The sequence below is a fragment of the Salvelinus namaycush genome, chromosome 32 (assembly GCF_016432855.1).
Source record: "Salvelinus namaycush isolate Seneca chromosome 32, SaNama_1.0, whole genome shotgun sequence".
Taxonomy (NCBI): domain Eukaryota; kingdom Metazoa; phylum Chordata; class Actinopteri; order Salmoniformes; family Salmonidae; genus Salvelinus; species Salvelinus namaycush.
Genome location: NC_052338.1, coordinates 36,768,232 through 36,840,320, shown reverse-complemented (window position 1 = coordinate 36,840,320; position 72,089 = coordinate 36,768,232). Strand labels below are relative to the sequence as shown.

At 44.1% G+C, this 72,089-nt stretch overlaps 1 protein-coding gene across 2 annotated transcripts; it reads right to left on the bottom strand.

Moving 5' to 3' along the window:
* Positions 1 to 21,319: 21,319 nt before the first annotated feature.
* LOC120027171 (neurocalcin-delta A) lies at positions 21,320 to 47,281 on the bottom strand. 2 transcript variants are annotated; one of them, XM_038972043.1, is made up of 4 exons: positions 47,108 to 47,281; positions 41,449 to 41,453; positions 21,711 to 21,816; positions 21,320 to 21,526 (listed from the first exon to the last, which is right to left on the bottom strand). In XM_038972043.1, the coding sequence occupies exons 1-4, from the start codon at positions 47,262 to 47,264 to the stop codon at positions 21,432 to 21,434; spliced, it is 363 nt and encodes a 120-aa protein (XP_038827971.1). In that variant the 5' UTR covers positions 47,265 to 47,281; the 3' UTR covers positions 21,320 to 21,431. The 2 variants fall into 2 exon arrangements, with proteins under 2 accessions (XP_038827971.1, XP_038827970.1); XM_038972042.1 differs by lacking the exon at positions 41,449 to 41,453 and having other exon boundaries at positions 21,417 to 21,526; positions 46,887 to 47,281.
* Between the last annotated feature and the right edge of the window lie 24,808 nt (positions 47,282 to 72,089).

The window sequence follows — 72,089 nt, the reverse complement described above, 5'->3', positions numbered from 1 at the left end:
GATACCCTGCTTTCACTGGAACAGGCCCAGAACCACGCCGTTTGCGTGAAGAAAAGACACCGGAAAAGGGGCCGCAGATCGGGCAGCCTCCTGGAGAATCCGGAGGCGAGCGAGTAAACTCCCACTGCCTTCCGTTCTTCTTGCTAACGTGCAATCATTGGAAAATAAAATTGATGACTTACGATTAAGATTATCCTACCAATGGGACATTAAGAACTGTAACATCTTATGTTTCACCGAGACATGGCTGAACGAAGATATGGACAATAAATAGCTTGCAGGATTTTCCATGCACCGGCAGAACAGAGACACTACCTCTGGTAAGACGAGGGGTGGGGGTGTGTGTCTTTTTGTCAATAACAGCTGGTGTGTGATGTCTAATATTAAAAAAGTCTCGAGGTATTGCTCACCTGAGGTAGAGTACCTTATTATAAGCTGTAGACCACACTATCTACCAAGAGAGTTCTCATCTGTATTATTCGTTGCCGTCTATTTACCACCACAGAACGAAGCTGGCACTAAGACCGCACTCAACCAACTCTATAAAGTCATAAGCAAAGAAGAAAATGCTCATCTAGAAGCTTCGCTCCTAATGGCCGGGGACTTTAACGCAGGCAAATTTAAATCAGTTTTACCAAATTTTTATCAGCATGTCACATGTGCAACCAGGGAAAAAAAATCCTAGACCAACTTTACTCCACACACAGATATGCATACAAAGCTCTCCCCCGCCCTCCATTTGTCAAATCTGACCATAATTCTGTCCTCCTTCATTTTAGCTTGAAAGCAGGAAGTACCAGTGACTCGCTCAAAACGGAACTGGTCAGATGACACGGATGCTACACTACAGGACTATTTTGCTAGCACAGACTGGAATATGTTCCGGGATTCATCCAATGGCATTGAGGAGTACACCAAGTCAGTCATCGGCTTCATCAATAAGTGCATCGATGAAGTCGTCTCCACAGTGACCGTACGTACATATCCCCACCAGAAGCCATGGATTACAGGCAACATCCGCATCGAGCTAAAGGCTAGAGCTGCTGCTTTCAAGGAGCGGGAGACAAGAAATCCTGCTATGCCCTCATACGAACCGATAAACAATACAGGATTAAAATTGAATCCTACTACACCGGCTCTGATGCTCATTGGATCTCGATCGCAATCATATTTCCCTTTCTCACCTGGACAAAAGGAACACCTATGTGAGAATGCTGTTCATTGACTACAGCTCAGCGTTCAACACCAGAGTGCCCACGAAGCTCATCACTAATCTAAGGACCCTGGGACTAAAGACCTCCTTCTGCAACTGGATCCTGGACTTCCTGACGGGCCGCCCCCAGGTGGTAAGGGTAGGCAACAACACGTCTGCCACGCTGATCCTTAACACTGGGGCCTCTCAGGGGTGTGTACTTAGTCCCCTCCTGTATTCCCTGTTCACCCACGACTGCGTGGCCAAACACGACTCTAACACCATCATTAAGTTTGCTGACAATACAACAGTGGTAGGCCTGATTGGCGACAACGATGAGACGGCCTACAATCGTGGCCAAAAGTTTTGATAATGACACAAATATTAATTTCCACAAAGTTTGCTGCTTCAGTATCTTTAGATATTTTTGTCAGATGTTACTATGGAATACAGAAGTATAATTACAAGCATTTCATAAGTGTCAAAGGCTTTTATTGACAATTACATGAAGTTGATGCAAAGAGTCAATATTTGCAGTGTTGACCCTTCTTTTTCAAGACCTCTGCAATCCGCCCTAGCATGCTGTCAATTAACTTCTGGGCCACATCCTGACTGATGGCAGCCCAGTCTTGCATAATCAATGCTTGGAGTTTGTCAGAATTTGTGGGTTTTTGTTTGTCCACCCGCGTCTTGAGGATTGACCACAAGTTCTCACTGGGATTAAGGTCTGGGGAGTTTCCTGGCCATGTACCCAACATATCAATGTTTTGTTCTCCGAGCCACTTAGTTATCACTTTTGCCTTATGGCAAGGTGCTCCATCATGCTGGAAAAGGCATTGTTCGTCACCAAACTGTTCTTGGATGGTTGGGAGAAGTTGCTCTCGGAGGATGTGTTGGTACCATTCTTTATTCATGGCTGTGTTCTTAGGCAAAATTGTGAGTGAGTCCGCTCCCTTGGCTGAAAAGCAACCCCACACATGAATGGTCTCAGGATGCTTTACTGTTGGCATGACACAGGACTGATGGTAGCGCTCACCTTGTCTTCTCCGGACAAGCTTTTTTCCGGATGACCCAAACAATTGGAAAGGGGATTCATCAGAGAAAATGACTTTTCCCCAGTCCTCAGCAGTCCAATCCCTGTACCTTTTGCAGAATATCAGTCTGTGCCTGATGTTTTTCCTGGAGAGAAGTGGCTTCTTTGCTGCCCTTCTTGACACCAGGCCATCCTCCAAAAGTCTTCGCCTCACTGTGCGTGCAGATGCACTCACACCTGCCTGCTGCCATTCCCGAGCAAGCTCTGTACTGGTGGTGCCCCGATCCCGCAGCTGAATAAACTTTAGGAGACGGTCCTGGCGCTTGCTGGACTTTCTTGGGCGCCCTGAAGCCTTCTTCACAACAATTGAACCGCTCTCCTTGAAGTTCTTGATGATCAGATAAATGGTTGATTTAGGTGCAATCTTACTGGCAGCAATATCTTTGCCTGTGAAGCCCTTTTTGTGCAAAGCAATGATGACGGCATGTGCTTCCTTGCAGGTAACCATGGCTGACAGAGGAAGAACAATGATTCCAAGCACCACCCTCCTTTTGAAGCTTCCAGTCTGTTATTCGAACTCAATCAGCATGACAGAGTGATCTCCAGCCTTGTCCTCGTCAACACTCACACCTGTGTTAACGAGAGAATCACTGACATGATGTCAGCTGGTCCTTTTGTGGCAGGGCTGAAATGCAGTGGAAATGTTTTTGGGGGATTCAGTTCATTTGCATGGTAAAGAGGGACTTTGCAATTAATTGCAATTCATCTGATCACCCTTCATAACATTCTGGATTATATGCAAATTGCCATCATATAAACTGAGGCAGCAGACTTTGTGAAAATGAATATTTGTGTCATTCTCAAAACTTTTGGCCACAACTGTATAGGGAGGTCAGAGAACTGGCAGTGTGGTGCCAGGACAACAACTTCTCCTTCAATGTGAGCAAGACAAAGGAGATGATCGTGGACTACAGGAAAAGGCGGGCCGAACAGGCCCCCATTAACATAGTGTGGTGTAGTGGAGCGGGTCGAGAGTTTCAAGTTCCTTGGCGTCCACATCACCAACTAACTGTCATGGTCCAAACATTCCAAGACAGTTGTGAATAGGGCACAATAAAACCTATTCACCCTCAGGAGACTGAAAACATTTGGCATGGGTTCCCAGATCATCAAAAGGTTCTACAGCTGCACCATCGAGAGCACTCTGACCGGTTGCATCACCGCCTGGTATGGCAGCTGCCTGGCATCTGACCGTAAGCCACTACAGAGAGTAATGCGAACGGCCCAATACATCACTGGGGCCAAGCTTACTGCCATCCAGGACCTAAATACTAGGCGGTGTCAGAGGAAAGCCCATACAATTGTCAGAGACTCCAGTCACCCAAGTTATAGACTGTTTTCTCTGCTACTGCAGGGTAAGTGGTACCTGAGCGCCAAGTCTAGGACCAAAAGGCTCCTCAACAGCTTCTACCCCCAAGCCATTAGACTGCTGAACAATTCATAAAATCGCCACCGGACAATTTACACCCCCCCCCTCTTTTGTACAATGCTGCTACTGGCTGTTTGTTTGTTATCTATGCATAGTCACTTCACCCCCACCTACATGTACAAATTACCTCAACTAGCTTGTACCCCCGCACACTGACTCGGTACCGGTACCTCCTCTATTTAGCCTCCACATTGACTCGGTACCGGTACCCCCTGTATATAGCCTCCACATTGACTCTGTACCGGTACCCCCTGTATATAGCCTCCACATTGACTCTGTACCGGTACCCCCTGTATATAGCCTCCACATTGACTCTGTACCGGTGCACCCTGTATATAGCCTCCACATTGACTCTGTACCGTAACACCCTGTATATAGCCTCCACATTGACTCTGTACCGGTGCACCCTGTATATAGCCTCCACATTGACTCTGTACCGGTACCCCCTGTATATAGCCTCCACATTGACTCTGTACCGGTGCCCCCTGTATATAGCCTCCACATTGACTCTGTACCGTAACACCCTGTATATAGCCTCCACATTGACTCTGTACCGGTACCCCCTGTATATAGCCTCCACATTGACTCGGTACCGGTACCCCCTGTATATAGCCTCCACATTGACTCTGTACCGTAACACCCTGTATATAGCCTCCACACTGACTCTGTACCGGTACCCCCTGTATATTGCCTCCACACTGACTCTGTACCGGTACCCCCTGTATATAGCCTCCACATTGACTCTGTACCGTAACACCCTGTATATAGCCTCCACATTGACTCTGTACCGGTACCCCCTGTATATAGCCTCCACATTGACTCTGTACCGTAACACCCTGTATATAGCCTCCACATTGACTATGTACCGTAACACCCTGTATATAGCCTCCATATTGGCTCTGTACCGTAACACCCTGTATATAGCCTCCACATTGACTCTGTACCGGTACCCCCTGTATATAGCCTCCACATTGACTCTGTACCGTAACACCCTGTATATAGCCTCCACATTGACTCTGTACCGTAACACCCTGTATATAGCCTCCACATTGACTCTGTACCGGTACCCCCTGTATATAGCCTCCATATTGGCTCTGTACCGGTACCCCCTGTATATAGCCTCCACACTGACTCTGTACCGGTACCTCCTGTATATAGTCTCCACATTGACTCTGTACCGGTACCCCCTGTATATAGCCTCCATATTGACTCTGTACCGGTACCACCTGTATATAGCCTCCACACTGACTCAGTACCGGTACCCCCTGTATATAGCCTCCACATTGACTCTGTACTGGTACCCCCTGTATATAGCCTCCATATTGACTCTGTACCGGTACCCCCTGTATATAGCCTCCATATTGACTCTGTACCGGTACCCCCTGTATATAGCCTCCACATTGACTCTGTACCGGTACCCCCTGTATATAGCCTCCACATTGGCTCTGTACCGGTACCCCCTGTATATAGTCTCCACATTGACTCTGTACCGTAATACCCTGTATATAACCTCCACATTGACTCTGTACCGGTACCCCCTGTATATAGCCTCCACATTGACTCTGTACCGGTACCCCCTGTATATAGCCTCCACATTGGCTCTGTACCGGTACCCCCTGTATATAGTCTCCACATTGACTCTGTACCGGTACCCCCTGTATATAGCCTCCACATTGACTCTGTACCGGTACCCCCTGTATATAGCCTCCACATTGACTCTGTACCGGTACCCCCTGTATATAGCCTCCACATTGGCTCTGTACCGGTACCCCCTGTATATAGTCTCCACATTGACTCTGTACCGGTACCCCCTGTATATAGCCTCCACATTGGCTCTGTACCGGTACCCCCTGTATATAGCCTCCACATTGACTCTGTACCGGTACCCCCTGTATATAGCCTCCACATTGACTCTGTACCGTAACACCCTGTATATAGCCTCCACATTGACTCTGTACCGGTACCCCCTGTATATAGCCTCCACATTGGCTCTGTACCGGTACCCCCTGTATATAGTCTCCACATTGACTCTGTACCGGTACCCCCTGTATATAGCCTCCACATTGACTCTGTACCGGTACCCCCTGTATATAGTCTCCACATTGACTCTGTACCGGTACCCCCTGTATATAGCCTCCACATTGACTCTGTACCGGTACCCCCCTGTATATAGCCTCCACATTGACTCTGTACCGGTACCCCCTGTATATAGCCTCCACATTGACTCTGTACCGGTACCCCCTGTATATAGCCTCCACATTGACTCTGTACCGGTACCCCCTGTATATAGCCTCCACATTGACTCTGTACCGGTACCCCCTGTATATAGCCTCCACATTGACTCTGTACCGGTACCCCCTGTATATAGCCTCCACATTGACTCTGTACCGGTACCCCCTGTATATAGCCTCCACATTGACTCTGTACCGGTACCCCCTGTATATAGCCTCCACATTGACTCTGTACCGGTACCCCCTGTATATAGTCTCCACATTGACTCTGTACCGGTACCCCCTGTATATAGCCTCCACATTGACTCTGTACCGGTACCCCCCTGTATATAGCCTCCACATTGACTCTGTACCGGTACCCCCTGTATATAGCCTCCACATTGACTCTGTACCGGTACCCCCTGTATATAGCCTCCACATTGACTCTGTACCGGTACCCCCTGTATATAGCCTCCACATTGACTCTGTACCGGTACCCCCTGTATATAGCCTCCACATTGACTCTGTAACGGTACCCCCTGTATATAGCCTCCACATTGACTCTGTACCGTAACACCCTGTATATAGTCTCCACATTGACTCTGTACCGGTACCCCCTGTATATAGCCTCCACATTGGCTCTGTACCGGTACCCCCTGTATATAGCCTCCACATTGACTCTGTACCGGTACCCCCTGTATATAGCCTCCACATTGACTCTGTACCGGTACCCCCTGTATATAGCCTCCACATTGACTCTGTACCGGTACCCCCTGTATATAGCCTCCACATTGACTCTGTACCGGTACCCCCTGTATATAGTCTCCACATTGACTCTGTACCGGTACCCCCTGTATATAGCCTCCACATTGACTCTGTACCGGTACCCCCTGTATATAGCCTCCACATTGACTCTGTACCGGTACCCCCTGTATATAGCCTCCACATTGACTCGGTACCAGTACCACCTGTATATAGCCTCCACATTGACTCTGTACCGGTACCCCCTGTATATAGCCTCCACATTGACTCTGTACCGGTACCCCCTGTATATAGCCTCCACATTGACTCTGTACCGGTACCCCCTGTATATAGTCTCCACATTGACTCTGTACCGGTACCCCCTGTATATAGTCTCCACATTGACTCTGTACCGGTACCCCCTGTATATAGCCTCCACATTGACTCTGTACCGGTACCCCCCTGTATATAGCCTCCACACTGACTCAGTACCGGTACCCCCTGTATATAGCCTCCACATTGACTCTGTACCGGTACCACCTGTATATAGCCTCCACATTGGCTCTGTACCGTAACACCCTGTATTCAGCCTCCTTATTGTTATTGTGTTACTTTATATTATTACTTTTTATTTTAGTTTATTTGGTCAATATTTTCTTCTTCTTGAACTGTGCTGTTGGTTAAGGGCTTGTCAGTAAGCATTTCACGGTAAAGTCTACACTTGTTGTATTCGGATCATATGACAAATAAAGTTGGATTTGTTTTGAATTCTATTGAGCACAGCATTAGAATGGTATTCTATTGAGCACAGCATTAGAATGGTATTCTATTGAACACCACATTAGAATGGTATTCTATTGAGCACAGCATTAGAATGGTATTCTATTGAACACCACATTAGAATGGTATTCTATTGAACACCACATTAGAATGGTATTCTATTGAGCACAGCATTAGCATGGTATTCTATTGAGCACAGCATTAGAATGGTATTCTATTGAACACCACATTAGAATGGTATTCTATTGAACACCACATTAGCATGGTATTCTATTGAACACCACATTAGAATGGTATTCTATTGAACACCACATTAGCATGGTATTCTATTGAACACCACATTAGAATGGTATTCTATTGAACACCACATTAGAATGGTATTCTATTGAACACCACATTAGAATGGTATTCTATTGAACACCACATTAGAATGGTATTCTATTGAACACCACATTAGCATGGTATTCTATTGAAAACCACATTAGCATGGTATTCTATTGAACACCACATTAGAATGGTATTCTATTGAACACCACATTAGCATGGTATTCTATTGAACACCACATTAGCATGGTATTCTATTGAACACCACATTAGAATGGTATTCTATTGAACACCACATTAGCATGGTATTCTATTGAACACCACATTAGAATGGTATTCTATTGAACACCACATTAGAATGGTATTCTATTGAACACCACATTAGAATGGTATTCTATTGAACACCACATTAGCATGGTATTCTATTGAACACCACATTAGCATGGTATTCTATTGAACACCACATTAGCATGGTATTCTATTGAACACCACATTAGAATGGTATTCTATTGAACACCACATTAGAATGGTATTCTATTGAACACCACATTAGCATGGTATTCTATTGAACACCACATTAGCATGGTATTCTATTGAACACCACATTAGAATGGTATTCTATTGAACACCACATTATAATGGTATTCTATTGAGCACAGCATTAGAATGGTATTCTATTGAACACCACATTAGCATGGTATTCTATTGAACACCACATTAGAATGGTATTCTATTGAACACCACATTAGCATGGTATTCTATTGAACACCACATTAGAATGGTATTCTATTGAACACCACATTAGCATGGTATTCTATTGAACACCACATTAGCATGGTATTCTATTGAACACCACATTAGCATGGTATTCTATTGAACACCACATTAGCATGGTATTCTATTGAACACCACATTAGAATGGTATTCTATTGAACACCACATTAGCATGGTATTCTATTGAACACCACATTAGCATGATATTCTATTGAACACCACATTAGCATGGTATTCTATTGAACACCACATTAGCATGGTATTCTATTGAACACCACATTAGAATGGTATTCTATTGAACACCACATTAGCATGGTATTCTATTGAACACCACATTAGAATGGTATTCTATTGAGCACAGCATTAGAATGGTATTCTATTGAACACCACATTAGCATGGTATTCTATTGAACACCACATTAGCATGGTATTCTATTGAACACCACATTAGCATGGTATTCTATTGAACACCACATTAGAATGGTATTCTATTGAGCACAGCATTAGAATGGTATTCTATTGAACACCACATTAGCATGGTATTCTATTGAACACCACATTAGCATGGTATTCTATTGAACACCACATTAGCATGGTATTCTATTGAGCACAGCATTAGAATGGTATTCTATTGAGCACAGCATTAGAATGGTATTCTATTGAACACCACATTAGCATGGTATTGAAGGAATCTAATAGGCTGGTGTTGCCAGACTTTCTAGTCTTGTTCTTTACTCAAACTGGTGTGAGAAGGACAAATATCCAGGCATGAATGTCTGACATCTTAGTATTCCTCTGTGTTTGTGAATGTTGGGTTTTAAACATTTGCAGGACAATCAATCAGTCAATCAATCAATCAGCTAACTCTCCCCATTCTCCCTTTTAGGATCCTGGTGAACATGGACGACAACATCATAGAGCATTACTCTAATGAAGACACCTTCATCCTGAGTATAGAGAGCTACGCTGACGCCTACAAGGTCACACTCACCGAAATATGATGTCTGAAGGAGTGTAGGGCCGGGGGGACAGGACAATACAGGAGGACTGAGTGTAGGGCCACGGGGACAGACAGGACAGTACAGGAGGACTGGATTGTGGGCCGGGGGGACATGACAGGAGGACTGGATTGGGGCCAGGAGGACAGGACAGTACAGGAAGACTGGATTGGGGCCAGGAGGACAGGACAGTACAGGAGGACTGGATTGGGAATGGGGGGACAGGACAGTACAGGAAGACTGGATTGGGGCCGGAGGGACAGGACAGTACAGGAGAACTGAGTGTAGGGCCAGGGGACAGGACCGTACAGGAGGACTGGATTGAGGCAGGGGGAACAGGACCGTACAGGAGGACTGGATTGGGGCCGAGGAGGGACCGGGAGCAGGAGGACTGGATTGGGGCCGAGGAGGGACCGGGAGCAGAAGCACCGGTTCCAATCCAAGTGCCAACGCTGTTAAGCAAACTCCAGACGTTTACATTTGTTGGATGACATGAAAACAGAGCTCTTTGGCCAGGCTTCGAAATGAGAATGTATGAGCAGAAAATAACCTCATACCTACTGGAAAATATGGTGGTGGATCTTTGATGTTAAGGGGATATTTACCTTCCACTGGTCCTGGGGCCCTTTGTTAAGGTCAACAGCATCATCAACTTTACCCAGTACAAGGACATTTTAGCCAAACAACCTGGTTGCCTCTGTCAGGAGGCTGAAACTTGGCCGTAAGAGGATCTTCCAGCAAGACAATAACCTCAAGCACACATTAAAATACACAAAGAAATTGTTAATTGGCCACAAAATCAACAGCAATGGCCATTTTAGTCTCCAGACTTGAAACCCACTGAAAACCTGTGGTTTGATTTGAAGAGGGCAGTCCATAAGACCAGGACAAAGGATATCAACGACCTGGAAGGATTCTGTAAAGAGGAATGGTCTCAGATCCCTCCAAGTGTTCTCCAACATAAAACATTTTAGAAAAAGGCTCAGAGCCGTTATCCTCGCAAGGTGAGGTATTGAAAGCAAGCTCTAGCCATAGGCAACATACAGACAGAGTACACAACACTACAGACAGAGTACTCAACACTACAGACATCGTACTCAAGAGAGTACACAACACTACAGACATAGTACTCAAGAGAGTACACACCACTACAGACAGAGTACTCAACAGAGTACTCAACACTACAGACATAGTACTCAACAGAGTACTCAACACTATAGACAGAGTACTCAACACTACAAATAGAGTACTCAACACTACAAATAGAGTACTCAACACTACAGACAGATGGCATATGAACTGATCTCTTCACAGCCTACATGATCTAGTTATAGTGTGTTACTCCCTCACTGGAACAGGTTAACGTGATCTAGTTATAGTGTGTTACTCCCTCACTGGAACAGGTTAACGTGATCTAGTTATAGTGTGTTACTCCCTCACTGGAACAGGTTAACATGATCTAGTTATAGTGTGTTACTCCCTCAATGGAACAGGTTAACGTGATCTAGTTATAGTGTGTTACTCCCTCAATGGAACAGGTTAACGTGATCTAGTTATAGTGTGTTACTCCCTCACTGGAACAGGTTAACATGATCTAGTTATAGTGTGTTACTCCCTCAATGGAACAGGTTAACGTGATCTAGTTATAGTGTGTTACTCCCTCAATGGAACAGGTTAACGTGATCTAGTTATAGTGTGTTACTCCCTCACTGGAACAGGTTAACATGATCTAGTTATAGTGTGTTACTCCCTCAATGGAACAGGTTAACGTGATCTAGTTATAGTGTGTTACTCCCTCAATGGAACAGGTTAACGTGATCTAGTTATAGTGTGTTACTCCCTCACTGGAACAGGTTAACATGATCTAGTTATAGTGTGTTACTCCCTCAATGGAACAGGTTAACATGTAGAATCCTTGGATCCTGAGGGATGTTTTTATCTGTTACTTCAACCTGTCAGACTCTACTGAGCTTTTACTGTCAATATAAATATTTTGCGGTTGTATGTTGAGCATGTATAGTTTTACATGGTTTTGCCAAATTACCATGGCTAGTTGACAAAAGGGCTATTTACATTTACATATTAGTCATTTAGCAGATGCTCTTATCCAGAGAGACTTACAGTTAGTGCTTTCATCTTAAGATAGCTAGGTGGGACAACCGCATATCACAGTCATAGTAAGTCAGACTCATAGTAAGTCAGACTCATAGTAAGTCAGACTCTTTCTAGTCAGAGCTAGAAAGTAGGGGAAAAGTCAAGTGCGAGTGTTTGTTCACGAAAGGCATTTTTTTTTAATTCAGTGTATTGTAATGTTGTATATACATTTAAGAAAATCTAAGTATACTGAACAAAAATATAAATGCAACATGCAACAATTTCAAATATGTTAATGAGTTACAGTTCATATAAGTTTATCAGTAAATTGAAATGAATAAATTAGGCCCTAATCTATGGATTTCACGTGACTGGACAGGGGTGCAGCTGCCTTAATGTTGCTGGACCCCAGGAAGAGTAGACAGCAGCTAATGGGGATCCATAATAAATACAAATACAGCCAAGGGTGGGCCTGGGAGGGCACAGGCCCACCCACTGGGGAGCCAGGCCCAGCCAATCTGAATGAGTTTTTCCCCACAAAAGGGTTTTTATTACAGACAGAAAAACTCCTCAGTTTCATCAGCTGTGGCTGGTCTCAGATTATCCCGCAGGTGAAGAAGCCGGATATGGAGGGCCTGGGCTGGCGGTTGGTTTGATGTACTGCCAAATTCTCTAAAACGACTTATGGTAAAGAAATGAACATTTAATTATCTGGCAACAGCTCTGGTGGACAATCCTGCAGTCAGCATGCACTTTGCACACTCCTTCAAAACTTTAAACATCTGTGGCATTGTGTTGTGTGACAAAACGGCACATTTTAGAGTGGCCTTTTATTGTCCCCAGCACAAGGTGCACCTGTGTAATGATCATGCTGTTTATTCATCTTCTTGATATGCCACACCTGTCAGATGGATGGATTATCTTGGCAAAGGAGAAATGCTCACTAAAAGGGATGTAAACACATTTGTGCAAAACATTTGAGAGAAATCAGCTTTTTGTGCTTATGGAACATTTCTGGGATCTTTTATTTCAGCTCATGAAACATGGAACCGACACTTTACATGTTGCATTTATATTGTTGTTCAGTGTATTGCTCAGTATATTGTTCAGTGTATTTAATCATGAAAGGTGTATTCAGTGTATTGTACTGTTGTATATAAGTATTTAGTCCGAGAATAGAGGTGGGCAGCTACAGATGGTCATTATGGACCATGTGTCAAATGCAGCCTGAGATAAAGTCTGTTTGTGCTAACATTCCACTCTTAACTAGTCCCGTTTGGCATGTGAAATGGTCCTTGGTTTCAACTGTACTGTGGCTACATGACTTCCCTGTATGGTGATGAAAGGTTATGTTTCATACAGTCATCTGTGTTCATATTGTTTCTGTTCTGCTCTCTTATTTATTGTGTTTCTCAGTGATTAGTGACACCTCTCATTGGAAGCCTCCTTTGAGTACTTATTACTGCATTGGTCTTTATTCTTACTGTAAACTGTTCTGTTTTATAACAGCCACAATAAGCAAAATGTTTAAGTGCCTTATTATATGATCGGGTATCAGCCAAAACGTCAGTACTTCCAGGGGTGATGCTGGATACTTGTTGGTTGTTTGCAACGTACTTACAGTATGTTGACAATTGAATAAAAATGTGAAGAAATATCAGCTTGGTGATGTGTCTGCGTTGTTGATAGGTGAACTTAGAGAAGTGTGTTATGTTTGTATGTTATCCACAAAACAAGACACCTGTACACAAAATCTTATTTTATTTATAAGATAACCAAAACATAAATACTTTCTGTATTTAGACACTACTGCAACAAAGTAACAATAACAAATCTACAAAATTATACAATGACAAACAGTTTGCTCGACAGATAACAATTGTATAGGATAAATTGATACAATACAGTTTTTTTTGTATATACACACTATATATACAAAAGTATGTGGACACCCCTTCAAATTAGTGGATATGGCTATTTCGGCAACACCCGTTGCTAACAAGTGTATAACATCAACACCGGCATGCAATCTCCATAGACAAACATCGGCAGTAGAATGGCCCTACTGATGAGCTCAGTGACTTTCAATGTGGCACCGTCATAGGATGCCACCTTTCCAACAAGACAGTTAATCAAATGTCTGCCCTGCTACATCTGCCCTGGTCAACTGTAAGTGCTGTTATTGTGAAGTGGAAATCTCTAGGAGCAACAACGGCAAAGCCGCGAAGTGGTAGGCCACACAAGCTCACAGAACAAGACTGCCGAGTGCAGAAGCGTGTAGCGCGTTAAAAATTGTCTGTCCTCGGTCGTAACACTCACTACCGAGTTCCAAACTACTTCTGGAAGCAACGTTAGCACAAGGACTGTTCGTCGAGAGCTTAACGAAATGGGTTTCCATGACCGAGCAGACGCACACAAGCCTAAGATCACCATGTGCAATGCCAAGCGTCGGCTGGAATGGTGTAAAGCTAGCCGCCATTGGACTCTGAAGCAGTGGAGAAGCGTTCTCTGGAGATATGAATCACGCTTCACCATTTGTCAGTCCGACGGACAAATCTGGGTTTGGCGGATTCCAGGAAAATGCTACCTGCCCGAATGCATAGAGCAAACTGTAAAGTTTGGTGGAGGAGGAATAATGGTCTGGGGCTGTTTTTCATGCTTTGGGCTTGGCCCCTTAGTTCCAGTGAAAGGAAATCGTAATGCTACAGCATACAATGACATTCCAGACGATTCTGGGCATCCAACTTTGCGGCGACAGTTTGGGAAAAGCCCTTTCCTGTTTTAGCATAACAATGCCCCTGTGCACAAGTAGTGGTCCAAACAGAAATGGTTTGTCGAGACCAGTGTGGAAAAACTTGACTGAAATGGTCTTACAATGCAAAAATAATTCTCCCGTCTTGTACCTCAAACCATTTAATCAAACCTCCTGTTCTTATCTTATTTACATAGCTAACAGCAGCTCTAAAAACATTCAGTACTGTGTAATAACCAGTGCTGCAGGTGGTGGGTTTATTCTTCCATCGGCCCTGGGTATCTGGGAGAGCCTAAAGCCATGGTCAGGGACAGAACAGACAGCTCTCCTTCTCTCTCTTCGCGTATGTGGTCTGGAGTGGGTTACCAAAGTTATCAGGGGTATAGTTCCCTACTGTTCTCATGCATTTTAGCGGGTAAAGGGGATACGCTGTGTGCTTTAGTACATAATATTATGGTCATATGTTATTTGGAATATATATATATATACAGTTGAAGTCGGAGGTTTACATACACCTTAGCCAAATACATTGACTTTGTTGTCCTTGAGCCATTTTGCTTTGGAAGTATGCTTGGGGTCATTGTCCATTTGGAAGACCCATTTGCGACCGAGCTTTAACTTCCTGATTGATGTCTTGAGATGTTGCTTCAATATATCCACATAATTTTCCTCCTCATGATGCAATCTATTTTGTGAAGTGCACCAGTCCCTCCTGCAGCAAAGCACCCCCACAACATGATGCTGCCACCCCCGTGCTTCACAGCTGGGATGGTGTTCTTCGGCTTGCAAGCATTTTTCCTACAAACAGGACGACGGTCATTATGGCCAAACAGTTCCATTTTTGTTTCATCAGACCAGAGGACATTTCTCCAAAAAGTGCGATCTTTGTCCCCATGTGCAGTTGCAAACCGTAGTCTGGCTTTTTTATGGCGGTTTTGGAGCAGTGGCTTCTTTCTTGCTGAGCGGCCTTTCAGATTATGTCGATATAGGACTCGTTTTACTGTGGATATAGATCCTTTTGTACCTGTTTCCTCCAGCATCTTCACAAGGTCCTTTGCTGTTGTTCTGGGATTGATTTGCACTTTTCACAACAAAGTATGTTCATCTCTAGGAGACAGAACGCGTCTCCTTCCTGAGCGGTATGACGGCTGCGTGGTCCCATGGTGTTTATACTTGCGTACCATTGTTTGTACAGATGAACGTGGTACCTTCAGGCATTTGGATGATGAACCAGACTTGCGGAGGTCTACAATCTTATTTCTGATGTCTTGGCTGATTTCTTTTGATTTTCCTATGATGTCAAGCAAAGAGGACCTGAGTTTGAAGGAAGGCCTTGGAATACGTCCACAGGTACACCTCCAATTGACTCAAATTATGTCAATCAGCCTATCAGAAACTTCTAAAGCCATGAAATAATTTTCTGGCATTTTTCAAACTGTTTAAAGGCACAGTCAACTTAGTGTATGTAAACTTCTGACCCACTGGAATTGTGATACAGTGAATTATAAGTGAAATAATCTGTCTGTAAACAATTGTTGGAAAAATGACTTGTGTCATGCACAAAGTAGATGTCCTAACCGACTTGCCAAAACTATAGTTTGTTAACAAGAAATGTGTGGAGTGGTTGAAAAACGAGTTTTAATGACTCCAAACTAAGTGTATGTAAACTTCCAACTTCAACTGAGGCCAGGTCATATATATATAGCCATACCGTAATATTATGTAGTAATACATATCCAAATGTATATATATCCATACCATAATATTATGTAGTAATACATATCCAAATGTATATATATCCATACCATAATATTATGTAGTAATACATATACACATGTATATATATCCATACCATAATATTATGTAGTAATACATATACAAATGTATATATATCCATACCATAATATTATGTAGTACATTTACATTTAAGTCATTTAGCAGACGCTCTTATCCAGAGCGACTTACAAGTTGGTGCATTCACCTTATGATATCCAGTGGAACAGCCACTTTACAATAGTGCATCTAACTCTTTTAAGGGGGGGGGGGGGGGGGGTTAGAAGGATTACTTTATCCTATCCTAGGTATTCCTTAAAGAGGTGGTGTTTCAGTAATACATACATTCAGTAATACATATACACATGTATATATATCCATACCATAATATTATGTAGTAATACATATACAAATGTATATATATCCATACCATAATATTATGTAGTAATACATATACAAATGTATATATATCCATACCATAATATTATGTAGTAATACATATCCAAATGTATATATATCCATACCATAATATTATGTAGTAATACATATACACATGTATATATATCCATACCATAATATTATGTAGTAATACATATACAAATGTATATATAGCCATACCATAATATTATGTAGTAATACATATACACATATAAATACAGTACCAGTCAAAAGTTTGGACACACCACCTCATTCAAGGGTTTTTATTTATTTTTACTATTTTCTACATTGTAGAATAATAGTGAAGACATCAAAACTATGAAATAACACATATGGAATCATGTTGTAACCAAAAAAAACTGTTCAACATATCCAAATATTTTTTCTAATTTAGATTCTTCAAAGTAGCCACCCTTTGCCTTGATGACAGCTTTGCACACTCTTGGTATTCTCTCAACCAGCAAAACCAGAAATCAGCTTTTTGTGCTTATGGAACATTTCTGGGATCTTTTATTTTAGCTCATGAAACATGGAACCAACACTTTACACTTTACATGTTGCATTTTTTATTTTACTAGGCAAGTCAGTTAAGAACAAATACTTATTTACAATGACGGCCTAGGAACAGTGGGCTAACTGCCTTGTTCAGGGGCAGAACGACAGATTTTTACCTTGTCAGCTCAGAGATTCGATCCACCAACCTTTTGGTTACTGGCCAAACACTCTAACCACTAGGCTACCTGCCGCCCCTAGGCTACCTGCCGCCCCTAGGCTACCTGCCGCCCCTAGGCTACCTGCCGCCCCTAGGCTACCTGCCGCCCCTAGGCTACCTGCCACCCCTAGGCTACCTTCCGCCCCATTTATATTTTTGTTCAGTATATAGTAAAGAACAACAAACAAACAGGTTGATATGTTACACCGTATCACAGAATGTGTGATAGGATCAGTTAGTCTGCATGTGTATTGTCCTTACAATGGATATTTAAGCATTTCAGGGACCCAGCCAGTGGCATACTTTCCACTGTGTGGATATTTAAGCATTTCAGGGACCCAGCCAGTGGCATACTTTCCACTGTGTGGATATTTAAGCATTTCAGGGACCCAGCCAGTGGCATACTTTCCACTGTGTGGATATTTAAGCATTTCAGGGACCCAGCCAGTGGCATACTTTCCACTGTGTGGATATTTAAGCATTTCAGGGACCCAGCCAGTGGCATACTTTCCACTGTGTGGATATTTAAGCATTTCAGGGACCCAGCCAGTGGCATACATTCCACTGTGTGTGTGGTGTAATCTGATACCTGTGAACACTACTGGTGTTAGAGATAGATGACGATAGATTTGTGTTTCTCTAAAAAGGAGAGCTGTTGCCCTGTGAGTCTAGTTGGAGCAGAGGAGGATGTAGACAGATAAATACATAGCAACATGTGTGGTCCTCTCTGTTTTCAATACGATCCTACAACAAATATGATTATATTGTACACATCATTCTATCATGTTTGCAGTCAAAATATTCCAAACATTTATAATTCAAAATCTTAAAGTGAAAATGTTTCATTGCTGCAAAATGCCACAATATTTTGTCACTATGTCAAATATTATAATATATCATCTAGCTACCTCTTTTGGCTCATACACTCTCTCTTCCATCTACAGTAGGGGGAGATCAATACCTTCCATCTACAGTAGGGGGAGATCAATACCTTCCATCTACAGTAGGGGGAGATAAATAGCTTCCATCTACAGTAGGGGGAGATCATTACCTTCCATCTACAGTAGGGGGAGATAAATAGCTTCCATCTACAGTAGGGGGAGATCAATACCTTCCATCTACAGTAGGGGAGATAAATAGCTTCCATCTACAGTAGGGGGAGATCAATACCTTCCATCTACAGTAGGGGGAGATACATAGCTTCCATCTACAGTAGGGGGAGATCAATACCTTCCATCTACAGTAGGGGAGATCAATACCTTCCATCTACAGTAGGGGAGATAAATAGCTTCCATCTACAGTAGGGGGAGATACATAGCTTCCATCTACAGTAGGGGGAGATACATAGCTTCCATCTACAGTAGGGGGAGATCAATACCTTCCATCTACAGTAGGGGGAGATAAATAGCTTCCATCTACAGTAGGGGAGATCAATACCTTCCATCTACAGTAGGGGGAGATAAATAGCTTCCATCTACAGTAGGGGAGATCAATACCTTCCATCTACAGTAGGGGGAGATAAATAGCTTCCATCTACAGTAGGGGGAGATCAATACCTTCCATCTACAGTAGGGGGAGATCAATACCTTCCATCTACAGTAGGGGGAGATCAATACCTTCCATCTACAGTAGGGGGAGATACATAGCTTCCATCTACAGTAGGGGAGATAAATAGCTTCCATCTACAGTATGGGAGATAAATAGCTTCCATCTACAGTAGGGGTGATCAATACCTTCCATCTACAGTAGGGGGAGATCAATACCTTCCATCTACAGTAGGGGGAGATAAATAGCTTCCATCTACAGTAGGGGAGATCAATACCTTCCATCTACAGTAGGGGGATATCAATACCTTCCATCTACAGTAGGGGGAGATACATAGCTTCCACCTACAGTAGGGGAGATAAATAGCTTCCATCTACAGTAGGGGAGATAAATAGCTTCCATCTACAGTAGGGGGAGATAAATAGCTTCCATCTACAGTAGGGGAGATCAATACCTTCCATCTACAGTAGGGGGAGATCAATACCTTCCATCTACAGTAGGGGGAGATACATAGCTTCCATCTACAGTAGGGGAGATAAATAGCTTCCATCTACAGTAGGGGGAGATAAATAGCTTCCATCTACAGTAGGGGGAGATCAATACCTTCCATCTACAGTAGGGGGAGATCAATACCTTCCATCTACAGTAGGGGGAGATAAATAGCTTCCATCTACAGTAGGGGAGATCAATACCTTCCATCTACAGTAGGGGGAGATAAATACCTTCCATCTACAGTAGGGGGAGATACATAGCTTCCATCTACAGTAGGGGGAGATACATAGCTTCCATCTACAGTAGGGAGAGATAAATAGCTTCCATCTGGTGTCATGTTTCTCCAATACTTTTCTCCCTCAGTTCAGTTCTGTTCCTCATGGCAGAATTGTGTGTTTCTTGGCTCCAAGTAGAAACGGCGCTTCACCACTGATCATGGACCAAAATAGTATACCTCAATCCTACTATAACCATTAGAATACTATGAATGTCTATGATGGTCCAGTATGTGATGGTCCAGTATGTGATGGTCCAGTATGTGATGGTCCAGTATGTGATGGTCCAGTATGTGACGGTCCAGTATGTGGTGGTCCAGTATGTGGTTCTCCAGTATGTGATGTTCCAGTATGTGGTGCTCCAGTATGTGATGTTCCAGTATGTGATGGTCCAGTATGTGATGGTCCAGTATGTGATGGTGCAGTATGTGATGGTCCAGTATGTGATGGTGCAGTACGTGATGGTGCAGTACGTGATGGTCAAGTACGTGATGGTGCAGTATGTGATGGTCCAGTACGTGATAGTCCAGTACGTGATGGTCCAGTATGTGGTGGTCCAGTATGTGGTGGTCCAGTATGTGATGGTCCAGTATGTGATGGTCCAGTATGTGGTGGTCCAGTATGTGGTGGTCCAGTATGTGGTGGTCCAGTATGTGATGGTCCAGTATGTGATGGTCCAGTATGTGATGGTCCAGTATGTGGTGGTCCAGTATGTGATGGTCCAGTATGTGATGGTCCAGTATTTGATTTTCCAGTATGTGATGGTCCAGTATGTGATGGTCCAGTATGTGATGGTCCATTATGTGATGGTCCAGTATGTGGTGGTCCAGTATGTGATGGTCCAGTATGTGATGGTCAAGTATGTGATGGTCCAGTATGTGGTGTTCCAGTATGTGATGGTCCAGTATGTGATGGTCCAGTATGTGATGGTCCAGTATTTGATGGTCCAGTATGTGATGGTCCAGTATGTGATGGTCCAGTATGTGGTGGTCCATTATCTGATGGTCCAGTATGTGGTGGTCCAGTATGTGATGGTCCAGTATGTGATGGTCAAGTATGTGATGGTCCAGTATGTGGTGTTCCAGTATGTGATGGTCCAGTATGTGGTGTTCCAGTATGTGTTGGTCCAGTACGTGATGGTCCAGTATGTGATGGTCCAGTATTTGATTTTCCAGTATGTGATGGTCCAGTATGTGATGGTCCAGTATGTGATGGTCCAGTATTTGATTTTCCAGTATGTGATGGTCCAGTATGTGATGGTCCAGTATGTGATGGTCCAGTATTTGATTTTCCAGTATGTGATGGTCCAGTATGTGATGGTCCAGTATGTGATGGTCCATTATGTGATGGTCCAGTATGTGGTGGTCCAGTATGTGATGGTCCAGTATGTGATGGTCAAGTATGTGATGGTCCAGTATGTGGTGTTCCAGTATGTGATGGTCCAGTATGTGGTGTTCCAGTATGTGGTGGTCCAGTATGTGATGGTCCAGTATGTGATGGTCCAGTATTTGATTTTCCAGTATGTGATGGTCCAGTATGTGATGGTCCAGTATTTGATTTTCCAGTATGTGATGGTCCAGTATGTGATGGTCCAGTATGTGATGGTCCAGTATGTGATGGTCCAGTATGTGATGGTCCAGTATTTGATTTTCCAGTATGTGATGGTCCAGTATGTGGCTCCTCTGCTTGGGTCCATTTTGATCTGATGGATGTTGATCTGTTGTGCACAGTTAGTTACTACTGGGTGAATGAAGGAGAATGCTTTGACCTGAATAAATAATACTAGATGACTGAAGACAGTAGGTTCTTCTACTGCCCTACGCTGCTGGGATCACACTGCAGCAGCCGCACGATAGACGGATCGTTCTTTGCTCCCTCAACAAACTCATCCAGAGACAGTTTACCTGAAGAACACAATGAGTAAAAGGACAGTTAGTGTCAGTTGGTGTCAGTTGGTGTCAGTTGGTGTCAGTTGGTGTCAGTTGGTGTCAGTTGGTGCACAGACAGTAGGAGGGAAACAGGGAGGAAGTGGATACGGCCTGAAGGAGGATTTGGGAGTGAATTGAAATTTGATCGCTAGATACTCACCATCACGATTTGTGTCCATCTGCCTGAAGATCTTGTCTGTGCGTTTCTCAGGTGTCGACTCATCCTCCGGCATTTTCATGACAGAGGAAACCATCTTGTAGATCGCCTGGAGACAGGTTTAGAGAGAGGGGGTATGAGAAACCAACCTCCACATTACATGATCTGATGTTATAACCTGTTTATATGAGCTAGTTCACCAGACAAAACATATCTCTGAGAAATGGCAGGTCTCCTGATAACTTCTCTGCCCAGAAGTCTTGGTATCTGATTACTGGTTGTTAGAAGTACAGATTAAAATACAACTTTATAGGCACACCTGCTAAACCTTCTCTCTCTCTGTCTGTGTCTCTCTCTCTCTCTCTCTCTCTCTCTCTCTATGTCTCTCTCTCTCTCTGTAACTCTCTGTCTCTCTCTCTGTCTCTCTCTCTATGTCTCTCTCTCTCTCTGTAACTCTCTGTGTCTCTCTATGTCTCTCTCTATGTCTCTCTCTCTGTAACTCTCTCTATGTCTCTCTCTCTGTAACTCTCTGTGTCTCTCAATTCAATTCAATTCAATTCAATTGACTTTATTGACATGGCAAGTTCATTATTACTTACATTGTCAAAGTATACATATCGAAAAATAAAAATCAAATATATATGTATATATATACAAAATATATATATATTTATATATAAATAAATGGTGGGACCAACAGCAATAATAACAGTAGTAGTGGACATGGGATTACCATTAACAACAACTACAACAACAATATTAATCAGAACAACAATACATTAAATCAATGGTAGTAGACCAGTGTCAATATGACTTGAGAAGACATATGACCTGGTATGAAAGACAAAACAAAACTAAGCTAAATGGGAAATATTATCAACATTACTTTGCATTTTTCACTGGCTGTCCCTCAGGTTGTGGCAGGAGGACACATATTTGGCTGCCAAAACTGCACATTTTGGCTTTTCACCCAATAAATATTTGATTTTTTCTTCATCTTTTATAGTTTCAAATTCTTTGTATTGAGTTATAATTTTGGGAAAGAAATATGCTCTTAGGTCTGAGTATTTGTCACAGTGTAGTAGGAAATGCACCTCTGTCTCTACCTCTCCCCTGGAGCAGAGTGAGCACAGCCTGTCCTCTCTGGGCAGCCAGGTTTGTCTGTGACGACCGGTCTCTATAGCCAGACGGTGCTCACTGAGTCTGTACCTAGTCAATGTTTTCCTCAGTTTTCTATCAGTCACAGTGGTCAGATAGTCTGCCACCATGTACTGTCTGTTTAGAGCCAAATAGCATTGAAGTTTACTTTGATTTTTTGTGGTGTCTTTCCAATAGGTGATATATTTTTCTTTTTGTTTTGTGATGATTTGGTTGGGCCAGATTTTCTGAGGGCTGTCCCGAGGCTCTATGGGGTTGGTTTGGGTTGGTGAACTGAGCCTCAGAACCAGCTGGCTGAGGGGACTCTTCTCTGGTTTCATCTCTTGACATTGTAGAGCTGTGTGATGGAATGTTTTAGGGTCACTTGTTTTTAGATGGTTGTAAAATTTGATGGCTCTTTTTTCTATTCGAATGAGGAGGGGGTATTGGCCCAATTCTGCCCTACATGCGTTATTTGGAGTTTTTCTTTGTACTTGCAATACAGTCTTGCAAAACTCTGCATGCAATATTTCAGTTGGATGTTTGTCCCATTTAGTAAATTCATTATTAGAGAGTGGACCCCATACTTCACTGCCATATAGAGCAATTGGTTCTATAACTGATTGAAAAATTTTGAGCCAGATTCTAATTGGAATTTCAATTTTGATGTTCCTTTTAATGGCATAGAATGCTCTTCTTGCTTTGTCTCTCAGCTCATTCACAGCCATGTGAAAGCTACCTGTGTTGCTCATATTTAGTCCTAGATATGTGTAGTTTTTGGTGTGTTCTAATAGAACTGTGTCCAAATAGAATTTATATTTGTCATCCTTATTTCCCGACCTTTTTTGGAATATCATTATATTTGTTTTTTTTAGGTTAACGGTCAGAGCCCAGGTCTGACAGAACCTGTGAAGACGATCTAGGTGCTGCTGTAACCCCTCTTTAGTGGGAGACAGCAGCACCAGGTCATCTGCGTACAGCAGACACTTGATTTCAGTGTTGTGTAGGGTGATACCAGGTGCTGCCGATTCTTCTAATGTTCTGTGTCTCTCTCTGTCTCTCTCTCTGTCTCTCTCTCTATGTCTCTCTCTCTCTCTGTAACTCTCTGTGTCTCTCTATGTCTCTCTCTATGTCTCTCTCTCTGTAACTCTCTATGTCTCTCTCTCTGTAACTCTCTCTATGTCTCTCTCTATGTCTCTCTCTCTGTAACTCTCTCTATGTCTCTCTCTCTCTCTGTAACTCTCTCTATGTCTCTCTCTATGTCTCTCTCTCTGTAACTCTCTCTATGTCTCTCTCTCTCTGTAACTCTCTCTATGTCTCTCTCTGTAACTCTCTCTATGTCTCTCTCTATGTCTCTCTCTCTGTAACTCTCTCTATGTCTCTCTCTCTGTAACTCTCTCTATGTCTCTCTCTCTGTAACTCTCTCTATGTCTCTCTCTATGTATCTCTCTCTGTAACTCTCTCTATGTCTCTCTCTATGTCTCTCTCTCTGTAACTCTCTCTATGTCTCTCTCTATGTCTCTCTCTCTGTAACTCTCTCTATGTCTCTCTCTCTGTAACTCTCTCTCTCTCTCTCTCTCTGTAACTCTCTGTGTCTCTCTATGTCTCTCTCTATGTCTCTCTCTCTGTAACTCTCTCTATGTCTCTCTCTATGTCTCTCTCTCTGTAACTCTCTCTATGTCTCTCTCTATGTCTCTCTCTCTGTAACTCTCTCTATGTCTTTCTCTCTGTAACTATCTCTATGTCTCTCTCTCTCTGTAACTCTCTCTCTATATCTCTCTCTCTGTAACTCCCTCTCTGTCTCACTCTGTCTTACACTGATGAGAGATGAGCCTGTCTCACAAGTGGCAAATACAATCCAGTGTTAGTGAGATGACTCTATTAGTCTCTAACTTAGTTGACCTTATAGGTCTAAGTGATATTACGTGATAGAAAGTGACAGACATGAAGTGATATTATGTGATAGAAAGTGACAGACATGAAGTGATATTATGTGATAGAAAGTGATATTATGTGATAGAAAGTGACAGACATGAAGTGATATTATGTGATAGAAAGTGATATTATGTGATAGAAAGTGACAGACATTGTAACGGCAGCCTTCCCTCTCTTCACGAGAAGAGAGAGTGTAACAGGGATCGGACCAACACGCAGCGTAGCTCGTGCTCAACATGTTTAATAACGAACGAAAACGTGAACACTTACAAAACTACAAAATAACAAATGTGGCAAAACCGATATAGTCCTTTCTGGTGCAGACAAAACACAAAGACAGGAAACAACCACCCACAAAATCCCAACACAAAACAAGCCACCTATATATGATTCCCAATCAGGGACAACGATTGACAGCTGCCTCTGATTGAGAACCATATTAGGCCGAACACAGAAACAGACAAACTAGACACACAACATAGAATGCCCACCCAGCTCACGTCCTGACCAACACTAAAACAAGCAAAACACATAAGAACTATGGTCAGGACGTGACAGACATGAAGTGATATTATGTGATAGAAAGTGATATTATGTGATAGAAAGTGATATTATGTGATTGAAAGTGATATTATGTGATAGAAAGTGATATTATGTGATTGAAAGTGATATTATGTGATATTATGTGATAGAAAGTGATATTATGTGATAGAAAGTGATATTATGTGATAGAAAGTGACAGACATGAAGTGATATTATGTGATAGAAAGTGATATTATGTGATTGAAAGTGATATCATGTGATATTATGTGATAGAAAGTGATATTATGTGATAGAAAGTGATATTATGTGATAGAAAGTGACAGACATGAAGTGATATTATGTGATAGAAAGTGATATTATGTGATATAAAGTGATATTATGTGATTGAAAGTGATATTATGTGATAGAAAGTGATATTATGTGTTTGAAAGTGATATTATGTGATATTATGTGATAGAAAGTGATATTATGTGATTGAAAGTGATATTATGTGATAGAAAGTGATATTATGTGATAGAAAGTGATATTATGTGATTGAAAGTGATATTATGTGATTGAAAGTGATATTATGTGATATTATGTGATAGAAAGTGATATTATGTGATTGAAAGTGATATTATGTGATTGAAAGTGATATTATGTGATTGAAAGTGATATGTGATATTATGTGATAGAAAGTGATATTATGTGATTGAAAGTGATATTATGTGATAAAAAGTGATATTATGTGATTGAAAGTGATATTATGTGACTGAAAGTGACAGACATGAAGTGATATTGATTAACTATGCCTACTAATGATACAGGCAGTGATCACTGACATTGGTAACCAGTCCACTGACATTGGTAACCAGTCCACTGACATTGGTAACCAGTCCACTGACATTGGTAACCAGTTTACTGCAGGGCTCTCAATCCAATGTATATATAAAGTCATTTTTTCATCGGCAGATGTCACAAAGTGCTGTACAGAAACCCAGCCTAAAACTCCAAACAGCAAGCAATGCAGGTGTAGAAGCACGGTGGCTAGGAAAAACTCCCTAGAAAGGCCAGAACCTAGGAAGAAACCTAGAGAGGAACCAGGCTAATATGGGGTGTAGAAGCACGGTGGCTAGAACAACTCCCTCCTGTGTGCTGTTGTTGTAATGTGAACATTCACCAGCAGTGTCACAGTGCTTCAGTCAGCATCAGTGGTATATTAGTAGGTTTTGGGGGCATCTGTACTTTACTATTTATATTTTTTGACTACTTTTACTTTACTACATTCCTAAAGAAAATGATGTACTTTTTACTCCATACTTTTCCCCTGACATCCAAAAGTACTCATTACATGTTGAATGCTTAGCAGGACAGGAAAATGGTCCAATTCACACACTTATTAAGAGAACATCCCTGGTCATCCCTACTGCCTCTGATCTGGAGGACTCACTAAACAGAGAACATCCCTGGTCATCCCTACTGCCTCTGATCTGGAGGACTCACTAAACAGAGAACATCCCTGGTCATCCCTACTGCCTCTGATCTGGAGGACTCACTAAACAGAGAACATCCCTGGTCATCCCTACTGCCTCTGATCTGGAGGACTCACTAAACAGAGAACATCCCTGGTCATCCCTACTGCCTCTGATCTGGAGGACTCACTAAACAGAGAACATCCCTGGTCATCCCTACTGCCTCTGATCTGGAGGACTCACTAAACAGAGAACATCCCTGGTCATCCCTACTGCCTCTGATCTGGAGGACTCACTAAACAGAGAACATCCCTGGTCATCCCTACTGCCTCTGATCTGGCAGACTCACTAACAGAGAACATCCCTGGTCATCCCTACTGCCTCTGATCTGGCTGACTCACTAAACAGAGAACATCCCTGGTCATCTCTACTGCCTCTGATCTGGAGGACTCACTAAACAGAGAACATCCCTGGTCATCCCTACTGCCTCTGATCTGGAGGACTCACTAAACAGAGAACATCCCTGGTCATCCCTACTGCCTCTGATCTGGAGGACTCACTAAACAGAGAACATCCCTGGTCATCCCTACTGCCTCTGATCTGGAGGACTCACTAAACAGAGAACATCCCTGGTCATCCCTACTGTCTCTGATCTGGAGGACTCACTAAACAGAGAACATCCCTGGACATCCCTACTGCCTCTGATCTGGAGGACTCACTAAACAGAGAACATCCCTGGTCCTCCCTACTGCCTCTGATCTGGAGGACTCACTAAACAGAGAACATCCCTGGTCATCCCTACTGCCTCTGATCTGGAGGACTCACTAAACAGAGAACATCCCTGGTCATCCCTACTGCCTCTGATCTGGAGGACTCACTAAACAGAGAACATCCCTGGTCATCCCTACTGCCTCTGATCTGGATGACTCACTAAACAGAGAACATCCCTGGTCATCCCTACTGCCTCTGATCTGGAGGACTCACTAAACAGAGAACATCCCTGGTCATCCCTACTGCCTCTGATCTGGTGGACTCACTAAACAGAGAACATCCCTGGTCATCCCTACTGCCTCTGATCTGGAGGACTCACTAAACAGAGAACATCCCTGGTCATCCCTACTGCCTCTGATCTGGAGGACTCACTAAACAGAGAACATCCCTGGTCATCCCTACTGCCCCTGATCTGGAGTACTCACTAAACAGAGAACATCCCTGGTCATCCCTACTGCCTCTGATCTGGAGGACTCACTAAACAGAGAACATCCCTGGTCATCCCTACTGCCTCTGATCTGGAGGATTCACTAAACAGAGAACATCCCTGGTCATCCCTACTGCCTCTAATCTGGTGGACTCACTAAACACACTTGCTTAGTTTGTAAATATATATGAATATATATATTTATATGAATATACCTAGGTACAGGTGAATTTACCTAGGTACAGGTGAATATACCTAGTTAAAGGTGAATATACCTAGGTACATGTGAATATACCTAGGTACAGGTGAATCTACCTAGGTACAGGTGAATCTACCTAGGTACAGGTGAATATACCTAGGTACAGGTGAATATACCTAGGTACAGGTGAATATACCTAGGTACAGGTGAATATAACTAGGTACAGGTGAATATACCTAGTTACAGGGGAATTTACCTAGTTACAGGTGAATCTACACAGTTCCAAGGGAATCTACCAAGTTCCAGGGGCCTCTACCTAGTTCCAGGTGAATCTACCCAGTTCCAGGTGAATCTACCCAGTTACAGGTGAATCTACCCAGTTCCAAGGGAATCTACCAAGTTCCAGGGGCCTCTACCTAGTTACAGGTGAATCTACGCTACCATTCAACAGTGTGGGGTCACTTAGTCCTTGTTTTTGAAAGAAAAGCACATTTTAGTCCATTAAAATAACATCAAATTGATCAGAAGTACAGTGTAGACATTGTTAATATTGTAAATGACTATTGTAGCTGGAAACGACTCATTTTTATATTGCATTGGATAGAAAACCCTCTAAAGTTTTCAAAACTGTTAAAATAATGTCTGTCAGTATAACATAACTGATATGGCAGGCGAAAACCCGAGGACAATCCATCCAGATTTTTTTTCAGCTCACCCATGATTACTACGGCTGTCAATGGGAATATAAATGGAATACCTCCCAGATTGCAGTTCCTAGGGCTTCCACTAGATGGCAACAGTCTTTAGAAATAGTTTCAGGCTTGTTTTTTGAAAAATGAGCTAGAATCTGTAGTTTTAGTAAGTGGCTCCCATTTTGGCTGTAGTGTTTGTTGCGCGTTTCGCTGAGTGCGCGTAGGGAAAACGGTGGATTACTGATTCAAGTGCGCCAATGAAACTGACTTTTTTTGGATATAAAGAAGGACTTTATCGAACAAAAGGACCATTTGTTATGTAGTTGGGACCCTTGTGATTGCAACCAGATGAAGATCTTCAACGGTAAGTGATTTATTTTATCGCTATTTCTGACTTTCTGACCCAATCTGCTTGGTTGGAAAATGAATGTAATGCTTTTGTGTGCGGGGCGCTGTCCTCAGATAATCGCATGGTGTGCTTTCGCCGTAAAGCCTTTTTGAAATCTGACAAAGCGGCTGGATTAACAAGAAGTTAAGCTTTTAAATGATGTATAACACTTGTACTTTCATGAATGTTTAATATTACGATTTTTGTAATTTGAATTTTGCGCTCTGCAATTTCCCCAGATGTTGGCCAGGTGGGACGCTAGTGTCCCAATGATCCGTAAACACTTTAGATCCATTGTTTACGGATCATTGGGTCACTAGCTTCCCACCTGGCCAACGTCCGGTGAAATTGCAGAGTGCGAAATTCAAATTACAAAAATCGTAATAAATCGTAATAGAAGTTAATCTTTTCGTTTTATTGGCCAGTCTGAGATATGGCTTTTTCAACAACAGAGTATGTTAAAATCCCTGATGTCTCTCAAGAAGGAGATCCTCGCCCGGAGCTCGTCTACTTTATTATCCAGAGACTGAACATTAGCGAGTAATATACTCGGAAGCGGTGGATGGCATGCACACCTCCCGAGTTGGACTAGAAGTCCAAATGAATGAATACATCTTCTTCGCCAGAGGTGGTTTGGAGCAGCAACTGGAATAAGTTTAATTGCCATGGGGGGTACGAACAAAGGAACCAATTCAGGAAAGTTGTATTCCTAATGCTGGTGAGTTACCGCCTCTCTGATATCCCAACGTTTTTTCCGTCTGTATGTAAAAAGATTTCCTAGGCAAGACCTTCTACATTCCTGTCATTATTGAAAGAGATTATGATATCTCAAAATAGGGCTACTTACTGTTAGATCCCTCACTTCCAAGGCAGTCATAGTCAATGAACTAATCACTGTTCATAATCTTGATGTGACTGGCTTGACTGAAGAATGGCTCAAGCTTGATGAATTTACTCTGTTAAATGAGGACTCTCCTCCTGGTTACACTAGTGACCATATCCCCCGAACATCCCGCAAAGGTGGAGGTGTTGCTAACTACAGCAAATGTCAATAATAAAATAAAAATAGAAATGACTGCGTTTTCGTCTTTTGAGCTGCTAGGCATGAAATCTATGCAGCATACTCAATCACTTTTTATAGTTACTGTATACAGGCCTTCTGGGCCATATACAGCGTTCCTCACTGAGTTCCCTGAATTCCTATCAGACCTTGTAGTCACGGTAGATAATATTCACATTTTTGGTGACTCCAATATTCACAAAGTCCACAGACCCACTCCAAAAGGCTTTCGCAGCCATCATCGACTCAGTGGGTTATGTTCAACATGTCTCCGGACCTACTCATTGCCACAGTCATACCCTGGATCTAGTTTAGTCACGTGGAATAAATACTGTGGATCTAAATGTTTTTCCTCATACTCCTGGACTATTGGACCACCATTTTAGTACGTTTGCAATCACAACAAATAATCTGCTCAGACCCCAACCAAAGATCTGTCACGTATACTCCCTCTCCGGTGCTCGAGGACACCAGTCTCATTATTATTACGCACAGCTGTCACCATCGTTACGGGCACCAGCGCCTCATCAGACTCACCTTCCTGATTACCTTCCCTATAACTGTCACTCCCTTAGGTTCTTTCCCTAGGTGTTATTGACTCTATTTCGGTTTCATGTCTGTACGCTTTTCGTGTTTCTTGTTTTGTTCCACGTTAGTTGACTTATTATTAAATTATTCACTCTCTGTACTTGCTTCCCGACTCCCAGTGTACACATTACAGGATCAGCAAAAACCAAGCTATAAATTCTCGGACAACCCAAAGATTCCTAGATAACCTTCCAGACTCCCTCCACCTACCCAAGGACGTCGGAGTACAAAAATCCACCTAACTGAAGATATATCTTTAACCTTGCGTAATACCCTAGATGCAGTAGCACCCCTAAAACAAAAAACATTTGTCACAAGAAATTATCTCCCTGGTATACAGAAAATACCTTAACCCTGAAGCAAGCTTCCAGAAAATTGGAACGGAAATGGCGCTCCACCAAACTGGAAGTCTTCTGACTAGTTTGGAAAGACTGTACCGTGCAATATCGAAGAGCCCTCACAGAACATTAGAACAATCCTAAACATGTTTTTGAGACAGTTGCAAAGCTAACTAAAAAGCAGCATTCCCCAAGAGAGGATGGCTTTCACTTCAGCAGTGATGAATTCATGAACTTCTTAGATGAAAATATCATGATCATTAGTAGGCAAATTATGGATCCCTCTTTGAATCTGCGTATTTCTCCAAAGCGCAGTTGTCCTGAGTCTGCCAGGACCATCAATGGAGACACTCAAGTGTTTTTTGATCCTGTATCTCTTGACACATTCATGAAAATAGTCATGGCCTCTAACCTTCAAGCTCCGGACCAAACTCACTAAAAGTGGTAGTAGAATGGCGTCGGAGAGGATGGGTGACGTTTTACCAACTGTGTTATTTCACGTTTTACATGCTCCTAACCAACTGTGTTATTTCGTTCGTTTTTTTTGCGCTGTTTGTAACTTATTTTTAACTTATTTTGTACATAATGTTGCTGCTACCGTCTCTTATGACCGAAAATAACTTCTGGACAGAACAGCGATTATTCACCAAGAACTGGAAGAAGCTTTTTCCTTTAATGAGTCCGACGTGAAGGATATACAGCTTTCCCGGGAAGAGGCCCAAATCTCTGTCATTTGCATGAATAGATGGAGAAAAATCAAATTGACTTCTGAGAATTTGTAAGCGAGCAAGTAAACTCCCACTGCCATCTGTTCTATTGGCAAAGGTGCAATCATTGGAAAATAAAATGTATGACCTCCAAGCAAGATTAAACTACCAACGGGTCATTAAAAACTGTAACATCTTATGTTTCACTGAGTCGAGGCTGAATAACAACATGACTAACATACAGCTGGTGGGTTATACACTGTATCAGCAGGATAGAACATAGCCTCTGGTAAGACAAGGGCGGGTTATACACTGTATCAGCAGGATAGAACATAGCCTCTGGTAAGACAAGGGGTGGCGGTCCATGTATATTTGTAAACAACAGCTGGTGCACAATATCTAAGGAATTCTCAAGGTTTTGCTAGTCTGAGGGTAGAGTATCTCATCATAAGCTGTAGACCACAGCTATCACTATCTTCCTACAGAGTTTTCATCTGTATTTTTCGAAGGTGTCTACATACCACCACAGACCGAAGATGGCACTAAGACCGCACTCAATGAGCTGTATACCACCAAAAGCAAACAGGAAAATGCTCATCCAGAGGTGGCGATCCGAGTGGCCAGGGACTTCAATGCAGGAAAACTTAAACCCGTTTTACCATATTTCTATCAGCACGTTAAATGTGCAACCAGAGGGAAAAAAAACTCAAGATCAACTTTACTCCACACACACAGATGCATACAAAGCTCTCCCTCTCCCTCCATTTGGCAAATCTGACTATAATTCTATCCTCCTGATTCCTGCTTATAAGCAAAAATTAAAGCAGGAAGCACCAGTGACTCGGTCAATAAAAAGTGGTCAGATGATGCAGATGCTAAGCTACAGGACTGTTTTGCTAGCACAGACAGGAATATGTTCCGGGATTCTGCCGATGGCATTGAGGAGTACCCCACATCAGTCACTGGCTTCATCAATAAGTGCATCAACAACGATGTCGTCCCCACAGTGACTGCACGTGCAGCAGTCACCAACCAGAAGCCATGGGTTACAGACAACATCCTCACTGAGCTAAAGGGTAGAGTCCCGCTTTCAAGGAGCGGGACTCTTATAAAAAATCCCCCTATGCCCCCCGACGAACCATCAACCAGGCAAAGCATCAATACAGGACTAAGATTGAATCGTGCTTCACTGGCTCCGATGCTCGTCGGATGTGGCAGGGCTTGCAAACTATTACAGACTACAAAGGGAATCACAGCTGAGAGCTGCCCAGTGACACGAGCCTACCAGACGAGGTAAATTACTTCGATGCTCGCTTCGAGGCAAGTAACTTAAACATGTATGAAAGCATTATCTGTTCTGGAAGACTGTGTGGTCACGCAGTCCGCAGCCGATGTGAGTAAGACCTTCAAACAGGTGAACATTCACAAGGCCGCAGGGCCAGATGGATTACCAGGACGCGTACTCCGAGCATGCACTGACCAACTAGCAAGTGTCTTCACTGACATTTTCAACCTCTCCCTGTCCGAGTCTTTAATACCAACATGTTTCAAGCAGACCACCATAGTCCCTGTGCCCAAGAACACCAAGGTAACCTGCCTAAATGAATACCGACCCATAGCAATCACGTCTGTAGCCATGAAGTGCTTTGAAAGTCATGGCTCACATCAACACCATTATCCCAGGAAACCTAGACCCACTCAAATTTGCATACAGCCCTAACAGATCCACAGATGATGCAATCTCTATTGCACTCCACACTGCGCTTTCCCACCTGGACAAAAGGAACACCTCTGTGAGAATGATATTCATTGACTTCAGCTCAGCGTTCAACACCATAGTGCTCTCAAAGCTCATCACTAAGCTAAGGACCCTGGGACTAAACACATCCCTCTGCAACTGGATCCTGGACTTCCTGACGGGCCGCTCCCAGGTGGTGAGGGTAGGTAACAACACATCCGCCATACTGATCCTCAACACGGGGGACCCTCAAGGGTGCATGCTCAGTCCCCTCCTGTACTCTCTGTTCATTCATGACTGCACGATGCACGACTCCAACACCATCATTAAGTTTGCCGATGACAAAACAGTGAGTAAGACAGCCTATAGGGAGGAGGTCAGAGACCTGGCCATGTGGTGCCAGGACAACAACCTCTCCCTCAATGTGATCAAGACAAAGGAGATGATTGTGGACTACAGGAAAAGGAGGACCGAGCACGCCCCTATTCTCATCGACAGGGCTGTAGTGCAGCAGGTTGAGAGCTTCAAGTTCCTTGGTGTCCACATCACCAACAAACTAACATGGTTCAAGCACACCAAGACAGTCTTGAAGAGGGCACGACAAACCCTATTCCACCTCAGGAGAGTGAAAAATTTGGCATTGGTCCTCATATCCTCAAAAGGTTCTACAGCTGCACCATTGAGAGCATCCTGACTGGTTGCATCACTGCCTGGAATGGCAAATGCTCGGCCTCCGACTGCAAGGCACTACAGAGGGTAGTGCTAACGGCCCAGTATATCACTGGGGACAAGCTTCCTGGCATCCAAGAGCTCTCTATGAGGTGGTGTCAGAGGAAGGCCCTAAAGCCTCCAGCCACCCCAGTCATAGACTGTTCTCTCTGCTACCGCATGGCAAGCGATACCGGAGCGCCAAGTCTAGGACCAAAAGGCTTCTTAAAAGCTTTTACCCTAAAGCCATAAGACTCCTGAACATCTAATCAAATGGCTACCCGGACTATTTACATGTCCCCCCCCCCCCCTTTTACGCTGCAGCTACTCTCTGTTTTTATCTATGCATAGTCACCTTAATAACTCTACATATTACCTCAATATCCTCAAGTAACCGGTGCACATTGACTCTGTACCGGTACCCCCTGTTCACAGCCTCACTATTGTTATTTTACTGCTCTTTAATTATTCGCTACTTTTATTACTTATTCTTATTTTTTTTTGTAAAAAACCCCCAGCATTTTTGGTTAATTGTGGGCTTGAAAGTAAGCATTAAGGTAAGGTCTACACATGTTGTATTCGGCGCATGTGACAAATAACATTTGATTTGAGTAATAAAGCCTCTCTTCAAAAGCCAAACCTTGACCCGGAAAATATAAACAACTATCGGCCTATGTCGAATCTCCCATTCCTCTCAAAAATTTTATAAAAAGCTGTTGCGCAGCAACCCAATGCCTTCCAGAAGACAAATAATGTATAGGAAATGCTTCAGTCTGATTTTAGACCCCATCTTAGCACTGTGAAGGTGGTAATTTACCTTTTAATGGTGTCAGACTGAGGCTCTGCATCTGTCCTCGTGCTCCTAGACCTTAGTGCTGCTTTTGATATCATCGATCACCACATTGTTTTGGAGAATTTGGAAACCCAAATTGGTTTACACGGACAAGTTCTTGCCTGGTTTAGATCTTATCTGTAACGGTGGTTCTCCTCCTCTTCAACCGAAGAGGAGGAGTAGTGATTGAACCAAGGCGCAGCGGGTTGTGAATACATAATTTAATAAAGACACGACAAAACAATGAAGACAGAAAACGACCTAGACTTGAATAAACTACAAAATAACAAAACCGAAATGTATAGACAGACCTGAACAATACGAACTTACAAATAACGCGAAGAACGCACGAACAGGTAAAAATAGACTACACAAAATGACGATGTACAAAACAAACCGAACAGTCCCGTATGGTGCGACAAACACTGACACAGGAGACAACCACCCACAACGAACACTGTGAAACAACCTACCTAAATATGACTCTCAATTAGAGGAAAACGCCAAACACCTGCCTCTAATTAAGAGCCATTGTTATGCTGGTGAATGAGGACCCAAAAGCGACTTAATAGAAACAGAGTCTTTATTCCAGTCTTAACAAAACACGATACTCCTGGATATTATCATAGGTAAATCCAAAACAGGAAAACTGAAATCCTCTCGTCAGTAGAGAGGAACGACTGGAGACGCGACCACAGACTGCAGGTCGCTTCGGGAAGGCACAGGCCGTAGCTGACATAGACACCTGCTCACACGCAGCATCTGAAGAAGGCAAAAACACGACAGGGCGGAACAAGGACACAGAACAGCAAACATCAAACAAGGATCCGACAAGGACAGAAGCGGAAAACAGAGGGAGAAATAGGGACTCTAATCAGAGGGCAAAATAGGGGACAGGTGTGAAAGAGTAAATGAGGTAGTTAGGAGAATGAGGAACAGCTGGGAGCAGGAACGGAACGATAGAGAGAGAGAGCGAGAGAGGGAGAGAGGGAGGGGGAGAGAGAGGGATAGAAAGAGGAAAAGAACCTAATAAGACCAGCAGAGGGAAACGAATAGAAGGGAAGCACAGGGACAAGACATGATAATCAATGACAAAACATGACAGTACCCCCCCACTCACCGAGCGCCTCCTGGCGCACTCGAGGAGGAACCCTGGCGGCAACGGAGGAAATCATCAATCAACGAACGGTCCAGCACGTCCCGAGATGGAACCCAACTCCTCTCCTCAGGACCGTAACCCTCCCAATCCACTAAGTACTGGTGACCACGTCCCCGAGAACGCATGTCCATGATCTTCCGTACCTTGTAAATAGGTGCGCCCTCGACAAGGACGGGGGGGGGGGAGGGAAGACGAACGGGGGCGCGAAGAAAAGGCTTGATACAGGAGACATGGAAGACAGGGTGGACGCGACGAAGATGTCGCGGAAGAAGCAGTCGCACAGCGACAGGATTGACGACCTGAGAGACACGGAACGGACCAATGAACCGCGGAGTCAACTTGCGAGAAGCTGTCGTAAGGGGAAGGTTACGAGTGGAAAGCCACACTCTCTGACCGCGACAATACCTAGGACTCTTAATCCTACGTTTATTGGCGGCTCTCACAGTCTGCGCCCTGTAACGGCAAAGTGCAGACCTGACCCTCCTCCAGGTGCGCTCACAACGTTGGACAAAAGCCTGAGCGGAGGGAACGCTGGACTCGGCGAGCTGGGACGAGAACAGAGGAGGCTGGTACCCAAGACTACTCTGAAACGGAGATAGCCCGGTAGCAGACGAAGGAAGCGAGTTGTGAGCGTATTCTGCCCAGGGGAGCTGTTCTGCCCAAGACGCAGGGTTTCGAAAAGAAAGGCTGCGTAATATGCGACCAATCGACTGATTGGCCCTTTCTGCTTGACCGTTAGACTGGGGATGAAACCCGGAAGAGAGACTGACGGAAGCACCAATCAAACGACAGAACTCCCTCCAAAACTGTGACGTGAATTGCGGGCCTCTGTCTGAAACGGCGTCTAACGGGAGGCCATGAATTCTGAACACATTCTCAATGATGATTTGTGCCGTCTCCTTAGCGGAAGGAAGCTTAGCGAGGGGAATGAAATGTGCCGCCTTAGAGAACCTATCGACAACCGTAAGAATCACAGTCTTCCCCGCAGACGAAGGCAGACCGGTAATAAAGTCTAAGGCGATGTGAGACCATGGTCGAGAAGGAATGGGAAGCGGTCTGAGACGACCGGCAGGAGGAGAGTTACCTGACTTAGTCTGCGCGCAGTCCGAACAAGCAGCCACGAAACGGCGCGTGTCACGCTCCTGAGTAGGCCACCAAAACCGCTGGCGAATAGAAGCAAGCGTACCCCGAACGCCGGGGTGGCCAGCTAACTTGGCAGAGTGAGCCCACTGAAGAACAGCCAGACGAGTAGAGACAGGAACGAACAGAAGGTTACTAGGACAAGCGCGCGGCGACGCAGTGTGAGTGAGTGCTTGCTTTACCTGTCTCTCAATTCCCCAGACAGTCAACCCGACAACACGCCCTTCAGGGAGAATCCCCTCGGGGTCGGTAGAAGCCACAGAAGAACAAAAGAGACGGGATAAGGCATCAGGCTTGGTGTTCTTATTTCCCGGGCGATAAGAAATCACGAACTCGAAACGAGCGAAAAACAACGCCCAACGAGCTTGACGTGCATTAAGTCGTTTGGCAGAACGGATGTACTCAAGGTTCTTATGGTCAGTCCAAACGACAAAAGGGACGGTCGCCCCCTCCAACCACTGTCGCCATTCGCCTATGGCTAAGCGGATGGCGAGCAGTTCGCGGTTACCCACATCATAGTTGCGTTCCGATGGCGACAGGCGATGAGAAAAATAAGCGCAAGGATGGACCTTATCGTCAGAATGGAAGCGCTGGGACAGAATGGCTCCCACGCCCACCTCTGAAGCGTCAACCTCGACAATGAATTGTTTAGTGACGTCAGGAGTAACAAGGATAGGAGCGGATGTAAAACGCTTCTTGAGGAGATCAAAAGCTCCCTGGGCGGAACCGGACCACTTAAAGCACGTCTTGACAGAAGTCAGAGCTGTGAGAGGGGCAGCCACTTGACCGAAATTACGAATGAAACGCCGATAGAAATTAGCGAAACCGAGAAAGCGCTGCAACTCGACACGTGACTTAGGAACGGGCCAATCGCTGACAGCCTGGACCTTAGCGGGATCCATCTGAATGCCTTCAGCGGAAATAACAGAACCGAGAAATGTGACAGAGGAGACATGAAAGGCGCACTTCTCAGCCTTCACGTAGAGACAATTCTCTAAAAGGCGCTGGAGTACACGTCGAACGTGCTGAACATGAATCTCGAGTGACGGTGAAAAAATCAGGATATCGTCAAGGTAAACGAAAACAAAGATGTTCAGCATGTCTCTCAGTACATCATTAACTAATGCCTGAAAGACAGCTGGAGCATTAGCGAGACCGAACGGCAGAACCCGGTATTCAAAATGCCCTAACGGAGTGTTAAACGCCGTTTTCCACTCGTCCCCCTCTCTGATGCGCACGAGATGGTAAGCGTTACGAAGGTCCAACTTAGTAAAGAACCTGGCTCCCTGCAGAATCTCGAAGGCTGACGACATAAGGGGAAGCGGATAACGATTCTTAACCGTTATGTCATTCAGCCCTCGATAATCCACGCAGGGGCGCAGAGTACCGTCCTTCTTCTTAACAAAAAAAACCCCCGCTCCGGCGGGAGAGGAAGAAGGCACCACGGTACCGGCGTCGAGAGAAACAGACAGATAATCCTCGAGAGCCTTACGTTCGGGAGCCGACAGAGAGTATAGTCTACCCCGAGGGGGAGTGGTCCCCGGAAGGAGATCAATACAACAATCATACGACCGGTGAGGAGGAAGAGAGTTGGCTCTGGACCGACTGAAGACCGTGCGCAGATCATGATATTCCTCCGGCACTCCTGTCAAATCACCAGGTTCCTCCTGAGAAGAGGGGACAGAAGAAACAGGAGGGATAGCAGACATTAAACACTTCACATGACAAGAAACATTCCAGGATAGGATAGAATTACTAGACCAATTAATAGAAGGATTATGACATACTAGCCAGGGATGACCCAAAACAACAGGTGTAAAAGGTGAACGAAAAATCAAAAAGGAAATGGTCTCACTGTGGTTACCAGATACTGTGAGGGTTAAAGGTAGTGTCTCACATCTGATACTGGGGAGAAGACTACCATCTAAGGCGAACATGGGCGTGGGCTTCCCTAACTGTCTGAGAGGAATGTCATGTTTCCGAGCCCATGCTTCGTCCATAAAACAACCCTCAGCCCCAGAGTCTATCAAGGCACTGCAGGAAGCAGCCGAACCGGTCCAGCGTAGATGGACCGACAAGGTAGTACAGGATCTTGATGGAGAGACCTGAGTAGTAGCGCTCACCAGTAGCCCTCCGCTTACTGATGAGCTCTGGCTTTTACTGGACATGACATGACAAAATGTCCAGCAGAACCGCAATAGAGGCAAAGGCGGTTGGTGATTCTCCGTTCCCTCTCCTTAGTCGAGATGCGAATACCTCCCAGCTGCATGGGCTCAGTCTCTGAGCCGGTGGGAGGAGATGGTTGAGATGCGGAGAGGGGGAACACCGTTAACGCGAGCTCTCTTCCACGAGCTCGGTGACGAAGATCTACCCGTCGTTCTATGCGGATGGCGAGTGCAATCAAAGAGTCCACGCTGGAAGGAACCTCCCGGGAGAGAATCTCATCCTTAACCTCAGCGTGGAGTCCCTCCAGAAAACGAGCGAGCAACGCCGGCTCGTTCCAGTCACTGGAGGCAGCAAGAGTGCGAAACTCTATAGAGTAATCCGTTATGGATCGATCACCTTGACATAGGGAAGCCAGGGCCCTGGAAGCCTCCTTCCCAAAAACTGAACGATCAAAAACCCGTATCATCTCCTCTTTAAAGTTCTGATAATCGTTAGAACACTCAGCCCTTGCCTCCCAGATAGCTGTGCCCCACTCCCGAGCCCGACCAGTAAGGAGTGATATGACGTAAGCGATCCGAGCTCTCTCTCTTGAGTATGTGTTGGGCTGGAGAGAGAACACAATATCACACTGGGTGAGAAAGGAGCGACACTCAGTGGGCTGCCCAGAGTAACATGGTGGGTTATTAACCCTAGGTTCCGGAGACTCGGAAGACCAGGAAGTAGCTGGTGGCACGAGACGAAGACTCTGAAACTGTCCTGAGAGGTCGGAGACCTGAGCGGCCAGGGTCTCAACGGCATGACGAGCAGCAGACAATTCCTGCTCGTGTCTGCCGAGCATTGCTCCCTGGAACTCGACGGCAGTGTTGCGAGAATCCGTAGTCGCTGGGTCCATTCTTGGTCGGATCCTTCTGTTATGCTGGTGAATGAGGACCCAAAAGCGACTTAATAGAAACAGAGTCTTTATTCCAGTTTTAACAAAACACGATACTCCTGGATATTATCATAGGTAAATCCAAAACAGGAAAACTGAAATCCTCTCGTCAGTAGAGAGGAACGACTGGAGACGCGACCACAGACTGCAGGTCGCTTCGGGAAGGCACAGGCCGTAGCTGACATAGACACCTGCTCACACGCAGCATCTGAAGAAGGCAAAAACACGACAGGGCGGAACAAGGACACAGAACAGCAAACATCAAACAAGGATCCGACAAGGACAGAAGCGGAAAACAGAGGGAGAAATAGGGACTCTAATCAGAGGGCAAAATAGGGGACAGGTGTGAAAGAGTAAATGAGGTAGTTAGGAGAATGAGGAACAGCTGGGAGCAGGAACGGAACGATAGAGAGAGAGAGCGAGAGAGGGAGAGAGGGAGGGGGAGAGAGAGGGATAGAAAGAGGAAAAGAACCTAATAAGACCAGCAGAGGGAAACGAATAGAAGGGAAGCACAGGGACAAGACATGATAATCAATGACAAAACATGACAGCCATACCAGGCAACCCTTAAACCAACATAGAAACAGAAAACATAGAATGCCCACCCAAACTCACGTCCTGACCAACTAACACATACAACAAACTAACAGAAATAGGTCAGGAACGTGACATTATCTGTCAAAAAGATATCAGTTCGTCTCTGTGTATGGTTTGTCCTCTGACAAATCAATTGTAAGTGTCGGTGTTCCTCAGGGTTCCGTTTTAGGACCGCTATTGTTTTCACTATATATTCTACCTCTTGGTGATGTCTGTCGGAAACACAATGTCAACTTTCACTGCTATGCGGACAACACACAGCTGTACATTTCGATGAAACATGGTGAAGCCCCAAAATTGCATACAAAATTGTATACCCTGGACGCCTGTGTTTCAGACATAAGGAAATGGATACAAATGTGTTACTTTTAAACTCGGACAAAACAGAGATGCTAGTTCTAGGTCTCAAGAAAGAAAGAAATCTGTTTTTTTCCATCTTCGTAAAATTGCAGAAAAACCATGCTTTATTCACTTCTAGATTAGCCTACTTCAATGCTCTACTATCCGGCTACAAAGCACTAAATACATTTCAGTTAGTGCTAAACATGGCTGCTAGAATCTCGACTAGAACCCAACAATTTGATCATATTATTCTAGTGCTAGCCTCTCTACACTGGCTTCCTGTTAAGGCTAGGGCTGATTTCAAGGTTTTACTGCTAACCTACAAAGCATTACATGGGCTTGCTCCTACCTATCTCTCCAATTTGGTCCTGCCGTACATACCTACACGCACGCTACGGTCACAAGACGCAAGCCACCTTATTGTCCCTAGAATTTATAACCAAACAGCTGGAGGCAGGGCTTTCTCCTATAGAGATAGATTTTTATGGAATGATCTGCCTATCCATGTGAGAGACAGACTCAGTCTCGACCTTTAAGTCTTTACTGAAGACTCATCTCTTCAGTAGGTCCTATGATTGAGTGCAGTCTGGCCCAGGGGTGCGAAGGGATTCTTCTGGGACTCTCTGCCTCTGACCTTATTACGGAGGCTGAGTCACTGGCTTACTGGTGCTCTTCCATGCCGTCCCTAGGAGGGGTGCATCACTTGAGTGGGTTAAGTCACTGACGTAATCTTCCTGTTCAGTTTTGTCGGGGGGCTAGGGTCAGTCTGTGTTATCTGGTGTAATTCTCCTGTTTTATCTGGTGTCCTGTGTGAATGTAAGTATGCTCACTCTAATTCTCTCTCTCTCTCTCTCTCCCTCTCTCCCTCCCCTCCCAGAGGACCTGAGCCCAAGGACCATACCTCAGGACTACCTGGCCTGATGACTCCTTGCTGTCCTCAGTCCACCTGGTCGTGCTGCTGCTCCAGTTTCAACTGTTCTGCCTGCGGCTATGGAACCCTGACCTGTTCACCGGACGTGCTACCTTGTTCCGGACCTGCTGTTTTCGATTCTCTCTCTCTCTCTCTCTCTCTCTCTATCGACCTCTGAAAGCTCTCGATCTATGGACATTTGAACATCTTGAAGAACAATCTGGCCTTAAATGGCCATATACTCTTATAATCTCCACCCGGCACAGCCAGAAGAGGACTGGCCACCCCTCAGAGCCTTCCTCTCCAGGTTTCTTCCTAAAATCCTGCCTTTCTATGGAGTTTTTCCTAGCCACCGTGCTTCTGCACCTGCATTGCTTGCTGTTTGGGGTTTTAGGATGTGTTTCTGTATAGCACTTTGTGACATCTGCTGATGTAAAAGTACTTCATAAATACATTTGATTGACTCCAGGTGGATCTACCCAGTTCCAGGTGGATCTACCCAGTTCCCGATGGATCTACCCAGTTCCCGATGGATCTACCCAGTTCCCGATGGATCTACCCAGTTCCCGATGGATCTGCCCAGTTCCCGATGGATCTACCCAGTTCCCAATGGATCTACCCAGTTCCCGATGGATCTAAACAGTTCCAGGTGGATCTACTCAGTTCCAGGTGGATCTACTCAGTTCCAGGTGGATCTAAACAGTCCCGGGTGGATCTAAACAGTTCCAGGTGGATCTAAACAGTTCCAGGTGGATCTACTCAGTTCCAGGTGGATCTACCCAGTTCCAGGTGGATCTAAACAGTTCCAGGTGGATCTAAACAGTTCCAGGTGGATCTAAACAGTTCCAGGTGGATCTACCCAATTCCAGGTGGATCTACCCTGTCCCAGGTGGATCTAAACAGTCCCATGTGGATCTAAACAGTTCCAGGTGGACTGCCATCAGCCTGCATTTATCACAGGGAAAGCTAACTAACTGACTGACCGTCTGCCAGATTCCTAGATTTTTCAAAGCCGATGTCAAAGAGCTCTGACTCAGAGCTCTGACCAAAATAACAAGAAGATAAAACTAATGATCACCCAACTGGAGAATGGGATTATGTTTAGGGCCAAGTGATCAACTTAAAATAGCAGCCCTGGACAGGGGTGACGTAAGAGGCATGTGAAGAGGATTGACATGGCCTGTGGTGGGCAGCAGGCCCAGACCACACCACCACACCATAGGGGTAGTCTAGTTCCACAGTAACACCATAGGGGTATTCTAGTCCAACAGTAACACCATAGGGGTAGTCTAGTCCCACAGTAACACCATAGGGGTAGTCTAGTCCCACAGTAACACCATAGGGGTATTCTAGTCCCACAGCAACACCATAGGGGTAGTCTAGTCCCACAGTAACACCATAGGGGTAGTCTAGTCCCACAGTAACACCATAGGGGTAGTCTAGTCCCACAGTAACACCATAGGGGTATTCTAGTCCCACAGCAACACCATAGGGGTAGTCTAGTCCCACAGTAACACCATAGGGGTATTCTAGTCCAACAGTAACACCATAGGGGTATTCTAGTCCCACAGTAACACCATAGGGGTAGTCTAGTCCCAAAGTAACACCATAGGGGTAGTCTAGTCCCACAGTAACACCAAAGGGGTATTCTAGTCCAACAGTAACACCATAGGGGTATTCTAGTCCCACAGTAACACCATAGGGGTAGTCTAGTCCCAAAGTAACACCATAGGGGTATTCTAGTCCCACAGTAACACCATAGGGGTAGACTAGTACCACAGTAACACCATAGGGGTAGTCTAGTCCCACAGTAACACCATAGGGGTAGTCTAGTCCCACAGTAACACCATAGGGGTAGTCTAGTCCCACAGTAACACCATAGGGGTATTCTAGTCCCACAGTAACACCATAGGGGTAGTCTAGTCCCACAGTAACACCATAGGGGTAGTCTAGTCCAACAGTAACACCATAGGTGTATTCTAGTCCCACAGTAACACCATAGGGGTAGTCTAGTCCCACAGTAACACCATAGGGGTAGTCTAGTCCCACAGTAACACCATAGGGGTAGTCTAGTCCCACAGTAACACCATAGGGGTAGTCTAGTCCCACAGTAACACCATAGGGGTAGTCTAGTCCAACAGTAACACCATAGGGGTAGTCTAGTCCCACAGTAACACCATAGGGGTAGTCTAGTCCCACAGTAACACCATAGGGGTAGTCTAGTCCCACAGTAACACCATAGGGGTAGTCTAGTCCCACAGTAACACCATAGGGGTAGTCTAGTCCCACAGTAACACCATAGGGGTATTCTAGTCCCACAGTAACACCATAGGGGTAGTCTAGTCCCACAGTAACACCATAGGGGTAGTCTAGTCCCACAGTAACACCATAGGGGTAGTCTAGTACCACAGTAACACCATAGGGGTAGACTAGTCCAACAGTAACACCATAGGGGTAGTCTAGTCCAACAGTAACACCATAGGGGTAGTCTAGTCCCACAGTAACACCATAGGGGTAGTCTAGTCCAACAGTAACACCATAGGGGTAGACTAGTACCACAGTAACACCATAGGGGTAGTCTAGTCCCACAGTAACACCATAGGGGTAGTCTAGTCCCAAAGTAACACCATAGGGGTATTCTAGTCCCACAGTAACACCATAGGGGTAGTCTAGTCCCACAGTAACACCATAGGGGTAGTCTAGTCCCACAGTAACACCATAGGGGTAGTCTAGTCCCACAGTAACACCATAGGGGTAGACTAGTACCACAGTAACACCATAGGGGTAGACTAGTACCACAGTAACACCATAGGGGTAGTCTAGTACCACAGTAACACCAAAGGGGTAGACTAGTCCCAAAGTCACACCATAGGGGTAGACTAGTCCCACAGTAACACCAAAGGGGTAGTCTAGTCCCACAGTAACACCATAGGGGTAGACTAGTCCCACAGTAACACCATAGGGGTAGTCTAGTACCACAGTAACACCATAGGGGTAGTCTAGTCCCACAGTAACACCATAGGGGTAGTCTAGTCCCACAGTAACACCATAGGGGTAGTCTAGTCCCACAGTAACACCATAGGGGTAGACTAGTCCCACAGTAACACCATAGGGGTATTCTAGTCCCACAGTAACACCATAGGGGTAGTCTAGTCCCACAGTAACACCATAGGGGTATTCTAGTCCCACAGTAACACCATAGGGGTAGTCTAGTCCCACAGTAACACCATAGGGGTAGACTAGTCCCACAGTAACACCATAGGGGTATTCTAGTCCCACAGTAACACCATAGGGGTAGTCTAGTCCCACAGTAACACCATAGGGGTATTCTAGTCCCACAGTAACACCATAGGGGTAGTCTAGTCCCACAGTAACACCATAGGGGTAGACTAGTCCCACAGTAACACCATAGGGGTATTCTAGTCCCACAGTAACACCATAGGGGTAGTCTAGTCCCACAGTAACACCATAGGGGTAGTCTAGTCCAACAGTAACACCATAGGGGTAGTCTAGTACCACAGTAACATCGTAGCTAGAACCAGACTGATATAGCTGGTGTGATGATGAGTGGACAGCCAGAACCAGGCTGATATAGCTGGTGTGATGATGAGTGGACAGCTAGAGACAGACTGATATAGCTGGTGTGATGATGAGTGGACAGCTAGAGACAGACTGATATAGCTGGTGTGATGAGGAGTGGACAGCCAGAACCAGGCTCATATAGCTGGTGTGATGATGAGTGGACAGCTAGAGACAGACTGATATAGCTGGTGTGATGATGAGTGGACAGCTAGAGACAGACTGATATAGCTGGTGTGATGATGAGTGGACAGCTAGAGACAGACTGATATAGCTGGTGTGATGATGAGTGGACAGCTAGAGACAGACTGATATAGCTGGTGTGATAAGGAGTGGACAGCTAGAGAAGGAGACTATGTGACTAGACAGCCTTTATGGGGTTTCGCTCACTAAAAGCCTGATGGGTGATTATCAAGGGCCAGGGTATTTACACACAGCTGTGTAAGGGGTTCAGTCATATGTATACACAACTGCACAAGGATAGAATAGATAGACATATAGAGACAGAGACAGAGACAGAGAGAGAGAGAGACAGACAGGAAGACAGGCAGACAGACAGGAAGACAGGCAGACAGACAGGCAGACAGGCAGACAGGCAGACAGGCAGACAGGCAGACAGGCAGACAGGCAGACAGGCAGACAGGCAGACAGGCAGACAGGCAGACAGGCAGACAGGCAGACAGGCAGACAGGCAGACAGGCAGACAGGCAGACAGGCAGACAGGCAGACAGGCAGACAGGCAGGCAGACAGACAGACAGACAGACAGACAGACAGACAGACAGACAGACAGACAGACAGACAGACAGACAGACAGACAGACAGACAGACAGACAGACAGACCTGTACAATCTCCAGCATCTCAGACTTGCTGATGTATCCGTTCCCGTCCAGGTCGTACATGCTGAAGGCCCACTTCAGTTTCTGCTCCAGCTTGCCCCGCGACGTGACGCTCAGAGCGATGATGAACTCCCGGAAGTCTATCGTCCCGTCCCCGTTGGCGTCGAAGGTGCGGAAGACGTGCTCTGCGAACTTGGAGGCGTCTCCGTAGGGGAAGAAGTTACCGTAGATCTTCTTAAACTCCTCCATGGAGAGGTTCCCGCTGGGGCAGTCTCTCAGGAAGCCCTTATACCACTCCTGGATCTCAGCTTCGGTGAAGTCCGTGCTCTCCAGCAGATCCTGCATCACCTCTGGGCGGAGTTTGCTGTTCTGCTTCCCCATTTTAGATGTTTTGGTGGTTTTAGCTGTGGAGGGAGAGGAAGGGGGAAGGGAGAAGAGAGAGAGGGAGAGAGAGAGTGATTAGTTGTCATTCAGCTTCTCAACTGAGCTTGTTCAATGGGTCAGAGAGAAATAGGGAGAGAGACAAGTAACTGATTCACACAGGGTTTGTGTTGATATCTGAAAAAAAATCATTGGTTAATGTCATATGGTCCCCTTTCAAACAGCAAAAAAATATCACATTTTTGGCGGCATTTGCCTTTTATATAATCATTGCTTAGACGCAACTGAGCCGAGAAACATTCACCTTTGACCCCGTTGTTGTGATCGTTGTCATGGTAACCCGATGTTACAGCAAGCTCTGAATTATTCTGACAGAAAGGCACTGCTTTCATGTCTTCACATTCACAACAGGAAGTTAGCAGCTCGCCATACTTGTAAATAATTAGTAAATAACGAATTTGTATCCAATGCCCATCCTATTCAGACCTGGAGGGGGTATTGGGTGACCCTCCCACTGATCATTCTGGACATCGCTGTGGAGGATGGAGATATTGAGCTGCTGAGCACTTTATCAACTGTTTTATACATGGAAACATAATGCCTCTACATTATACCTTGATATAAAGGTACAGGGGAACATTAGACCTCATTATACCTTGATATAAAGGTACAGGAGAACATTAGACCACATTAGACCTTGATATAAAGGTACAGGGGAACATTAGACCTCTACATTATACCTTGATATAAAGGTACAAGGGAACATTAGACCTCATTATACCTTGATATAAAGGTACAGGGGAACATTAGACCTCATTATACCTTGATATAAAGGTACAGGGGAACATTAGACCTCATTATACCTTGATATAAAGGTACAGGAGAACATTAGACCTCATTATACCTTGATATAAAGGTACAGGGGAACATTAGACCTCATTATACCTTGATATAAAGGTACAGGGGAACATTAGACCTCATTATACCTTGATATAAAGGTACAGGAGAACATTAGACCTCATTATACCTTGATATAAAGGTACAGGGGAACATTAGACCACATTATACCTTGATATAAAGGTACAGGGGAACATTAGACCTCATTATACCTTGATATAAAGTTACAGGGGAACATAATGCCTCCACATTATACCTTGATATAAAGGTACAAGGGAACATTAGACCACATTATACCTTGATAAAAAGGTACAGGGGAACATTAGACCTCATTATACCTTGATATAAAGGTACAGGGGAACATTAGACCACATTATACCTTGATATAAAGGTACAGGGGAACATTAGACCTCATTATACCTTGATATAAAGGTACAGGGGAACATTAGACCTCATTATACCTTGATATAAAGGTACAGGGGAACATTAGACCTCATTATACCTTGATATAAAGGTACAGGGGAACATAATGCCTCCACATTATACCTTGATATAAAGGTACAAGGGAACATTAGACCTAATTGAACCTTGATATAAAGGTACAGGGGAACATTATGCCACATTATACCTTGATATAAAGGTACAGGGGATCATTAGACCTCATTATACCTTGACATAAAGGTACAGGGGAATATTAGACCACATTATACCTTGATATAAAGGTACAGGGGCTCATTAGATCTCATTATACCTTGATATAAAGGTACAGGGGGACATTAGACCTCATTATACCTTGATATAAAGGTACAGGGGAACATTAGACCTCATTATACCTTGATATAAAGGTACAGGGGAACATAATGCCTCCACATTATACCTTGATATAAAGGTACAGGGGAACATTAGACCTAATTGAACCTTGATATAAAGGTACAGCGGAACATTAGACCACATTATACCTTGATATAAAGGTACAGGGGAACATTAGACCTCATTATACCTTGATATAAAGGTACAGGGGAACATAATGCCTCTACATTGTACCTTGATATAAAGGTACAGGGGAACATAATGCCTCCACATTATACCTTGATATAAAGGTACAGGGGAACATTAGACCTCATTATACCTTGATATAAAGGTACAGGGGAACATTATGCCACATTATACCTTGATATAAAGGTACAGGGGATCATTAGACCTCATTATACCTTGATATAAAGATACAGGGGAATATTAGACCTCATTATACCTTGATATAAAGGTACAGGGGAATATTAGACCACATTATACCTTGATATAAAGGTACAGGGGCTCATTAGATCTCATTATACCTTGATATAAAGGTACAGGGGAACATAATGCATCCACATTATACCTTGATATAAAGGTACAAGGGAACATTAGACCACATTATACCTTGATAAAAAGGTACAGGGGAACATTAGACCTAATTATACCTTGATATAAAGGTACAGGGGAACATTAGACCTCATTATACCTTAAAATAAAGGTACAGGGGAACATTAGACCTCATTATACCTTGATATAAAGGTACAGGGGAACATTAGACCTCATTATACCTTGATATAAAGGTACAGGGGAACATTAGACCATATTATATCTTGATATAAAGGTACAGGAGAACATTAGACCTCATTATACCTTGATATCAAGGTACAGGGGAACATTATACCACATTATACCTTGATATAAAGGTACAGGGGAACATTAGACCACATTATACCTTGATATAAAGGTACAGGGGAACATTAGACCTCATTATACCTTGATATAAAGGTACATGGGAACATTAGACCTCATTATACCTTGATATAAAGGTACAGGGGAACATTAGACCTCATTATACCTTGATATAAAGGTACAGGGGAACATTAGACCTCATTATACCTTGATATAAAGTTACAGGGGAACATTAGGCCTCTACATTATACCTTGATATAAAGAAGATCAAGACAAAGGACATGATAGCACCTCGTGTAAACAGGGCTATAGAGGTATTGAGAAACTCACTACTCTTCACCACACTGACATAAACAAACACACGTTTCTTGTAGCTGAACTTTCAACTTGACAACCACAGACACATCTCGCGGTTTTCCTCTGTGCAGCGCTGCATGCCTGCAGAATCAGATTCACAATGAACACTTCCTGCTCACTGCAGCTACTCTCAGGTTTCTGTGTCTTCTGGCTTTGCACATAGATGCACCAGATAAACAGTCATGTCTCATCTAGAAACTCCTACTGTAGTCAATGTCTTGTCTCCTCTGAAACTCCACAGCAAAATGAATAAACATCATTGACCAGCTGATCTGACCACATAGAGTTGAGCTGTACAGGTGAGAAGTCTGGCAGTGAGATGACATGCTGCTGAGCTTTACTGTTTTGAGACAGTGAGAGGCTGTTCTTCCAGGCTTAGGAGAGGGATAATGAGAGTATGAGATAGTAAGCTAATGTCACGTCAGGACATAGCATACAGCAGGCAGAAATAGATCAACAACAGATCTGTGTGTTCTAACTCCTGCCCTCTACCGTGTGCATCTCTCTCCTCTCACTGTGGAGTTGTCAGTCTGTTGCTATAATAGAAGTCTAAACGGCCATTCAGAGCATCCTTGGCATCAACATCAAAACATCCTAGTCTTGAAATGTTGTAAAACTCAGAGAGCAGAAAGCAGATCCCATCCATGTCTTGACCTAAAAATGAAGTGGTCCGTCAGGGGAATGGACTGCCCTTGACCCCCCCTGCCCTTGGCCCCCCCTGCCCTTGGCCCCCCCTGCCCTTGGCCCCCCCTGCCCTTGGCCCCCCCTGCCATTTAACAGAACCCCCTCCCTCCGCCATATAAGATGCTTATGTTTTAAAGAGCGAGGAACATGCTAAGAGCTCCTCTGACTCAACCTGATCGAAGCCTAGGAGCTGCTCTGACTCAACCTGATAGAAATCTAAGAGCTGCTCTGACTCAACCTGATAGAAGTCTAGCAGCTGCTCTGACTCAACCTGATAGAAGTCTAGGAGCTGCTCTGACTCAACCTGATAGAAGTCTAAGAGCTGCTCTGACTCATCTGATAGAAGTCTAGGAGCTGCTCTGACTCAACCTGATAGAAGTCTAGGAGCTGCTCTGACTCAACCTGATCGAAGTCTAGGAGCTGCTCTGACTCAACCTGATCGAAGTCTAGGAGCTGCTCTGACTCAACCTGATCGAAGTCTAGGAGCTGCTCTGACTCAACCTGATAGAAGTCTAAGAGCTGCTCTGACTCATCTGATAGAAGTCTAGGAGATGCTCTGACTCAACCTGATAGAAGTCTAGGAGCTGCTCTGACTCAACCTGATCGAAGTCTAGGAGCTGCTCTGACTCAACCTGATCGAAGTCTAGGAGCTGCTCTGACTCAACCTGATCGAAGTCTAGGAGCTGCTCTGACTCAACCTGATAGAAGTCTAAGAGCTGCTCTGACTCATCTGATAGAAGTCTAGGAGATGCTCTGACTCAACCTGATAGAAGTCTAAGAGCTGCTCTGACTCATCTGATAGAAGTCTAGCAGCTGCTCTGACTCAACCTGATCGAAGCATAAGAGCTGCTCTGACTAAACCTGATAGAAGTCTAAGAGCTGCTCTGACTCATCTGATAGAAGTCTAGGAGCTGCTCTGACTCAACCTGATCGAAGTCTAGGAGCTGCTCTGAAATCAACCTGATCGAAGTCTAGGAGCTGCTCTGACTCAACCTGATAGAAGTCTAAGAGCTGCTCTGACTCATCTGATAGAAGTCTAGGAGATGCTCTGACTCAACCTGATCGAAGCCTAGGAGCTGCTCTGACTCAACCTGATAGAAATCTAAGAGCTGCTCTGACTCAACCTGATCGAAGTCTAGGAGCTGCTCTGACTCAACCTGATCGAAGTCTAGGAGCTGCTCTGACTCAACCTGATAGAAATCTAAGAGCTGCTCTGACTCAACCTGATAGAAGTCTAGGATCTGCTCTGACTCAACCTGATCGAAGCCTAGGAGCTGCTCTGACTCAACCTGGTCGAAGTCTAGGAGCTGCTCTGACTCAACCTGATAGAAGTCTAGGAGCTGCTCTGACTCAACCTGATAGAAATCTAAGAGCTGCTCTAACTCAACCTGATAGAAGTCTAAGAGCTGCTCTGACTCATCTGATAGAAGTCTAGGAGCTGCTCTGACTCAACCTGATCGAAGTCTAGGAGCTGCTCTGACTCAACCTGATAGAAGTCTAGGAGCTGCTCTGACTCAACCTGATAGAAGTCTAGGAGCTGCTCTGACTCAACCTGATAGAAGTCTAGGAGCTGCTCTGACTCAACCTGATCGAAGTCTAGGAGCTGCTCTGACTCAACCTGATAGAAATCTAAAAGCTGCTCTGACTCAACCTGATAGAAGTCTAGGAGCTGCTCTGACTCAACCTGATAGAAATCTAAGAGCTGCTCTGATTCAACCTGATAGAAGTCTAGGAGCTGCTCTGACTCAACCTGATAGAAGTCTAGGAGCTGCTCTGACTCAACATGATAGAAGTCTAGGATCTGCTCTGACTCAACCTGATAGAAGTCTAGGAGCTGCTCTGACTCAACCTGATAGAAGTCTAGGAGCTGCTCTGATTCAACCTGATAGAAGTCTAGGAGCTGCTCTGACTCAACCTGATAGAAGTCTAAGAGCTGCTCTGATTCAACCTGATAGAAGTCCAGGAGCTGCTCTGACTCAACCTGATAGAAGTCTAGGAGCTGCTCTGACTCAACCTGATAGAAGTCTAGGAGCTGCTCTGACTCAACCTGATAGAAGTCTAAGGAGTCAAAACAAGCTGACCAACCAGGATATTATTAGATGCTGTAAACTAAATTCAACAAGATATTTTCTCTATATGTTATGTATATGCAGTGCTTCATTTAATCTGGATCCTACGGAACAGGATCCGGCACCTCTCTGTTTTGTACTGTTTCGTTCCGGAACCTATTTGGCCAGATCCTGTACCTTGCGTGGCATGGATTGTTTGTGAAGATAACATCAAGGCTACTCTCCTTGATGTTATCCTCACAAATAATCCTGGTAGGTATCAGTCTGGTGTTTTCTGTAATGACCTTAGTGATCACTGTTTTACAGTCTGTGTTCGTAATGGCTGCTCAGTGAAACGATCTGTCTGATTTGTCATAGACACATGCTAAAAAACTTTAATGAGCAAGCCTTCCTTCATGAACTGGCATATATACAGTGGGGCAAAAAAGTATTTAGTCAGCCACCAATTGTGCAAGTTCTCCCACTTAAAAAGATGAGAGAGGCCTGTAATTTTCATCATAGGTACACTTCAACCATGACAGACAAAATTAGAAAAAAAAATCCAGAAAATCACATTGTAGGATTTTTAATGAATTTATTTGCAAATTATGGTGGAAAATAAGTATTTGGTCAATAACAAAAGTCTATCTCAATACTTTGTTATATAGCCTTTGTTGGCAATGACAGAGGTCAAACGTTTTCTGTAAGTCTTCACAAGGTTTTCACACACTGTTGCTGGTATTTTGGCCCTTTCCTCCATGCAGATCTCCTCTAGAGCAGTGATGTTTTGGGGCTGTTGCTGGGCAACACGGACTTTCAACTCCCTCCAAAGATTTTCTATGGGGTTGAGATCTGGAGACTGGCTAGGCCACTCCAGGACCTTGAAATGCTTCTTACGAAGCCACTCCTTTGTTGCCCGGGCGGTGTGTTTGGGATCATTGTCATGCTGAAAGACCCAGCCACGTTTCATCTTCAATGCCCTTGCTGATGGAAGGAGGTTTTCACTCAAAATCTCACGATACATGGCCCCATTCATTCTTTCCTTTACACGGATCAGTCGTCCTGGTCCCTTTGCAGAAAAACAGCCCCAAAGCATGATGTTTCCACCCCCATGCTTCACAGTAGGTATGGTGTTCTTTGGATGCAACTCAGCATTCTTTGTCCTCCAAACACGACGAGTTGAGTTTTTACCAAAAAGTTATATTTTGGTTTAATCTGACCATATGACATTCTCCCAATCTTCTTCTGGATCATCCAAATGCTCTCTAGCAAACTTCAGACGGGCCTGGACATGTACTGGCTTAAGCAGGGGGACACGTCTGGCACTGCAGGATTTGAGTCCCTGGCGGCGTAGTGTGTTACTGATGGTAGGCTTTGTTACTTTGGTCCCAGCTCTCTGCAGGTTATTCACTAGGTCCCCCCGTGTGGTTCTGGGATTTTTGCTCACCGTTCTTGTGATCATTTTGACCCCACAGGGTGAGATCTTGCGTGGAGCCCCAGATCGAGGGAGATTATCAGTGGTCTTGTATGTCTTCCATTTCCTAATAGTTGCTCCCACAGTTGATTTCTTCAAACCAAGCTGCTTACCTATTGCAGATTCAGTCTTCCCAGCCTGGTGCAGGTCTACAATTTTGTTTCTGGTGTCCTTTGACAGCTCTTTGGTCTTGGCCATAGTGGAGTTTGGAGTGTGACTGTTTGAGGTTGTGGACAGGTGTCTTTTATACTGATAACAAGTTCAAACAGGTGCCATTAATACAGGTAACGAGTGGAGGACAGAGGAGCCTCTTAAAGAAGAAGTTACAGGTCTGTGAGAGCCAGAAATCTTGCTTGTTTGTAGGTGACCAAATACTTATTTTCCACCATAATTTGCAAATAAATTCATAAAAAAATCCTACAATGTGATTTTCTGGATTTTTTCCCCTCATTTTGTCTGTCATAGTTGAAGTGTACCTATGATGAAAATTACAGGCCTCTCTCATCTTTTTAAGTGGGAGAACTTGCACAATTGGTGGCTGACTAAATACTTTTTTGCCCCACTGTAAATTGATATAGAATCAGCTTGATCCCCTCTGTTGAAGACGCTTGGACCTTGTTTTTTGATATTTACAGTGGTATTGTTAACAAACATGCCCCCATAAAGAAAATGAGAATTAAAAACAGATTCAGCCCCTGGTTTGACAGTGATCTGGCAGAGTTACTCCACCTCAAGAATTCCAATTGGCGAAAGGCTCGTCACACGGATACTCACGCTGACTGGCTCTAGTTCAGGCAAATGAGAAATAGGTGCACTCAGGCTATCCGGTAGGCCAAAGTTAGTTACTTTAAGGAGCAGTTCTCTCTCTGTGGGTCTAACCCCAAGAAGTTCTGGAGAACGGTTAAAGACCTGGAGAATAAACCCTCCTCCTCACAGCTTCCCGTGTCCCTTAATGTTGATGATGTGGTTGTTACTGACAAGAAGCACATGGCTGAGCTCTTTAATCACCACTTCATTAACAGGATTCCTATTTGACTCAGCCATGCCTCATTGCCTGTCCAACATTTCCTCATCTCCCACCCCTTCTAATGTGACTCGCCCCAATGCTCCTCCCTTTTTTCCCCCAGCCCCGCTACAAAGTTTCTCCCTGCAGGCGGTCACTGAGTCTCAGGTGCTAAAGGAGCTCCTTAAACAGATGGTTTAGACCCTTTCTTCTTTAAGGTTGCTGCCACTATCATCGCCAAGACTATCTCTGACCTTTTTAACCTGTCAATTAGGATCAAGTTAAAGGCCAATTTCTATTTTGCCCTGTTTATCAAAAGTGTTGGTAAAACCTGTTAATAATCAACCGACTGGCTTTCTTGATGTCTATAGCATTCTCTCTGGTATGCAATCTAGTTTCCTCTCATGTTATTGATGTGTCACTGCAACCTTAAAGGTCCTCAGTGATGTCACCATTGCCCTTGATTCTAAGCAATGTTGTGCTGCTATTTTTATTGACTTGGACAGAGCTTTTGATACCGTAGACCATTTCATTCTTGTTAACAAACACGCCCCCATAAAGAAAATTTGAATTAAAAACTGGTTCAGCCCCTGGTTCGAGTATTGGTGTCTCTGAGGGGTCTTTGTACTGGTTTGCTAACTACCTCTCTCAAAGTGTGCAGTGTATAAAGTCAGAACATCTTCCGTCTCAGCCACTGCCTGTCACCAAGGGAGTACCACAAGGCTTGATCCTAGGCCCCACACATTTCTCAATTTACATCAACAACGTAGTTCAAGCAGTAGGAAGCTCTCTCATCCATTTATATGCAGATGATACAGTGTTATACTCAGCTGGCCCCTCCATGGATTTTGTGTTAAACGCTCTACAACAAAGCTTTCTTAGTGTCCAACAAGCTTTCTCTGCCCTTAACCTTGTTCTGAACACCTCCAAAACAAAGGTTGTGGTTGGGTAAGAAGAATGTCTCTCTCCCCACCGGTGTGATTACTACCTCTGAGTATGGCTAGACGGTACACTGTCCTTCTCTCAGCACATATCAAAGCTGCAGGCTTTGCTGTTTGGGGTTTTAGGCTGGGTTTCTGTACAGCACGTTGTGACATCGGCTGATGTAAGAAGGGCTTCATGAATACATTTGATTGATTGAATGATTGATTGATTGTCTGTGCCCAATAATGTTTGTACCGTGTTTTGTGCTGCTACAATGTTGTGCTGCTGCCATGTTGTGTTGTCATGTGTTGCTGCCATGCTGTGTTGTCATGTGTTGCTGCCATGCTGTGTTGTCATGTGTTGATGCCATGCTATGTTGTTGTCTTTAGGTCTCTCTTTATGTAGTGTTGTGGTGTCTCTCTTGTCGTGATGTGTTTTGTCCTATATTATAATTTTAAAAAATAATAATATTATCCTAGCCCCTGTCCCCACAAAAGGCCTTTTGCCTTCTGGTAGGCCGTCATTTTGAATAAGAATTTGTTCTTAACTGACTTAATTAAATGTTAAATAAAAAATTATAATAAAAGAACGATCAAAGTTCATTCGAGTTTCCTCTATGATCTCTCTGTCTCTGCTCTGATAGAAAATGAGCCTGCAACTGCCATCTCTCCAGCATTGCACTTCCTCATGTATTTCCTTATAGAACCATAGAAGGGTTCTGCAGGAGCTGCACTTCCTCATGTATTTCCTTATAGAACCATAGAAGGGTTCTGCAGGAGCTGCAGTGCCTCATGTATTTCCTTATAGAACCATAGAAGGGTTCTGCAGGAGCTGCAGTGCCTCATGTATTTCCTTATAGAACCATAGAAGGGTTCTGCAGGAGCTGCACTTCCTCATGTATTTCCTTATAGAACCATAGAAGGGTTCTGCAGGAGCTGCAGTGCCTCATGTATTTCCTTATAGAACCATAGAAGGGTTCTGCAGGAGCTGCAGTGCCTCATGTATTTCCTTATAGAACCATAGAAGGGTTCTGCAGGAGCTGCAGTGCCTCATGTATTTCCTTATAGAACCATAGAAGGGTTCTGCAGGAGCTGCAGTGCCTCATGTATTTCCTTATAGAACCATAGAAGGGTTCTGCAGGAGCTGCAGTGCCTCATGTATTTCCTTATAGAACCATAGAAGGGTTCTGCAGGAGCTGCACTTCCTCATGTATTTCCTTATAGAACCATAGAAGGGTTCTGCAGGAGCTGCAGTGCCTCTACTGCTCTATGCACTACACCAACGCGATGATATGCTTGTAATTCTTTCTTTTTTTAAGTAGAGTTTTTTTTCTCATGTGTTCCGGTACCTCAGAGCTCCCCAGGTCACCCCCCGCTCTCGCTCCCCTCCCGATATTACAAATGAAGCACTGTGTATATGATTGAATAAAATGTACGTATAGCCTGTAGGGTGGGTTGAGAATACTGATGAAGGTTTGTGAGGAGAGAAGTAATACTAGAACACACTGTTCTGCACAAAGCTACATATTGTACTGTTGCAAGCAGCACTGAGAATGTTCCAAATGGTAATGAGAGAGAGAAATTCCTGCTGGGTTTCCAATCAATAAAAACACATTGAAATGTCAGAGGATTTAAAGCTCCCCTTTAATTAAACACTATAAGGAAACAATTCCCCTTTACATTTAATTGTCCTTATTATTCTCCACGGCTATTCATCCTGAACAATGGCCGTGTGTCTACTGCACCACAGGGGTCTAATGGAGAGCAGTGGCTGGATCCCAGCTCTAAAACTGTGCATCCCAAATGGCAACCTATTCTCTACATAGTGCACAACCTTTGATCTACGGTAGTGACGCAGACATAGAACCTCTCTGTTGGTCCGGCTGGGACATCTGGGGTCTGAGATCTCTACAGGTCTCATACTAGAGTGAGTGAGTGAGTGAGTGAGTGAGTGAGTGAGTGAGTGAGTGAGTGAGTGAGTGAGTGAGTGAGTGAGTGAGTGAGTGAGTGAGTGAGTGAGTGAGTGAGTGAGTGAGTGAGTGAGTGAGTGAGTGAGTGAGTGAGTGAGTGAGTGAGTGAGTGAGTGAGTGAGTGAGTGAGTGAGTGAGTGAGTGAGTGAGTGAGTGAGTCAGTCAGTCAGTCAGTCAGTCAGTCAGTCAGTCAGTCAGTCAGTCAGTCAGTGAGTGAGTGAGTGAGTGAGTGAGTGAGTGAGTGAGTGAGTGAGTGAGTGAGTGAGTGAGTGAGTGAGTGAGTGAGTGAGTGAGTGAGTGAGTGAGTGAGTGAGTGAGTGAGTGAGTGAGTGAGTGAGTGAGTGAGTGAGTGAGTGAGTGAGTGAGTGAGTGAGTGAGTGAGTGAGTGAGTGAGTGAGTGAGTGAGTGAGTGAGTCAGTCAGTCAGTCAGTCAGTCAGTCAGTGAGTCAGTGAGTGAGTGAGTGAGTGAGTGAGTGAGTGAGTGAGTGAGTGAGTGAGTGAGTGAGTGAGTGAGTGAGTGAGTGAGTGAGTGAGTGAGTGAGTGAGTGAGTGAGTGAGTGAGTGAGTCAGTCAGTCAGTCAGTCAGTCAGTCAGTCAGTCAGTCAGTCAGTCAGTCAGTCAGTCAGTCAGTCTGTCTGTCTGTCTGTCTGTCTGTCTGTCTGTCTGTCTGTCTGTCTGTCTGTCTGTCTGTCTCTGTCTGTCTGTCTGTCTGTCTGTCTGTCTGTCTGTCTGTCTGTCTGTCTGTCTGTGACCTTGGCAAAGAACCACCGGCTCTTAGGTGGCTGTCCGTCCATTCGTGCTGTGACATCATAGATGATCCCTTGTCCTCATTCTTGATTCCCCAGGGACTCAGGGAGGAATTAGGTGATATTTATAAAGACACCTAGGCTCTAGGTAAACACACAGGACACCGGATCAGGGACTAAATACTGTAAATAGGAGGGACCAGGGTTACGTTACTGTAGATAGGAGGGACCAGGGTTACGTTACTGTAATTAGGAGGGACCAGGGTTAAGTTACTGTAGTTAGGAGGGACCAGGGTTAAGTTACTGTAGTTAGGAGGGACCAGGGTTAAGTTACTGTAGATAGGAGGGACCAGGGTTACGTTACTGTAATTAGGAGGGACCAGGGTTAAGTTACTGTAGTTAGGAGGGACCAGGGTTAAGTTACTGTAGTTAGGAGGGACCAGGGTTAAGTTACTGTAGATAGGAGGGACCAGGGTTAAGTTACCGTAGTTAGGAGGGACCAGGGTTAAGTTACTGTAGATAGGAGGGACCAGGGTTAAGTTACTGTAGATAGGAGGGACCAGGGTTAAGTTACCGTAGTTAGGAGGGACCAGGGTTAAGTTACTGTAGATAGGAGGGACCAGGGTTAAGTTACTGTAGATAGGAGGGACCAGGGTTAAGTTACTGTAGATAGGAGGGACCAGGGTTACGTTACTGTAGATAGGAGGGACCAGGGTTACGTTACTGTAGATAGGAGGGACCAGGGTTACGTTACTGTAGATAGGAGGGACCAGGGTTAAGTTACTGTAGTTAGGAGGGACCAGGGTTAAGTTACTGTAGATAGGAGGGACCAGGGTTAAGTTACTGTAGATAGGAGGGACCAGGGTTAAGTTACTGTAGATAGGAGGGACCAGGGTTAAGTTACTGTAGATAGGAGGGACCAGGGTTAAGTTACTGTAGTTAGGAGGGACCAGGGTTAAGTTACTGTAGTTAGGAAGGACCAGGGTTAAGTTACTGTAGTTAGGAGGGACCAGGGTTAAGTTACTGTAGTTAGGAGGGACCAGGGTTAAGTTACTGTAGATAGGAGGGACCAGGGTTAAGTTACTGTAGATAGGAGGGACCAGGGTTAAGTTACTGTAGATAGGAGGGACCAGGGTTAAGTTACTGTAGATAGGAGGGACCAGGGTTACGTTACTGTAGATAGGAGGGACCAGGGTTACGTTACTGTAGATAGGAGGGACCAGGGTTAAGTTACTGTAGATAGGAGGGACCAGGGTTAAGTTACTGTAGATAGGAGGGACCAGGGTTACGTTACTGTAGATAGGAGGGACCAGGGTTAAGTTACTGTAGTTAGGAGGGACCAGGGTTAAGTTACTGTAGTTAGGAGGGACCAGGGTTAAGTTACTGTAGATAGGAGGGACCAGGGTTACGTTACTGTAGTTAGGAGGGACCAGGGTTACGTTACTGTAGATAGGAGGGACCAGGGTTACGTTACTGAAGAAGGGGAGGGTTAGGGGTTAGAAGGGGAGGGTTAGGGGTTAGAAGGGGAGGGTTAGGGGTTAGAAGGGGAGGGTTATGGGGTTAGAAGAGGAGGGTTATGGGTTAGAAGAGGAGGGTTAGGGTTTAGAAGAGGAGGGTTAGGGGTTAGAAGGGGAGGGTTAGGGGTTAGAAGGGGAGGGTTAGGGGTTAGAAGAGGAGGGTTAGGGGTTAGAAGAGGAGGGTTATGGGGTTAGAAGAGGAGGGTTAGGGGTTAGAAGGGGAGGGTTAGGGGTTAGAAGGGGAGGGTTAGGGGTTAGAAGGGGAGGGTTATGGGGTTAGAAGAGGAGGGTTATGGGTTAGAAGAGGAGGGTTAGGGGTTAGAAGAGGAGGGTTAGGGGTTAGAAGGGGAGGTTTAGGGGTTAGAAGAGGAGGGTTGGGGGTTAGAAGAGGAGGGTTAGGGGTTAGAAGAGGAGGGTTATGGGGTTAGAAGAGGAGGTTTAGGGGTTAGAAGAGGAGGGTTAGGGGTAGAAGGGGAGGGTTAGGGTTAGAAGAGGAGGGTTAGGGTTTAGAAGAGGAGGGTTATGGGGTTAGAAGAGGAGGGTTAGGGTTAGAAGACGAGGGTTAGGGGTTAGAAGGGGAGGGTTAGGGGTTAGAAGAGGAGGGTTAGGGGTTAGAAGAGGAGGGTTAGGGTTAGAAGAGGAGGGTTAGGGGTTAGAAGGGGAGGGTTAGGGGTTAGAAGAGGAGGGTTAGGGTTAGAAGAGGAGGGTTAGGGGTTAGAAGAGGAGGGTTAGGGTTAGAAGAGGAGGGTTAGGGGTTAGAAGAGGAGGGTTAGGGTTTAGAAGAGGAGGGTTATGGGTTAGAAGAGGAGGGTTAGGGTTTAGAAGAGGAGGGTTAGGGTTAGAAGAGGAGGGTTAGGGTTAGAAGAGGAGGGTTAGGGGTTAGAAGGGGAGGGTTAGGGGTTAGAAGAGGAGGGTTAAGGGTTAGAAGAGGAGGGTTAGGTACAGTTGAAGACAGAAGTTTACATACACTTAGGTTGGAGTCATTAAATCTCGTTTTTCAACCACTCCATCTAATCTGAATTACCTTTTTCACGTGCTTTTTAAAAGAGAGGTTGGAATCAAGTATGATGCCAAGGTACTTAAAATCAGATACCACCTGGAGCTTCTCCCCTGACACACAGACATCTGGCTCAGTAGCATCAGATACCAGCTGGAGCTTCTCCCCTGACACACAGACATCTTTTTCAGTATCATCAGATACCAGCTGGAGCTTCTCCCCTGACACACAGACATCTGGCTCAGTAGCATCAGATACCACCTGGAGCTTCTCCCCTGACACACAGACATCTGGCTCAGTAACATCAGATACCACATGGAGCTTCTCCCCTGACACACAGACATCTGGCTCAGTAGCATCAGATACCACCTGGAGCTTCTCCCTGACACACAGACATCTGGCTCAGTAGCATCAGATACCACCTGGAGCTTCTCCCCTGACACACAGACATCTGGCTCAGTAACATCAGATACCACCTGGAGCTTCTCCCCTGACACACAGACATCTGGCTCAGTAGCATCAGATACCACCTGGAGCTTCTCCCCTGACACACAGACATCTGGCTCAGTAGCATCAGATACCAGCTGGAGCTTCTCCCCTGACACACAGACATCTGGCTCAGTAGCATCAGATACCACCTGGAGCTTCTCCCCTGACACATAGACATCTGGCTCAGTAGCATCTGTTGTCACCTTTGTGAAGGAGATGCAGACAGTTTTTTTCACAATGAGATGCAAACACGAGTCACTGAGCCACTTTGTAACCTGGACCATTACAGTAGTGAGTCACTGAGCCACTTTGTAACCTGGACCATTACAGTAGTGAGTTACTGAGCCACTTTGTAACCTGGACCATTACAGTAGTGAGTCACTGAGCCACTATGTAACCTGGACCATTACAGTTGTGAGTTCTTGTGCAGCTTGTTGTTTGCTCTTTGCATGTACATATATCACTGTATCATCTGCATACATTTGAATTTCAGACCCAGTACAGACAGAAGGCAGATCATTAATGTACAGGCTGAACAGGAGAGGCCCCAGTATTGACCCTTGGGGCACGCCCATATCATAGCTGGCGACAGCCCATTGCTCACTCTGACACACTGAGTTCTGCCTTCAAGGTTTGATTTCATCCATCTCAAGGCATCGGGGGAAAAGTTGAACTTGGACAATTTTGTGATGAGAATCTCATGGTTAACAGTATCAAAAGCCTTCCTTAGGTCCAGAAACACAGCCCCAACAACGCCCCCTTTGTCCATCTTGGACTTCACATTTTCCAGAAGAAAGCAGTTGGCCGTTTCTGTGGAGTGTTTCGCGCTGAAGCCAAACTGCATGGAATGTAATGTGAAGGGGCTGTTGTTGAGGTGGGCAATCAATTGTTCTGCTTCACACTTTTCAAATACCTTCGACACCACATGTAGTATACAAATGTAATTTTATTTCCCCTTTATTTAACGATCCGGCCAGTTAAGAACAAGTTCTAGTTTACAACTGCGACCTGGCCAAGATAAAGCAAAGCAGTGTGACACAAACAACAACACAGAGTTACACATGGAATAAACAAACATACAGTCAATAACACAATAGAAAAGTCTATATACAGTGTGCACAAATGAAGTAAGATTAAAAAGGTAAGGCAATAAATAGGCCACAGTGGTGAAATAATTACAATTTAGCAAATAAACACTGGAGTGATGTGCAGAAGATGAATGTGCAAGTAGAGATCCTGGGGTGCAAATAAATAACAATATGGGGATGAGGTAGTTGGATGGGCTATTTACAGATGGCTGTGTACAGGTGCAATGATCTGTAAGCTGCTCTGATAGCTGATGCTTAAAGTTAGTGAGGGACATATGAGTCTCCAGCTTCAGTGATTTTTGCAATTCGTTCCAGTCATTGGGCCTGTAGTTACTCACGTCAGCAGGGTCACCCGATTTAAAGATGGCCGTTATTATGGCCGACTTCCATACCCTTGGAAACACCCCCAGACCAATAGATGTGTTGGTGACCTTAGTAATGGGGCCAATGAGTGACTCTTTGTAGTTTTTAAGAAAGGTAGAGTCCAGCCCAAAACACATCTTTGGCTTTAGAGTTCTTTAGTGAGCTAATCACCTTGTTCACCTTTGACTCAGAAACCTCCCTTATGATGAAGACAGGTTGAGCGTCATTCACTAGCACTGAGCCCAAGAAACCAGTGGAGGGGTTCTGTGTCAGTACCCTGACAGAGTCAATAAAGTAGGAATTGAAGGTTATTGCTATTTCGACTGCACCCTGTGTTAGATTGTTATTCACCATGATTTCTAGTCTTTTTGCAGTGTTACTATCAGTTTAGAATTTCCCTTTGCTTCACCAATTATGTTAATCAAAAAGTTTTCCTTGGCCTGTCTGATTTATTTCATCACCTTATTTCTCAACATGTCATGTCTATTGTGTTATCTATATATGTCTATGATTTCCTATAGATTTCCTATGGAGGACTGACAGCATCCTTTAAAACAACTGATATTCCCATTCAAGTCAACATTCTGATGTGTGGACCTCTGATCATCTTTATGGCACCATTTGAAAGTCAAAACTTAAATTGTATTCCCATTTTAGTACATTTATCAGCCAAAACATGACACCCACCCTGTATTCAAGAGGACGTTGCGTCTCAACCGATGTCGGGCACAACACAAAAACCTCAGATGATGTAAAATAGTGTCTAAGCTAAAACATATACAAATATGAAGAATAAAAACTATTTTTAGATACTTTACTTTTAAGGTAAATGTAGTATATTTTTAAGTTAGTATTTTTTTAAATTAGAAAGTAGTTTGTAAGCTTTAAATGATATGAACATCAACCATTTATATTTGCCAGTGATGAAGACATAGATGAAGACATAGATGAAGACATAGATGAAGACACTGATGAAGACACTGATGAAGACATGGATGTCTCATGGTATGGTGGGATATGGAAAATAGGTCAACTTTTGTCATTCAGGTCCACATGTCCCTGATCCACAATGGATGAATATGTAGGTTTTGTTCAGATCAAAACGGTGCTGTGAAAAAGGGATTGAGTTCAAATGGATTTACACAAAATTCAGTTTTGGACGAGACTGACTTCATTACCAAAATGTTCCTATTTTACACTTTGTAGTCAATTTTGACAGTAGAATAAATGTTTTTGAATCATATTGACTTTCTAAATGAGAAGTCATTTTTTGGGGAAGTTGCTTTTTAATACTTCTGAACCCAGCACCCTGGGTAGTCAGGCTGAACACCACAATGACAGATCATGTATACAAACAACTGGTCAAACACTGTAAACAGACAAAGCGTCAATACAGGACTAAGATTGAATCCAACTACACCGTCTCTGACGCTCGTCAGATGTGGCAGGGCTTGCAAACTATTACGGATTACAAAGGAAAACCCAGCCGCGAGCTGCCCAGTGATGCAAGCCTACCAGATCAGCCAAATGCCTTCTATGCTCGATTCGAGGCAAGCAATACTGAACCATGTGTGAGAGCACCAGCTGTTCCGGATGACTGGTTGATCACGCTCTCTGTAGCCGATGTGAGTAAGGCCTTTAAAAAGGTTAACATTCACAATGCCGCAGCGCCAGATGGACACGTACTCATAGCAGGCGCTGACCAGCTGGCAAGTGTCTTCAATGACATTTTCAACCTCTCCCTGACCCAGTCTGTTTCAAACAGACCACCATAGTCCCTGTGCCCTAGAATGCCAAGGTAACCTGTCTAGTGTAGATAGCAATAAAGACTGTACCATAGAGGCACAGAATACGTTAGAGGAAAAACAAAAAGTAATGGAGGAACTTATTCAAGAAAGATGAAGTGTAATATAATATAAAAAAATAAAGCGAACTGCATGGAATATAGTGGAAAATGCACCAATATCTTTATTAATCTTCAACATAGAAATGTGACCAAAAATAATTTACTGAAACTTGTTACAAATGACAAAGTCACCTATGATTCACCAAACAATATTTTGAAAGATAATGTAAATAATGTGAAATTAACAGCTGTACAGAAAGACTCATTTGTAGGCCAAATTACAGAGGAGGAACTTCTTGATGCAATTAAAGCCTTTAAGTCCGGGAAAACCAGTTGAGGTATACCAAACCTTTTTTTGATGTACTCAGAGGACCCTTATTAGCATGTTTTAACCACTCCTATAAACATTTTGGATTATCAGGTACTCAATAAGTTATGATTTCATTATTACTGAAACAGGATCCAGGTGGTATATATAAAGATCCAGTCCATTTAATAAAATCTGTGTTGTCATGCAAAAATTCTATCAAAATGCATAGCACATAGAATTAAAAAGGTGTTGTCGGATATTATTCATCCTAATCAGACAGGTTTTTTACTTGGACGATACATTGGAGATTATATAAGACAAGTACTGGAAACAATAAAACACTATGAAAATCCGGGAAAACAGTCATGGTATTCAAACCTGACTTTGAAAAGGCTTTCTTATTTTAATTAACCTTTATTTAAGTAGACAAGTCAGTTAAGAACAAATTCTTATTTACAATGACGGCCTACACCGGCCAAACCCGGACAACGCTGGGCCAATTGTGTGCCGCCCTATGGGACTACCAATCACGGCCGGTTGTGATACAGCCTGGATTCGAACCAGGGTGTCTGTACTGACGCCTCTAGCACTGAGATGCAGTGCCTTAGACCGCTGCGCCACTCTGTATTTGCGACTGGAATTTATATATAAATGCCTGGAATATTTCAATTTTGGAGAATCTCTTATACAATGGGTTAAAGTTATGTATAGTAACCCTAGGTGTAAAAAAAAGTTAATAAAAGGCATATCTATTTAATATGGCCATGGAAATGTTATCTATTAAAATCAGTTCCAACAATAATATTAAGGGGTTAGAAATACATAAAAACAAAGGAGTCATTGTACGCTGATGATTCATGTTTTCTTTTAAATCCACAATGTGGATCCCTCCACAGCCTCCTAGAGGATCTAGATTATGTTTCTAACTCTGGATTACAACCAAATGACGATCAGTGTTACGTATTATGTTACGTATTGGATCACAAAAAAAGACAACTTTTAGATTATCGTGTAAACTCAGCAAAAAAAGAAACGTCCCTTTTTCAGTACCCTGTCTTTCAAAGATAATTCGTAAAAATCCAAATAACTTCACAGATCTTCATTGTAAAGGGTTTAAACACTGTTTCCCATGCTTGTTCAATGAACCATAAACTATTAATGAACATGCACCTGTTGAACGGTCGCTAAGACACTAACAGCTTACAGACGGTAGGCAATTAAGGTCACAGGTATGAAAACTTAGGACACTAAAGAGGCCTTTCTATGGACTCTGAAAAACACCAAAAGAAAGATGCCCAGGGTCCCTGCTCATCTGCGTGAACGTGTCTTAGGCATGCCGCAAGGAGGCATGAGGACTGCAGATGTGACCAGGGCAATAAATTGTACTCTGAGTACATCTCACAGCAAGAACTGGCAAATCTGGTGCAGTCAATGAGGAGGAGATGCACTGCAGTACTTAAATCAAATCAAATCAAATTGTATTTGTCACATACACATGGTTAGGGTTAGCAGATGTTCATTTCACAACTACTACCTTATACACACAAGTGTAAAGGGATGAAGAATATGTACATAAAAATATATGAATGAGTGATGGTACAGAACGGCAAAGGCAAGATGCAGTAGATGGTATAGAGTACAGTATATACATATGAGATGAGTAATATAGGGTATGTAAACATTATATTAAGTGGCATTGTTTAAAGTGACTAGTGATACATTTTTTACATCAATTTGTCCATTATTAAAGTGGCTGGAGTTGAGTCAGTATGTTGGCAGCAGCCACTCAATGTTAGTGATGGCTGTTTAACAGTCTGATGGCCTTGAGATAGAAGCAAACACCTCAGATACTGACTGTTACTTTTGTTCAGGTACACATTATCCCATTTCTGTTAGTCACATGTCTGTGGAACTTGTTCAGTTTATGTCTCAGTTGTTGAATCTTATTTTCATACAAATATTTACACATGTTAAGTTTGCTGAAAGTTAACGCAGTTGACTGTGAGAGGACGTTTCTTTTTTCGCTGAGTTTAGTTTACCAATAAAATGGTCTGATGGTGAAGTGGACATACTGTATTCAGTATTCATATCCCGAAAGAAATTATCTCACTACAATACATTTTAATAGAAAGTTAGCAAAAATAGATAAGATCTTGCTACCATGGAACAGAAAATACCTGTCTGTGGAAAAATCATCCTGATTAACTCTTTAGTCATATCCCAGTTTACCCTGATTAACTCTTTAGTCATATCCCAGTTTACCCTGATTAACTCTTTAGTCATGTCCCAGTTCACCCTGATTAGCTCTTTAGTCATATCCCAGTTTACCCCGATTAACTCTTTAGTCATATCCCAGTTCACCCTGATTAGCTCTTTAGTCATATCCCAGTTTACCCTGATTAACTCTTTAGTCATATCCCAGTTCACCCTGATTAGCTCTTTAGTCATATCCCAGTTTACCCTGATTAACTCTTTAGTCATATCCCAGTTTACCCTGATTAACTCTTTAGTCATATCCCAGTTTACCCTGATTAACTCTTTAGTCATATCCCAGGTTACCCTGATTAACTCTTTAGTCATATCCCAGTTTACCCTGATTAACTCTTTAGTCATATCCCAGTTTACCTGTTTGCGTCTGGTTTTGCCTTCTCCTGTCGAACAGTTTTTTAAATTATATGAACAAAACATATAAAATTTTATTTGGAACGGCAATCCAGACTAAATTTAACAGGTACATTTATTTAATGAATATGAATTCGGAGGGCAGACATTATTAAATATTAACGCATTAGACCCAGTGTTGTAGTGCTCGAGACCGGTCACGAGTCCTTTCTCGAGACCACATATTGAGTGTCTCGGTCTTGTCTCGGTGTCGGATACATTTGTAAATCGGTCTTGACTCGGTCTCGGACAGTGAGGACTCATCATTTCTTCACGAGACCAGCGGAGAAAAAGCCCATAATTATCAGCGTCCATTCAGTCAGCGCATAAAACCGCTTTTCCAGACCACATACAGTATATATACTCCTTTCATGAACCATGAATACAGTATCTTAACAGCCTTTATCTATTATGTCATGTTAGTACAGTGGTGAACCTATAGACCTTCAGTGGTGAACCTATAGACCTTCAGTGGTGAACCTATAGGCCTTCAGTGGTGAATCTATAGACCTTCAGTGGTGAACCTTCAGTGGTGAACCTATAGGCCTTCAGTGGTGAACCTATAGACCTTCAGTGGTGAACCTATAGGCCTTCAGTGGTGAACCTATAGGCCTTCAGTGGTGAACCTATAGGCCTTCAGTGGTGAATCTATAGACCTTCAGTGGTGAACCTTCAGTGGTGAACCTATAGGCCTTCAGTGGTGAACCTATAGACCTTCAGTGGTGAACCTATAGGCCTTCAGTGGTGAACCTATAGGCCTTCAGTGGTGAACCTATAGACCTTCAGTGGTGAACCTATAGACCTTCAGTGGTGAACCTATAGACCTTCAGTGGCGAACCTATAGGCCTTCAGTGGTGAACCTATAGACCTTCAGTGGTGAACCTATAGACCTTCAGTGGTGAACCTATAGACCTTCAGTGGTGAACCTATAGACCTTCAGTGGTGAACCTTCAGTGGTGAACTTATAGGCCTTCAGTGGTGAACCTATAGACCTTCAGTGGTGAACCTATAGACCTTCAGTGTGTGAACCTATAGACCTTCAGTGGTGAACCTTCAGTGGTGAACCTATAGGCCTTCAGTGTGTGAACCTATAGGTCTTCAGTGGTGAACCTTCAGTGGTGAACCTATAGACCTTCAGTGGTGAACCTATAGGCCTTCAGTGGTGAACCTATAGACCTTTAGTGGTGAACCTATAGGCCTTCAGTGGTGAACCTATAGGCCTTCAGTGGTGAACCTATAGGTCTTCAGTGGTGAACCTATAGGTCTTCAGTGGTGAACCTATAGACCTTCAGTGGTGAACCTTCAGTGGTGAACCTATAGGCCTTCAGTGGTGAACCTTCAGTGGTGAACCTATAGGCCTTCAGTGGTGAACCTATAGGCCTTCAGTGGTGAACCTATAGGTCTTCAGTGGTGAACCTATAGACCTTCAGTGGTGAACCTATAGACCTTCAGTGGTGAACCTATAGGTCTTCAGTGGTGAACCTATAGACCTTCAGTGGTGAACCTATAGACCTTCAGTGGTGAACCTATAGACCTTCAGTGGTGAACCTTCAGTGGTGAACCTATAGACCTTCAGTGGTGAACCTTCAGTGGTGAACCTATAGGCCTTCAGTGGTGAACCTATAGGCCTACAGTGGTGAACCTATAGGCCTTCAGTGGTGAACCTATAGACCTTCAGTGGTGAACCTATAGACCTTCAGTGGTGAACCTATAGGCCTTCAGTGGTGAACCTATAGGCCTTCAGTGGTGAACCTATAGGCCTTCAGTGGTGAACCTTCAGTGGTGAACCTATAGACCTTCAGTGGTGAACCTATAGACCTTCAGTGGTGAACCTATAGACCTTCAGTGGTGAACCTATAGACCTTCAGTGGTGAACCTATAGACCTTCAGTGGTGAACCTATAGACCTTCAGTGGTGAACCTATAGGTCTTCAGTGGTGAACCTATAGACCTTCAGTGGTGAACCTTCAGTGGTGAACCTATAGGTCTTCAGTGGTGAACCTATAGGCCTTCAGTGGTGAACCTATAGGCCTTCAGTGGTGAACCTATAGACCTTCAGTGGTGAACCTATAGACCTTCAGTGGTGAACCTATAGACCTTCAGTGTGTGAACCTATAGACCTTCAGTGGTGAACCTATAGACCTTCAGTGGTGAACCTATAGACCTTCAGTGGTGAACCTACAGACCTTCAGTGGTGAACCTATAGACCTTCAGTGGTGAACCTATAGACCTTCAGTGGTGAACCTACAGACCTTCAGTGGTGAACCTATAGGCCTTCAGTGTGTGAACCTATAGACCTTCAGTGGTGAACCTATAGGCCTTCAGTGGTGAACCTATAGACCTTCAGTGGTGAACCTATAGACCTTCAGTGGTGAACCTATAGACCTTCAGTGGTGAACCTATAGACCTTCAGTGGTGAACCTATAGACCTTCAGTGCTGAACCTATAGACCTTCAGTGGTGAACCTATAGACCTTCAGTGGTGAACCTATAGGCCTTCAGTGTTGAAAGGTTCATGATTCTGAAAGGACAGCATCTGTAATACCAGTGCACGCCGGCAGGAGAGAGCACTCTTTGTAAAACACAAAGGACCAGTGGTACAGTGGAGGGTATAAACCGTATACCCACTTTTTAATGTGGACATTGCAGATACTTCTTAATCCCTACTGGATCAAAGTAGTGTAGTGGAGGTATACAACTTATCAAGTATGTAGTACAACAGAGAATTCATGCACCAAGTAGCCTACACAATCACAAAGCACGTGAAATATAGTCCCATGTGTGCCGCACACAGCCTAGTTTCAGCTGAATATCATCTGCAGACAGCAAGAGAGTGCAGCTCTCAGCTGGTTCTGGCATGGAGCAGCTCACAGAAGGATGGCAGCATTGGTAGCATTGGTAGCATTGGTAGCATTGACATTGGTAGCAGGAAAGATGTTTAAACGTATAATATCTACCAGTAAATGCTAACTAAGTCAACAATGGGTATGTAAAAAAGGTATTGAAAAAGTTTAGTCTGAAGTGTTGGTTAGTAGGCTATTTGTAATGCGCAATTGCCATCCTGGGCTGTTTGCATCAGTGGTGTAGACATGGATGAGCCTGGGGAGACAGTCCCTGACAGGCCCAACCAATCAGATTGATGTGGTTTATGTTGTGGACTTAGACCATCACATATTTATTTATATTTTATATAAAAAAAGTGTGATTTTGAGAGTGAAAATCTGGCCATTTGGGAACTTTTTGGCAAAATTAGAGTATACCCACTTCTCCAGGCACCACTACACCACCAGACAGGGCTGATGGAAAGACAGCAGTCACACACAGCATGATGGTAAAGCAAATTCTATCAGCATATCGATTGTAGTACACGAGCGAGTAACATGCTTGAACATTGCTACTCTAACTTCCGCGATGCAAGGCCGTCCCCCACCCTCCTTTTTGCAAATCCAACCATGACTCCATCTTGTTATTCCCCTCCTATAGGCAGACACTAAAACAGGAAGCGCCCGTGCTTAGGTCTATCCAACACTGGTCTGACCAATCGGATTCCACGCTTCAAAATTGCTTCGATCACGTGGACTGGGATATGTTCCGGGTAGCCTCAGACAATAACATTGAAGTATACGCTGACTCGGTGAGCAAGTTTATAAGGAAGTATATTGGAGATGTTGTACCCACTGTGACTATTAAAACCTTCCCTAACCAGAAACTGTGGATTGATGGCAGCATTCGCGCAAAAGTGAAAGCACG

What these genes read in the sequence shown, in the direction of transcription:
- LOC120027171 (XM_038972042.1), bottom strand. Translation starts at nt 47,264, where the DNA reads ATGGGGAAGCAGAACAGCAAACTCCGCCCAGAGGTGATGCAGGATCTG. An exon ending in AGATGCTGGAGATTGTACAG is followed by an intron (nt 21,817 to 46,886) that starts GTCTGTCTGTCT and finishes ACCTGTCTCCAG; the next exon opens with GCGATCTACAAGATGGTTTC. An exon ending in GATGGACACAAATCGTGATG is followed by an intron (nt 21,527 to 21,710) that starts GTGAGTATCTAG and finishes TGTGTTCTTCAG; the next exon opens with GTAAACTGTCTCTGGATGAG.